The sequence below is a fragment of the Panthera uncia genome, chromosome A2 (genome assembly GCF_023721935.1).
Source record: "Panthera uncia isolate 11264 chromosome A2, Puncia_PCG_1.0, whole genome shotgun sequence".
NCBI lineage: Eukaryota > Metazoa > Chordata > Mammalia > Carnivora > Felidae > Panthera > Panthera uncia.
Window position 1 is genome coordinate 55,850,240 of NC_064816.1, and position 69,927 is coordinate 55,920,166.

Below are 69,927 nucleotides of genomic sequence, written 5' to 3' on the forward strand. Positions count from 1 at the left end.
TTAGTCTAGTGAAGGTCTGTTAAGGTCTGTTAAGGTCTAGTAAGGTCTGTTAAGACCTATAAGGGGCTATGAGAGAGTATGGAAGGGAACTTTTACACGTGACTTCCTGAAGAAACATTTAAGCTAGCACCTGGACGGATGAAGGGGTATTAGGTTGGGTTAGGAAGGAAGTCTTCCAAGAAGAAAGAAAGGTGCATTGGCAATTCCTGAGCTGGAATGGAGCTCAGCCTCTTTAAGGAACAGAGCAAAGTCCTGACCCTTTCAGAATTACTGCAATTTAAACAGCTGCAGCAGTGATAATTATGTGGAGTTTTACTTTATATATAGCATATTTGGAAAACATTGCTTTCAATAAAATAAATTATTATATTGAACCTGCTTTTTCAAATTATATTCTCATCACGCTATCCAGGGGTAGATCACTAGGTATTGTAGATGATCTCAAAGGACTCTTCCAGGACTACCTACTTAGGGGAAATAAGAGTTGGGGTGAAGGGGGATAGGGTGGGAATGGGTCCCAAGCAAAGAACATGGGCAAAATGTAGCATGGTGTGGTAATACATGGCATATCATATTTAGGGGAATGATGAATTTCAAGATTAGCCTGGGGGCAGGAGACAAGGTTAGAAAGAGGACTTAGGAGCTAAATACCTTAATTAATCTTTGGTTAATTTGTACAAAGTAGTAAGCCCTTATACTACAAATGAGGAAGTGAAACACAAGGAGAAAGTGATGGTCTAAGAACATAATGAAAAGCAGTACCACAAAATTAGAACCTTTAGGTAAAGTTATTCTTATTTAATTAACAGAACTACATCATTTTGTTTAGCCTGCGGTCAATGTAAACTCCACAGGCCATTGAAGTCTAAGGACACTATGGGTTCCAGAAAAGTAGGTGAAGATGTGGTAGTAAAAGATCTTGACCAGTGTCTCTATGAAAGTACAAACTAAAGGAGACCTATTTTGGGGCACCTGGGTGGCTCAGTCAGTTAAGCATCTGACTTTGGCTCAGGTCATGATCTCACGGTTCATGGGTTCGAGCCCCATGTCGGGCTCTGTGCTGACAGCTCAGAGCCTGGAGCCTGCTTTGGATTCTGGGTCTCCCTTTCTCTCTGCTCCTCCCCCACTCGTGCTCTGTCTCTCTCTCAAAAACAAATAAACATTAAAAAAAATTTTTTTTAAAGGAGACCTATTTTATAACAGTTCACACAAAAAGCCCACAAATAGGTAATGGCTACAAAGTGTAAAGCAATTTGGGACTTAAAATGAGTAGTGTCCAGAACAAGGAAGTTAATGGTCCTGTTATTCTGAACTGCGTGAACTTCATTAACATTCTATTTTTTATAGTAACCTTTTTCTTTTTAGGAAGGACCAAGTAACAGAGGAGAAATCCAGGAAGATGTCATGAAAAACAACTATTACAGCTGAGAGTATCTGACTTAGGAAAGAAAAGACTAGGGTGCATCTAGACCCATCATCTATCTCCTTCTATCTGGCCAGTCTCCTCCACTTGGGCTCACCATTGTATTATCTGTCTCCTTTTCAAGGACTTCCATTTTAGGGTATCTCTTTTCTGACGGTGTCAGTCTTTTTTCCTCTGGATCATTTTCATTAGATACAAACATGATCCAGAACCTCTCACCTAAAAGAAGGAGCAGGAGGAGGAGGGGGAAGAGGGTGGGAGGAGGAAGAGGGAAGGGGGGAGGAGGCAGAGGAGGGAAGGGGTAAGAAGGGGGAGGAGGAGGAAGAGGAGGAGGGAAAGGGGAGGAGGGGGAAGAGGGAAGGGGGAGGAGGAGGACGAGAAGGAGGAGGAGAAAGAGAAGAAAAAAGAAAAAATTGGGGGATATGAAATCATGCTACTGGTACACTGACTACATGTCCCTGTTTTCCCCTTCTGCTCATGATTCCTAGACATGATAGGAAAGATACACATATACACATGGGTCCAAATGGGCACTGGAAAAGAAGATGGGATCAGCTGGTGTTCTCAAATGAGGAGGAGTTACTTGAAAGATAAAAAGCAAATGAGATATAATTGACGGAGGGAACCACAGTCTAAAATGCATACCTGTCTAAATAATCTTAGGTTAAAGAGTGAATCACAATATCAATTTTAGTCTATTTAGAAATTAATGACAATGTGAGAACACTGCATATCAAAATCCATAGAATATAGCCAACAATTCACAGAAGAGTTTTTATAGCTACAAACGCATTTATTAGGGGTGGGGGGGGAAACCACAGGTTAAATGTAAATGAACTAAGCATTCAATTTAAAAAGCTTTAAACTATACACACATAACATACATGAATCAATAAATTTCTATTGTTGTTAAAATAACAATAAAAATCCAGAACTGATTGCTAAAAGCCTGTTATTTGAAACGATAAATGAAACAGTCAAACCTTTAGTATAAGATAGAAAAGAAAGACATTAGTAAATACCATTAGGAATGAAAAAGAGAACAAAACTAGACATAAGATTTTTAAACTACAGGCAAAACTTGACCTATATCAATAAAATTTAAAATGCAGTTGAAATGAATACTTTTAAGGAATACACAAATTACTGAAACTGATTCAAATAGTAGAAAAGCTAAATAAACAGTGGAGAAAATTAAAAGACAGTAAAATCAACCCTTAAAAGAGACATTAAGTCCCCTTCGGAATGAATGTATCCTGTCAAACCTTCAATGTATAAACTCTTCTAAGCAAGGTTAGAAAGTGTTCCAATTCACTTTATGAGGCTAGTGTAACCCCACTGCCAAAACAACTAAGAATAATACAAATAGAAAAAAATCCCCAGTCAATCTTCCTGAATACAGATGCAACTTTCATAAAGAAAATATGAGCAAGCTGCTAATGAGCAATGTACTAAAAATATAATAGACCATGATTAAATACGACTTAACACAGGGACATAAGATTGGTTGAGTATTAGCAAAAGTCACTAATTCAACTCCCTGCATTAAGAGTCAAGAAAAACAAATCTCGAGAGATGCCCCCACAGGGGCATGTGATGAGACTTAAAACCTACTCCTTTTAAAAGGAACAAAAACTTCAGAGGTAAATAAGAAACAGAAGGAAACTTCTTTAATTCAATAAAGGATATCTCTCAGAAACCTACAGCAATCACCAAACTTAAGGAAGAAACATTAGAGGCATTCCCTCGGGCTCCGTGCTGACAGCTCAGAGCCTGGAGCCTGCCTCAGATTCTGTCTTCCTCTCTCTCTGACCCTCCCCCACTCATGCTCTGTCTCTCTCTTTCTCTCAGAAATAAATAAAAGTTAAAAAAAAAGATTAGAGGCATTCCCATGTAAGTGAGGAACAAGAGAAGGATAATCATTTCCAACACAAATATTGAATATTTTGTAAGAGACAATGCAATAAGGCTGCTGACACTCTGACTTTAGCTCAGTGAGATCCATGTCAGACTTCTGACCTCCAAAATTGAGATAATAAATGTGTGTTATTTGAAGCCACTGAGTTTGCAGTAATTTGTTACAATAGCAACAGGAAACTAATACGAGTGGCAATGAAATTAAGAAAACAATTCCATTTACAACAGCATCAAGAATAAAATACTTGGGAACAAGTAAGTACAAAACTTGCTCTGAAAACGACAAATGAAAGACACCGAAGACCCAAATAAATGCAAAGACATTCCATTTTCATGGCTAAGAAGACCCAGATGGTTAAAATGGCAATCCTCAAATTAATCTACAGATTGAACACAATCTCCCTCAAAATTCCAGTTTGCTTCCTTGTAGAAACTGACAAGATGATCCTAAAGTTCATGTGGAAACTCAAAGGGTCCAGAATAACCAAAACAGTCTTGAGAAAGAAAAACAAAGTTGGCACTGGCACCAGGATAATTATATCCTTGGATAAAATTGAGAGTTCAGAAATAAACCCTCACATTATGGCCAATTGATTTTTGATAAGTGCAAAAGCAATTCAATGGAGAAAGAACAGTCTCCAGAAAATCATGCTGGGACATAGGGATATCCACGTGAAAAAGAATAAGATTCGCCTCCTCCCCCACACCACACACAAAAATCTAACTCCAAATAGATCAAAGACCTACATGTAGGAGCTAAAACTATACAACTCTTAGAAGACGACACAGCAATATATTTTCATGACCTTGGATTAGGCAGTGGCTTCCGAGATGACCCCAAAAGCACAAGCAACAAAAGATCTATACACTGGAAATCAAGAAAATGAAAAACTTCTGTGCTTCAAAGGATATCACCAAGGAAAGGAAAACAACCCACAGAATAGGGGAAAAAAAACAAAAAAACACAAACATTTGTGTTTGTCACATTTGGAAGTCACACATCTGATAAGGGATTTGTGTCTAGAATATATAAAGAACTCTTATAATTCATAATTCAGTAATAAGGAGACAAACCAATTAAAAACAAGCAAGCATCTGAAGAGATAGGTCTCCAGAGAAGATCTACAAATGGCCAATAAGCACACAAAAAGATGCTTAACCTCACTGGCCTCAGGAAAATGCAAATCAGAATCACGAGAATCCGTGCACTTCACCTGCACGGAAATGGCTAAAATCAAAGAGAAAGGCAACTCACATTCCGTGGGATGTGGACATCAGAACCCTCATGCCCTAATGATGGGAATGCACATGGTGCAGCGGCTTTGGAAAATAGGCTGTTTCCTTTCCAAAAGACTAAAACAGAGTTGGGGTGGCTGGGTGGCTCAGTTGGTTGAGCGTCTGACTCTTTGATTTCGGCTCAAGTCATGATCTCGTGGTTCGTGGGTTAGAGCCCTACATCGGGCTCTGCGCTGACAGCATGCAGCCTGCTTGGGATTCTGTCTCCCTCTCTCTCTGCCCCTCCCCACCTTGTTTCTCTCTCTCTCTCTCAAAATAAACAAACATTTGGGGGAAAAAAGATTAAAACAGAGTTGCCAATGACCCAGCAATTCCTGTCCTAGGTACTATCCAAGAGAACAGAAAACATGTGTCCATATAAAACTTGTTACAGGATTGTTAACGGTAGCATGACTCATAATTGGTAAGGTGGAGCCAACCCAAATGCTCGACTAATGAGCAGATAAAATAATAAAATAAATAAATAAATAAAATATTAATGAGCAGATAAATAACAACGCAATGTTATTCAGCCATAAAAAGGAATAAAGTGCTGACACAGGCTATGACAGGGATGGAACATAAAAACATTAGAGTGGAAGTGGCCCATCACAAAAGACCATGTATTGTTAAGATTCCATTTATATGAAATGTCCAGAAGAGTCATACCATAGACACAGAGAGTAGGCTTGTCTTTCCCCAGGGCTAGGGAGTGGGGTGAACAGGAGGGGAGTGACTGTTAACAGGTATGGGTGTTTGGGGGGGGGGGGTGATGAAAATGTTCTAAAATTGATTTTGATGATGGTTATACAATTCTAAATGTTAAAACCATTGGATTGTACATTTTAAAATCATATGGTATGTAAATTCTATCTCAACCCGTTATTTAAAAAAAACACAAGAACATAGAAGCAGACGTTTCATATAATTTCTTTTATAGAATTTTTTAAGTTTATTTATTTGGTGGCGGCGGAGGGGGGGAGCAGGGAGAACCAGAAAGGAAGAGAGAGAATCAATCCCAAACAGGCTCCGCGCTGTCAGCACAAAGCCCATCGTAGGGCTCAATCCCACGAACTGAGCCGTGAAATCATGACCTGAGTTGAAATCAAGAGTCGGCTGTTTAATTGACTGAGACACCCAGGTGACCCATACATTTTGTATTATTTTTAACACACATATATACATAAACAGTACATAGTATCAGTATACTTTTAAATTTCACATATATGGGATCCTCTGGCATTTTATTTTTTCACTCAGTTATCTTTCCAATTAATCCATTAGTAAACTCTCATTGCACAAATACAAACTTTAATCGTCCTGTTATAAAATACATAAACACGGGGTGCCTGGGTGGCTCAGTCAGTTGAGCATCCCATCTGCGGCTCAGCTCATGATCTCATAGCACATGAGTTCGAGCCCCATGGCGGGCTCTGTGCTGACAGCTCAGAGCCTGGAGCCTGCTTCCGATTCTGTGTCTCCCACTTTCTCTGCCCCACCCCCACTCGTGCTGTCTCTCTCGCTCTCTCAAAAACAAACATTAAAAAAATTTTTTTTTAAATACATAAACACGACAGGAAAAGCGTTCCCTTGATCCCATATGCCTTGTCAGCTGCCCATTTCCATGCTCCCCCTTCAGAGCCAAACTTCTCAAGACTTTTCCAGATATACAACTTGTATTCCTTATCGCTAACCTGCCCTTTATTCTACAAACAGAGCGGTGCATTGAAACCGCTCCTCAAGGTGAACAGCAAGCCTCCGCCTTACCACAAATACCCTATTTCCACTTAAGATGCAGGTTGGAAACAATCCCCCAGCATCTCTAAGCTGCGATGTGTTACGGTTGACGGCATCTAATCTTTCTAAACGTTAGCATTTTTGTCTTAGCAGCACGTACAATAATGGTGATTTTTATAATAGATGGCATCTTAGATGCAATGAAACTTGGTTATGGGGGACAGGCCTGTCATTTTACCCAAACTTACAGCTATGTTGGCCCCAACTGACCTCAACCCTCTTCAACTGCTTTCTTCTGGCTTCCATAACCACCCTTCCTCTCATTTTCCTCCCGCCTTCTGCCCACTCTGAAGTGTCCTTTGCTGGTTCAGATAATGGGCCCTTGAGTCTCCTTGGGTGCTCGTGTCTTGCTGCGCTCTGCTGGGTGATTACGCCCGGCCCCATGGTGACAGCTGTCAGATGATTACAGCTCCTGCCGGAACATCTATCAGCAGTCCAGGCTCAAGTCAGCCTGCGAAGTTCACAGTTACCTGGATGTCTACAACGCGTTCCTAGCCAACATGCCAACAGTGAAGCTCCTGGTTCTCCACTAAACCTCTACCTGTTTCTCAAGCTAGAAACGCTTTCTTCTTTTCTCCCACTCCCACTTCTTATGCATCCCTGAGTCTTATCAAACCTACCTGCAAAATCCGTCTAGACTGCATCCACCTCCCCCCATCCCCTAGTTCAGACCACTGCCATCCACAGACAGCGCCAGAGCCTTCTATGACACTAATTCTTCTTCCTTTCTCCCTGTAGGAGTCAACAGTGGCCAGGAGCCCCCTGTAAAATACACCGTGTTAGTCTCCTGCTCACCACCCCTCAAGGGCTGGCTACCCCAGCCAGACTCGAGCCCTTATTAGGCCTGTGTGGTACTGTCCTGTAATGTTATAGAAATATACAGTACAGCACGGTGACTCTAGTTAACTGTGCTGTCTTATGCATTTAATTGTTGCTAAGAGAGTAAAAAGAGACCTTAAAATTTCTCAAGAAAAAATAATTTTTGTAGCCATGTGGGGTGATGGATGTTAACTAGATTTATTGTGATCACTCTGCAATATGCACAAATTATCAAATCATTATGCTGCACGTCTGAAATGAATAGAACGTGGTATGTCAATTATATCTCCATGAAAAAAATTTAGATCCCTAATCTGGGTTTCTATAGAACACAACTATGTATAGTGTATATATTTTATCTTCTTCCCCAGTCCTGGTCAGAGAGCTTAATGTCTTTGTCATCCCCTAAGTGACAAAAGGAAAAGAGCATCTTGTTCTAATATTTGGGTTTTATCTTGGCTTCTGAAGCTCCAAGTAATAAAGGTGAAAAGAATGCCTTTACTTTTTCCTAACAAGCCCTTTCAACTATACCATAGTTGAAGGAGGGGATTTTTGGAAAGCTTCTAAGGATGGGGCCTGGTTGTCATGGGAACCATGGGATTAGCGGGTTGGAAGGAGCAGTCCCAGCCCCTGACCTCTGGGGAGGGGAGAGGGGCTGGAGGTTGAGCTAATCACTAATGGCCGATGGTTTAACCATTATGCCAATGTAATAAAGCCTCCATAAAAACCCCTGACTGAAGGAGTTCGAACACCTGGGTTGGTGAACAAGAACACATTCGTGTGCCTGGAGTGTGGGGCACCCCAGACTCCACAGGGACAGAGGCTCCTGTGCTCAGGACTCTTTGGGACCTCACCCTACGTATTCTCTCTCCATCTGTTCATTTGCGTCCTTCAGTATGTCCTTTGTAAGAAGCTGGCCATAGTACATACACTGCTGCCCTGGGTTCCGTGAGCTATTGCAACAAATTATCAAACCTGAGGAGGGGGGCATGGGAACCTGCGATATGTAGCCAAGCTGGACAGAAGTGTAGGAGACCTGGGGACCCACGACTTGCAACCAGTGTCTGAAGTGGGTACAGGCCTGTGGGACTGAGACCTTACCTCCTGAGGTCTGCATGCTGAGTCCAGGTGGCGTCAGAGCGGCCTTAAATCGCAGGGCACCAGTGTAGGACCGCCGTAAATTGACTAGCGTGAAGAACCCTCACATCTGGTGTCAGAAGTGTTCTCTGTGTAAAGAAAAAGCTTTCCTTTCAGCCTGCAAGCCCAAGGGCCTGGCTCCTGCTCCCACTCTCCCCGCTCCCAAGCTTCGGCCACACCCGCTGCTTTTTCTTTGGGGCTGGCACGTTCCCTTTTCCTCCTAAAGATCTCACCTCATAAGGGGCACTTCCTCATCCCTCTCCTCCCCCATTCAGTTCTGCAGAACTTGACTGGTTCCTCAGGAATGACTGGAGTATTGCCACACCCCTTAGACCCTTCCAGGATTTGTGGAAGGAACTGAATGAGGGAGGGAACCAAATATACTAGGTTCATCAAACGTCTGCAGGGCTTTCGTACGAAGGACTATCTTGGCGGTTTCCAGAAAGGAAAATTTGGACAAGAGAGACACGATGGAAGGGAGACACTTCTGCTAAATCTCAGGTAAGAAACAGTAAGAATCATTGGTGTCCACGCATCTGGACGGCAGCTTATCAGAGCTGGGCATTTCCAGGTAGAGGTCACGTGGCAACGCTGTCAAGATGAACAGTGCTGCTCCGTTAGGAGGCAGGGCCAAGTTACCTCCAGCCCCACCAGGTATACAACTCTGTTCTACGATTCTCATGGATTCCACAGAAGTCACAGAGGCAGCAGTACCCAAGTGAATTCCCTAGGGAGAAGCCACACCATTTTGCTTCTTGCACATCCATAAAGACGACAGCTCTTACAGCCAGATCTGCCTCCCACCGAACACCAAAAATGGAAGGTGGGAAAGGCCTTCAAGGGAAGTGCAGGAAAGCCTGCGTTATATTAAGACAGAATTCAGACTGGCAGCTACCAGTATTTAGATTTTATTTCATTTTATTAAAAGTTAAAACTACAGAACAAAAACTGTATGTACAAGATGACGGGGAAATGCCTAAGAGGAGAAAACAGATTAACACGACAAGGATGACGGTCAGCCCCGGCTAGACCAGAGCAATCCCTGTGGCCTTTACAGAGGCCAAAGGTGCTGGCCCCAGGTTGCGCGCCCTCCTGCCCACACATCCTCTCTACTCACAGAAGCCCAGAGAAACCTGCAGGACTGGTTTCAGAAAAACACTAGGAATACCTTCAACGTGCTCTTTGGCACAAGTGGCAGAAGCACCCAGGATAGGAACTCACACCAAGAGGCAACAACAGTCCTCATGACACCCTCATACTCTCAGTCACATAAAACAGACCACAGTACTCTGGAAACGAACGACTATGATCCACGGAACAAAGTGGAGACAAACCTCCGGGAGCCAGTGGGCCATCGAGCAGCTCAGAGAGGAACACTGGCGAAGCGTGCCCACCTACAACGGCGCGAGAAGCAGAAAGTAGAGCCCATGAAACAAACACCCCCGTCCCCAGCCCAGCCTGAGCCCAGGAGACTGGGGGTGATGCTGGACAGTTCAGCCACGAGTGCTGGCACTCCCCCGAGTCCCTCGGCGGTCAGCTCTGTGCCCCCCAGGCAGCGTGAGGGCAGCACCGGTCTGCTTGCCTGGCTGGCGTCTCAACAGCCTCCTGCACTGGCCCCGGGCCTCAGAACTGCTGAAGGATCATCTTCCGTTTCAGGTCATGGCTGAACCTGTTCATCCTAAAGAGCTCGCTGTCATAAAAAGCAGACAGGTTGTGGATATTGATCTGACGAGCCTAAAAAGAGAAAACGTCAGAGTGAGCCGTGGGCATGAACTTCTGCTCATCTGCAGCACAGCCTTCGGTCCTGGCGCAGTTTCTCAGGCCCGTTCCTGGCCGGGGGGAGGGTGGCAGTCAAGCAGAGCAGAGGCGACTGGGCCAGGGTCTGGAGCCAGACACAGGGCTTGGAGTCTCAGCTCTGCCGATGGCCTGTGAGCGGGGACCAGCTCCTCAGTCACTTAGTCGCACTGTGCCCATCTCGTCTGTAAGAGCGATGGCGGCCTCATCACCTTGTTTCGCCACGGTCAAGAGCGAAAGCGCGTGGTGCTCAGCATGCCATGGACACTCAATAAATGGCTCCCATCCAAGGCCTGCCCACCTTAATGAGGAAACAAGGACTTCTTGCCCCCAAAGGTGATGGACAGCCCCCCCAGGAAGCAGCCCTGCCCTTCCTCCCCTCTGTGCCCATACCTTGTCCACCAAGTCCTTCTCGGGAACTTCGATCGTGTCCTGCTGGGCCCCAAAGCGGTTGCGCTGGTATGTCACCTGCTCTGCCACCAACTGCTTCAGTATGAACAGCAGGAGCTCGTTGTTGTCTCGCCGGAACGAGAGGTAGCGTGCGAAAGTCTGCAGAGAACAGCCGAAGTCCAGTGATGCCCTTCCCTACCAGGGCCCTCGAGACCACTATAGGATGACCGGCCTCCACTTCTAACACACTCCTGTCATGACCTGCCAGAGCAGCCGGGAAGGACAGCAAAGTTCTGGTCTGGGCCAGAGCCTTGGGATGCCCACCATGGCCGCCTGTGATGAGCAGCACCCCCTCCCCCGGCAGGCCACGTTCCCACAGGCCCTCGCCGCAGCTCCCACCCACCTTCCTCATGCTGCGCATGACGCTGAACTTCTGTGTGTCGATGAAGCTCTCCAGCATCACGCGGATGGCCATGCTGACGTCATCCTCTATCACATAGTCGCGCAGATGGATGCGCGCGTGGGCCTCTGCCATGCGGATCATGGACTCGATGTGCCGCACCGTGATGGGGATGCTGCCTGTCGCCTGCAGCGGGGAGACAGGCGAGAAAAATGGAGAAGTGGCACGGCTGGTGGCTCCTGTGGCAGAAGTCGATGGAGCCACTGGGTGAACTCACACCTCCCACCCTTCTCGAAGCGTGCTGGGGGCCCCCATGGATGCCGGATGCTTGTGGCCCGCCCCTATCCCACCCGCACCTTCTCTACTACAAGCTCACTCGTGTGCCCCCTCCCACCCCAAGTGCACGATGTTTCTGGCCAGCTGTGCTGGCTTCTGCCAGGTGGGAAGTACTCCACATTCCCGTGTACGTGAGAGAATATAGCTGTCTCTATAAAAACTAAGTTGAATGCTCACCAAAGACCTGACAAAAAGGCAAAAAAGAAACACAGCAGCTGTTGCCTTGACGAGGTAGGTGAGACCCACCAGTCTACACGAATTCTGCATTCCAGTGGCACACAGGCCGCCTCTAAATTCCACTCTGCTACAAAAGAACTAACACTCGCTCAGATCGTGCGTTCATTTGGGGGAGATTCACACAAAGTCAGCCCGGAACTGGCCAACACTCCAGAGACCCGGGGCCCCATACCATGCAGACGGACGCATTCACACTCCATCTGCAATAGGATGGCTACAGTATCTACGTAGCAGTTCTTAGAGGAAAGTCACACTGGCACTTCTGAGATGAACCGCACAGCTGAGGAAGCTTCTGCCGTGCTTCCCTCTCTGCAGCCCACCCCCCTGCCCTCCGCCCCGACCCTGGGCGCTCACCATGGACTCTTTCCTCAGATCACTGTACATCTGGGCCACCTTGTCCTGGTCCATCTGGTTGAGCTTCGGGTGGACCCTCTCCTTGGCATAGATGATGTACTTCTTCAGGACCTCCTGCGGCAGGGGCTCCACACCGTACGTGTTGGGCATGGCGGGCTCCTGGGTGCCACTGCTGCCCAGCTCCTCCTCCTTGTTGTTGGGGTGGTGTCTGATATGGCTGCCAACCACAAAACGGGCCAGCATCTCATCCTAAGACGAGACAGGAGAGGCCAGGCCACAGGATGAGTCTTGTGACCTGGCCCGGGGTAGGTCAGCTCACCAGAAGTGAAAGCCGCAGGTGGCTCAGGAATGACACTCTCCCAACGGTGCCATCCTACATCTGCTGTGGCCACGCGGCGGTGGGTGCCGGGGGTGACCAGTGCACATGACAGAATTCCGCACGGAGCTTGCCTCCTAGTGAGGGGAGAGGGAACAGACACGGCTTCTGAGATACCCAGAGAGTAACATGCCTGAGATTGAGGCCCGAGGAGATCCCTCCAGCTGAGGCCGCCAGAGCGCCACAGCCATGCGGCAATCTAGGAAGAACACTCCAGAAAGAGAGCCGAGCATGCTGACAACACAAAGCCTGGCGTCCGCAGGGGAGGTAGAGAGGGCAGTGTGGCTGGGGTGGACGAAGCAAAGGGCACGAGGAGGAGACAGGTCCACAGGAATCCTTGTAGGGCCAGCGGATTCTCTGCTAGTTACACTAGAAGCTGACAGCAAGTTAAGAAAAGGCATGATCCATCCACCTTATGCTTCCAGAAGATGGGCCAGCTTCCACCTTCCATCTTGGGAGCAGAAGCCAAGGGACCCACCACCAGACATGGCAGCTTCGGGTCAGAGCAAGAGAAGCTGGCACCCGGATTGCAGCAGGGATGCAGGAGAAGCACGTGGGTACAGTTGGTGGGGCCAGCAGGGCCTAGTGACAGAGTGGGGACCATGTCGGCTGGGCGGTGGGCACAGGCCAGTGAAGGAAAGAAACCGAGGCTGACTCCCTGACAAACACCACGGTCTGAATGGTGTCCCTTTCCTTGCAACTAGTACAACCCGGGCTCTGATCCTCACTCAAGGTCCCTGCAGCTTGCTGCACGGGGCCCGAGACATGGGGCTGTGTACCTGGACTGGGTCCACTGTGTCCCTCACCACACACAGGATGTCGAAGCGGGAAATGATGGGCTCCGTGAGGTCCACGTTTTCTGAGAAGGTGAGTGAGGGGTCATAGCGGCCTCCTATAACACAAAGGCACCTCTCCATCAGGGCTCATGCTCATCTCCTGAGCAGAGAGTTCTTGCCAGCCCCAAGTCGCTTCAGAGACAAAACAGAAAGACGACCTTGGAAGAGGATGAACACTCAGTGCCTGCAACTGTCAGGCATGCTTGACAAGACGTTGAGGTCTTTCCCTGAGCCCTTCCCTGACATAGCCTTTTCATCGAATGTGTAACCATCTCCCAGCAGGAAAAAACCTAGAATAAGTGGGCGGGGTGCCCGGGCTTCACCTCCGTGCTGGCTGGGACCAACAATCAACTCGACTCCAGTGGAGACAATGCACTAAATTCTTGTCTTCTAAGGAAAATGTCCAAAACTGGTTCTGAGAACACAGCCCAACAAAAGACCCCACGTCCTGCTTCCACGCCGCCCCCTTCCCCCAGCAAGAACCAAAGAGAGGAAGGTTTACTGATGCTCAGTTCCTTCCTTCCTCGGACCCTGGGACTGGCCGAGGGAGGCTGCAGGCTCCTGCTTCCCGAGGCAGGACCTCTCCGGGTCTTGCCTCCCTGGGGCAGAGCCCCAACCCCCATGGCTGTCGTGCCTGGCATACCTATGGGGTTGGCCGCAGCAATGATCGTGCAGCGAGCCTGCAGGGAGGTGACGATGCCGGCCTTGGAGATGGAGATGCTCTGCTGCTCCATGGCCTCGTGGATGCTGGTTCTGTCCTGGTCATTCATCTGCAAATGTCCAACTGCATGATGCTTTGCCCCGACTGCTATCCCATGAACACTTGTTCCCCCACTCGGGGCTAAGCCAACACCTCCCCAGTACCATCACCGTGTGGCCCAGGGGCCCACCTTGTCAAATTCATCGATGAGACACACTCCTCGGTCAGCCAGAACCAGGGCTCCAGCCTCTAAGGTCCACTCCCTGCTGACAGGGTGTCGCTGGACATACGCTGTGAGGCCCACGGCTGAAGCCCCCTGGCCAGTGGTAAAGATGGCACGGCTAGACACTTTCTCGACGTATTTGAGGAACTGAGACTTGGCTGTGCCGGGATCTCCACACAAGAGCACGTTGATGTCACCTCGCACCTTGTGCTTACCCCCTGGAGGCAGGGACAGAGGTGGGGATGTAAAAGAGGAGAGGGGTGCGAGGTGTAGCTGGGTTATCGCGAATTTCTCAGCCTGCTTATGCGAAGCACATTCTTTTAGAAAGGGACGTGATACCCTAGGGCTAGCAATCCCACTTCTGAGCACTGGACCCAGAGAAATGGGTGCACAGGGACGCCTGTATAACGCTCTCAGTCAATGTTAAGCGACTGGAGGCAATGCAAATGTTCTCCACCCGGGACGGCTACGTACGCTAGGCTACGGAGGCCACAACGCAGTCACGGGAGAATAAGCCAGCTCAGTGGGCACCAACACAAACCTGCTACTGGGCAGAAAAGGTAAGGCAAGTATTTTACACAATCACTAACACACGCTACAGGAAATTACTACGTTTGTAAACAGAGACATATACACACATGCCACAAAATTCTTCTGGTTTTTGTAGACGTATGCACGTAAGTCTATGTGAACGGCCGTGCAAAGGTTAGGGCACACACCACACTAATCAGAGGAAAGACCACAAACGGGACCGGCTTAGAAACTGGGCGCTTGGGTGGCTGTCGGGTAAGTGCCTGGCTCTTGGTTTTGTGGGTCTGAGCCCTGAGTTGGGCTGGGCTGCGCTGTGCACGTAGAGTGCGGAGCCTGCATGGGATTCTCTCTCTCTCTCAAGATAAGTAAACTTAAAGAAAGAAAGAAAGAAAAGAAAGAAACATGGTCAGCAGTGACTTTAACCTTTCTGTGACTTCTAACAATTTAAGAATATCAAAACATATTCACGTATTATTATTTTTTAAATGTTTATTTTTGAGAGAGAATGTGCACATGTGTGCACAGGGGAAGGGCAGAGAGAGAGGAAGACACAGAATCCGAAGCAGACTCTGTGCAAACAGCACACAGCCTAATGCAGGGCTCAAACTCATGAACCGCAAGATCATGACCTGAGCCAGTCGGATGCTTAACTGACTGAGCCACCCAGGTGCCCCCGTGTTATTTTTATAGTTAAAACCACCCAAAGAGCCATGGCCATGGACCACGCTCCGCCCACAACGACCAAGCCATACATGGTCTGGCCGTCTGTTAATATGTGCTTTCTCCCCAGGCGCCCGGCCTTTAAATGCAGAGTCCTGCCTTGTCTAATACCCACAATGCTGGCTCCTATGGACACCCGTGCAGAGGAAAGGTGGGTGGCACCCAAGCGCCACTCACCTGGGTTTTTAGGCTCCCCTCCAAACAGAGCCAGCGCCAGGCCTCTCTTGATGTCTTCGTGCCCATAGATGGAAGGAGCAATACTGGCGAAGATCTGCAAGGAAGGAAAAGAGCCAATGAGAATGGCACCTGTGCTCTGCATCTGGGCCAAGCTGACACACACAGCAGGTCCCCCCCACGCTCCAGTCTCAGGGAACGGGGACACCTCCAGCCCCCAAATGCCCACACCACGGCGCCCGGGTGGCTCAGTCAGTTGAGAGTCCGATTCCTGATTTGGGCTCAGGTCATGATCCCAGGGTTGTAGGATCAAGCCCCACGTCGTGCTCTGTGCTGAGCATGGAGCCTGCTTAAGATTCTCTCTGCCCCTCCCTCTGCCCCTCTGCCCAATGTGTGCACATGCTATCTAAAAAACAAAAAATAAATAAAACATCCTAAGATTTGAAACAACATCAAATAAAGATAATACCAGAGACATCAGAGAAATGTCTCGCCAGCAGGAAGGAATTTCCACCTCCACCTGCATGCCTTTACTGTTCTCGACCTGCCTTCTGAACTGAGGAGCTCTGCACAAGCACTGCACATCCTTCCCTCCTTACAGGTCACACCAAGGCAGCCAGCAGTGCAGCCGGCCCCAGGGGGGAAGGAGGCACTGGAGCAGGAAAATCAGTGCTGAAAATCCTGAGGGAGACCCACCGGGCTGGATCCTGCCTGCTCCACAGGCCAGAATTGCTCCCTCTGGACTGCCCAGAAGGTGGAGTGAAGGTGGGAGAAATCCAATTCTCAGAGCTGGAGCTAGGGGTCAGCGGTTTATCCCAGGCACGGCTGCTTTCCCCTGCTGCCAGAGGACAGTGTGACCAGCAGGTCCTTCCGGAAAGAGGATCTGCCAGCACCACTGGCACTGTGCCAGAAATGCCTCCTGCTGTGATTTTATGTAGTAAGTTAGGAGCGGAAGTCGGTTCCACATGTACGCTTTTGCTGGTTCTTTCCTTGGCCCTAACATTTTCCGCAAGACCTAGCCCAAGGAGAGGACATAGAGCGTTAACTGGTGAACGGTAGTCCAGGCCTGGTGTGTGTGAGAGGCTGCCATCTCTAAATACCATTTCCCACTGAGAGAAAATTATACATCCCACAGGGCTATTTGGAGAAATGGCAGTGTCTTGCAAGAGAAAGAAGAAAGCCATCACAGACAACTGGGGTCACGACGACACCACTCAGGAGCCAATACAACAGGCTTCATACTGGCCACTAGAGGGACACGCTGGGCATCACCTGGAGCCTCAATAACACAGATATTTGTTAATTTGTAATGACATTCAGTGGTCACCCCGGGAGGGGACCATTGCTTATTCTGAAAACTGGTAAACAAAGGGAAAGAATCAAGCACCCTCCTGCTTTTCCTGCTGGACCTTAACCCAGGGACAGTCCAAAAATTAACAGAGAGAAGCTTCTCTACATAGAAGGATTCTAGAAAATGAATGAAGAAGGATTTGGAATTAGAAGACCATCATTTTGCAACCCCTGATGAATGCATGGGTTTAGCCAAGGATCATCAGTGGCTAATGTCACAGAGAGGCAAGGCACGTGTCCCCGGTGGGAACACAGGCCCCTGATGCAGTCTTACCGCGCCACCCCCCGCCCCCACACCAAGAGAAGAAAAAAACCCATCAACCTGGAGACTGGGTAAGCCTGCGCAGCTCAGTAACAATTCACAGAAAGCGGGTGGCCCAGGAACATGTTCAACAAGGGCGCAATCGGCAACACCAGACCGTGGAAAATTTAGCAGGCAGACGACCCAAATTTTTCCACAAACAAATTGCAAGAGGGCACCTGGGTGGCTTAGTTGGTTAAGCGTCTGACTTTGGCTCAGGTCATGGTCTCGTGGTTCTTGAGTTTGAGTCCCACATCAGGCTCTCTGCTCTCATCACAGAGCCTGCTTCGTATCCCCTGTTCCTCTCTATCTCTGTTCCTCCCCAACTCATTCTCTCCCTCTCTCAAATAAATAAAACCTTAAAAAAACTTGCAAGAAAAGAGGAGATGGAGAGGGGACCTAAAAAGATTGAGACTTAAGAGATTAATCCGTCGCAATGTGGGGGCCTTCCCTGGGGATCAAGTCCAGGAAACTTGTAAAAAAAAAAAAAAAGAAGTAGGATAATCAGGGAAATGTGGAGACCAACCAAATACTTGGTATTACAGAACTGCGAATTAGTTTTTTAAAGTGTGGCTGCAGAGTTGGGGTTAGGTTCAGCAGAGAGGGCCTGTCAGAGATCCTTGGTTGCAGATGCTGCATCGGAAAGTGGCCTCACAGTAATGAGTGGACCCGAGGGGACACAAGGCTGGCACGACTGCAGCAACCAGTGGAGCCGGGGGAAGGATATGTGCGGCTCACTGTGCTGCTCCATGCCTACATCCAGAAGTTTGTGCGGTAAAGTTTTAATAGTCAGGTCAGGACTTGTGCTTGGGCGTGCACAGAACTCACCGTAAGCCAGCATGCACACAGGCGTCCTCCCCCAGACGCAGTAACTGACGGAGAGGGAGCAGAGAGCTGTCCCTGGAGCGCGGGCTCAGACCACACTGCCCAATGGGGATCCTGCCTCTGCCATTAGCAGCTGTGCGGCGTGGAGGCTTATTTAATCCGTGCCTCAGTTTACTCACCAATAAGACGGGTACATGTGACACCTCCACTATAGGACTGTTGTTGCTACCTGGAAACTACCTAGAGAGTGTCAAGTAGGTGCTTCATGCTCAGTGTGCATGATTCTGCCACGACACCCTCACTTGTGCCGGGAGTGTCAGGAGACACGATCTGCCATGGATGTCTCCTCCTCCTGTGCGTCCTGTGGCTGTGCCAAGGCCACTTGTCCCTGACCTCTCTTTACCCAGACCGCTTCTCAGGGCTGTTCCCGTATGAAGTGCCCCTGCGTGGATGAGGTAATGTCTCCCTCCAGCACCAAGACCAGCAGGCCCCCTTCCTGCCTGCTATGCACCAGTTTCCCAGGCTCAGCTCCCCTCCTGCAAAGCACCCACTGCATCCAGATGGGCCTCCTGTAGATTAGAGGGCAAGGAAGCAACCATGCTAAAGCCCACACTGTCCTGTCGCTGACCTAGCTGGTCTGAGCGAGTAACAGGCAACCTTAATGGCTGGTAAGAAGGGTAAGACTAAACCCAGACCTGCCGAGGAAGGACACGCTTCCCGTGAAGTATTCCATTTAAACCTCATGATCCTGGGGCCTCCACGTCACAAAGGAGGAAACAAACCGAGGCTCTGGGCAGACAACTGTCTGTTCCTAAATGAGACAGGCAGGACCTGACCCCAGATTCCTCTGACTCTGAAGCTCATGCTATTAACTCTCAATACGCACTGTTCCCGCTCCCCACGCAGAATACCCCGCCAGAAAGAGGAGACAAGCCCCCAACTGCACCGCGACTGTGAACACGAGACGGTGCTTATCTTCCTACGGTTTTTTATGCCTTTGGGACACCCATCCACGTTTTGAACAAGTAGTCTAACTTCTGTACGGACGTGCAGTAACAGCTCCCTGCTGAGCACACAACAGTGGAGCATTTGTGTGTGCACATCTATGTAATCTTTGTAACAACTCTGCCTGCGGATCCTACTACCCAGATGCAAGCAGCCCATCTGATCACACCAAGGGTTGGGCTGAAATCCAAACTAAAGAGACTGGCTGCACACCGATGCTCCCATTAGTTCTTTGCAATCTAAGTGTTAGGCGTGAACTACATCCCTTGATATGTCGGTAGAAATATCTATCACGGACGAGGGCCCACAAAATCAAATGCCCTGGGTTTTTGCACACTCGAGTTATTCAGGCTGCAGAGAACAGAGAAGCGGGTGGCTGGGGCAGACAGCAGGGAGCACGCCCCGTCTGCAAGGCAGCTGCCGCTTGGCTCCTGTCTGTCACTGCTGGAGAGCAACACAGACCTAGCACTGATGGATGCTTGGATGGCTTCTGGATCTTTAGGTGAAAACTCTGGGACTCCTAAGGATGATAACTCATTCAAAAATAAATGCAAACTAAAAAGAAAAGGAAACACAGAACCACATACCAACTGAACAAAACCTGCTGGCAGGCAGCATGTGGCCCACAGGCTACCAATTTGCAAACCTCTGGCTTCGATAGTTCAAAGGAGCCCCACCATTTTTGGATCCTGCCTGTCATCCATTCTTTCAGTTTGTTCCCGAAAACTTGAGTGTAGTTTCTGTCTTTGAACAAGTTATTGGTGAAAACATCCACCCTGACACTGGACTAAAGATGGGGCCAGTACAGATCAACCCTCCCTGGTATCATCTGGTCTTCCTTTACCCATGGGGGCTCAGAAAGGGGTCCCACAGAGATGTCATCCTCTCTAGAAGAATCCCTTTCAGGGGCGCCTGGGTGGCTCAGTCAGTTAAGCATCCAACTTCGGCTCAGGTCATGATCTTATGCATCAGGCTCTGTGCTGACAGCTCAGAGGCTGGAGCCTGCTTCAGATTCTGTGTCTCCCTCTCCCTCTGCCCCTCCCCTGCTCATGCTCGGTCTCTCAATAATAAATAAACGTTAAAAAAAAAAAATTAAAAGAAAAAAAAAAAGAATCCCCTCCAGATCCTTCTAAAGGACCTCTCTTTAGGAGTGCCTGGGTAGCTCAGTCAGTTGAGCGTCCGACTCTTGATTTCAGTTCAGGTCATGACCCCAGGTCATGGGACCAAGCCCCAAGCCCCACGCTGGTCTCTGCACTGGGTGTGGAGCCTGCCTCAGTGTCTGTCTGTGTGTCTCTCTCTCACCCTCCAACCGCGCTCTAAAAATAAAAATAAATAAATAAAGGGCCTCTCTTTAGAAGTCACCCTCTCCAACACTGAGAGAGTCACCGTGTAAGCGTGCAGGTGTAACTGAAACTGAGCAGTTAGTACACTGATAGCCCACACGTGTGCACCTGAAGAAGTTAGCTACACAGACAAGGAGGCAGACGAAACAGCAGCTACCAAGGCCCAGAAGTGCGGCACAGCTTTCTATGCTAGGACAACTACGAGCAGTTCTGGAAGTCTGGGGCACAGGGCACGCGTGGGGACCGCCTTCAACTACATCCTGTCTCCCACGCTCTCATCTGCTGCCGTCCTCGTCTCCTTGACAAAGCGGGAGAGCGGCAAGAACTGAAGCAGAGAGAAAGAGGGGTGCTGGCAAAGTGTCCTAGAAGCACGGGGCTCCCGTGGCACGTCAGGCGCACACGAACACGGCTGATGTGTGCCAGGCCACCCAGCAGGGAGGGCTGGGTCTCTGTTCCTGGAGAAACTGGCTGAGATACTCACGAAGAGTCTGAAAACATGTCCACTGCATTAGCACTCATTTTCCTCTGGGAAGCGTGGGAACCAAAGAATCATGGGTTGTAACCATCTTCCCATGGTACCGATTTTGTGAGAAGATCCTGTTCCATTGTTTTCTTTCTTGTTATTGGGGATCCTGATTAACTATGAGCCCCATGAGGGCCAGGACTGTGCCGGATTTCCCACCAAGATCCTAGACTGTGGCCATAAAAGGCATCCAAGGACTGAGTGTGCTGACAGAATGAGGTTCTTGTCGTCCAAGGCTGGGAAAGCACCCGCCTCCTGGTGGTATCCCAAATCCTAGTGGCCCAGGTGGAGGTGACAGAGGTGTGTCACATGTGGCCCTACCCTCAAGGGAAGGATCCCATTTGTTAAACAAGCCAAATGGAAGCTGCACTGAACCAAGGGTCTGGCTCTGCAGAAGAGCAGAGGCAAAAAGAAGGCTACGCTGTTCTGCGTTAAACGCTGAACAGGAAGAGAGAACGAAAAAAAGATGGAGGACAGCCATGAGCTTGAGGAGAACACTTCCTGACCTGGGAGCCAAGCGATACCTGAGCAGGTGAAACATACATCCCAGCTCCCCAACCTTCAGTGACAACATCCACAATTAAAACAAAGAAACCCCGAAACCACGCTGGGGTTGAGTCCTTCCTAGAGAAACCACTGTGGGGAGGAGTCTGGTAGCAGGGCGCACTCCCCACCCCCCCATGCGGCACCTGTTTCAGCTTTGAGCCCAAGCTCCACTCCATCCACTTACTCCTCACCACAGCCCCATCCCACGCGAATAGCGGTACAGTCCCCCCCATCAAGGCAAGTTTTCCGAACTGACGCCAGGAAGGGAGCCCAGACTCCAGGACCCGGGGAATTAAGACCGTGGTTCTGGGGCAGTGGGCCCCCAGCCTCCTCTGGGAGCATGGCAATCCCGCCCGGCCTTCCACCTGCCTTCTCCCCGATCTGCTGGTCCTTGGAGAGGCTGGTGATCATCTTCACATCTTCATCTGTCAGTTCCCCCACGGCAACCTTGTTGTCCTTCTTGGCCACGTGGTTGGCTAAGATGACAGTGGCAAACACGGGGAAGCCGTTGGCCGTGTTGAGGGAGCCATCGTAGTTGTTGTGGTAGATGCCAGTCAGCTCCTGGGAGAAGGGAGCCAAGCCAGAGGGCCAGCCCTGGGTCAGACCCAGGGGCGCGTCCTCCTTCCCAAGTCATCCCCAAGTCCTCCACGCCAGGCACCGAGACAAGTAACCCAGACGGCCAAAGCAAAACTAACTCCTACGTTCCAACCCGCCAGCCTTTACAAGGACCGAGGGGTCTTCCTCTCAGCAATGGAAGAACCAGCCTCAGCCAACGCCCCCGCTGCCGGCAACCCTCTCCAACCCTCTCCACACCACAGATGCTCACGCTGATTTCCCTAGCAACTGGGCTCCCTCCGCGCCTGCTCCGGGCCACTTACTATCTCATCTCCTGGCTTGCAGCTGTCCACCAGATCGGCGAGGAGGATCGCGTCCTTGGAGCGGGGCAGACGGCCGGCCGCCACTTTGCCGGGACTCTCCTGAATTCGAATGCGCTGGTAGTTCTGATACACGGTCTGTGTGGGGCAAACACAAGGTCACAGGAGCCTGTCTCTGCATTGCCAACCTTGCACCCCTCCAAACACTGACTTATTATGCCACCCGACCTTGGCCACGGCCCCATGAGGAGGGAAAACAGACATGGTTCTTCTTTCTACCAACTCACTAGAAAACGGAGAGTGAAAGACAGCAGGGAATGAGCCTGCTGTGACCAACATATGAGTGGACGGTCCCCACCCCTGCCACCACCCCTGTGGATGCCTCTCTACTGCTAGACAGTCAAGCACCTGCTAAATGCTATGTAACCCAGCCCTTGTGCACATGGATGCTGGAACCAGGCTGCCCCGGTTCAAATCTTAGCTCCATGGCTTAGGCTGTGTGATCTTTGGCAAGTGATGTCCCCTCTCTATGCGTTTTCTGCAGAATGGGGATGCTAACACTCTGAGTGCAACCTCATGGTTAAATCGTGCCATATGTCAAAAACACATCAATGCCAACTAAGACGGTGAGCTCCACTAAGCGTTGGCTCTACTGCCAAATGTCACAGGCTAACGTCGTGCTGTGCAATGTAACATCCATTATTTCACTGTCTAGCAAAGAGGCCACAAAATACAGCCGTCGGAAGCACACAGTCTGGATCAAAATCTGGAGTTCAAATCCTTTGGACCTCTTCCTAGCTGGGTGACCTAGGGGTCAGTAATACCACCTGCCTCAAAGGGTGTGAAATTACACATCACCCACCCCTCGGTACCTTGCAAGTACTCCAGAAGCTTCAACTATAATTACTACTTGTTTAGAAGCAGAGCCTGAAACTCTGCTCCTGTGTACAAGACTTCTCAAGAAGCTTCTGTGAAGGTGGACTCTTAAGGAGGATAAGCTAAGGGGCGTCTGCATGGCTCAGTCGGTTGAGCGTCTGACTTCGGCTCAGGTCGTGATCTCACTGCTGTCAGTACAGAGCCCACTTTGGATCCTCTGCCCCCCTCCCCCGGCCCCTTCCCTGCTCACACTCTCACTCTCAAAAATAAATAAACGTTAAAAAAAAAAAAAAGACGAGCTAAGCAAGCAATCTGGGCGTCCCCTAAAAGTACTGTGATGACCCCCACTCTACAGATGAAGTCATTCAAGTACAAAGGCAAACAGCCCAGAGACTTTCAGCAGGACCTCCTGAATACGGCACAGCAGTGTCTGAGGCAGTCACCATCTAGAGGCCCCCAGTGGGAGGCTGTCAGAGAGGTAGGTACCAGGGTCGTCAAGGGGAAGCCCCATGTGGGTGAGGGACGGGAAAGCAGGTGCCTTGCTAAGGGTGCAGCCAGGTAAGAGTGAGCCCAATTTTCCAGAGCTTCTCATTTTTTTAAAGAAAGCCATCAACTCTGATGTTTTCACTAAAATCATCTGCTTAAAATATTGGCTTAAATTCTCAAAAAACACCTGGGCCAAACTAAACAGACTAGCCAGATAGATCTGGTTCACCTCAGGGTGCGGCCATACGCACTTCCATCCTGCACAGACAGGAAGAGCAGCCAACAGTGGGCACAGGATGGTCTCTCACCTCTTCCATGTTGACTTCAAAGGGGCCAGCTGACTGGCACTCGGGGCAGGAGCCCGGCTTCACCTCCTGGTTCTGAGACTGACAGAAGGGCCCCAGCACAAAGTTACACTTGTTGCAGTTGTACTTGACCATGCTGAGCTGGGGCAGGACACCGGTGCAGCTGGTCACCACCCCGCTGGTGCGGATCAGCTGGTTGAGGTGCAGCTGCCTGCAGACACGAGAGCGAGAATATCAGAGTCCTGGAGGCCAGATGCATGACCCGTGCCCTGCAGAGGTCAGAGCGGTAAGTAGGTGGATCCAGAAAACCCAGGGTCATCCCATCACGCCCCAGTGCCAGAGCACAGGGGTTGAGGACTCTCTCCTCAGCTGAAGCCAGCCTGCCCACACCTCCGTGGCCCTGCTGGAGCTCCCCCGAATGAAGCCACAGCAGGGTGCTAAGGACCCGGACCCTGAGGCTTGCCCTGCCCTCGGCTCACCTGAGCGAGCGCAGCTCCTCTACCAGAGGCAGGTGGGAGATGCGCACATGGATGTGGCTGGCGATGCGGTCGTACTTGGGGTACATGGCCAGCACAACCTCCAGGGCAGCCTCATCAAAGATCTGCAGCAGCTCTGCAGGTGCCTCAGGCAGGAAGTAGGCCAGGACGTGCTCCCGGGCCGCCAGGTCCTCGTAGTTCACCACCAGGCTCTCGCGGTTCTCTGGAGGCAGGAAAAAGAGACTGAGCACAGAGCTCAGCCGCGGACACAGCAGGCACTTTCCATCTCACTGCGCGGGGAAGAAGGCCTGCCCACCCAAATCCTTGGCTTGGGGCTGGCAACCCCAGCCGGACTTCTAAGCCTGCCCTGCTTTAGCTACGTGACTCAGGCAAGTGACACATCCTGAGCCTCGGCTTCCCAAACTGTAAAATGCAGATGTCACACAGCGTAGCGCAAAATTACATCAAGTGAAATGCACAGGGTGATGTTTACAGGAGCGTTGCAAACTCAAAATGCCTAAGAGGGCCACGAAGGAAACCTGTGAGTAAACTGTGTCAAATACAAAACAAAAGGGGGCGGAGTGGACAGCAGGGAACCAAGATCTGTGTGCCTCCTTTTAAATGTAATTCCGGCCACACGGAAACATGCTACTTTCTGACTGAACTAGTAATCCAGACTTTTACATGAAACCGGCCGCCTATTAAGCACTCAAAAAACATTTCTGTGATCCAGCTGGTGTCCCTGGACAGCCAGTGAGCATCCTAGTGCAGACACGCATTTTGTATTCGCCTAAAAGACAGACATCTCCAGCTTCAGGTGGTAGCTCCTGTCTAGCTACAGGCAAGTTACCCAGTATTCCCCACACTTCCCACCCCTATTAAATGTGCCGTTAAAGGCCCATGCAAATGGCCTGCTGCAGGAGAACTCTGAAAAGCGGACTGAGTGAGCGGAGGGGACGCGGGGATGCTCGGAAGCCACACCTTTGCACATGTCACTGATGCGCTCCTTGAAGACGTTGTGGCCATGGCTGTCCACATGGGTGCGCAGGAAGTTCTTAAAGCGGTGGTGGATCTCCAGGCGTGGGCCTGCCATGCTCACCCATTCACGCACAGAGTGGCCCTTGAGGTCCTCCAGGTTCTCAATGCTCTCAATCATGTCCTCGTCCTCCTCGCCCTCCTCCGTGGCCCGCTCCACCTGGCGGCGCTTCCGGGAGGGGCGCTCCTCATCTTCCTCGTCGCTGTCTGGAGGCCAAAGGGATACCCTCAAGTGAGGCCTTCCCCAGAACTGCTTTTCCCAGCTCCCCTAGGCTCTGGAAGCTAGGACCAGCCTTGCACCCTTGGAGGTTGCAGACCTTCGAACCTACCGTACAGGAGCCCACGGCGCATGCGGCCCAGGCCCCGGCCAGCCTCTCGGTCACGCTGCCTCATGGCCCGCTCCGCTGCCTCCCTCTGACTGGCCGTCAGCTCCTCTACGTCCTCATCATCCAGGGCCAGTCCCTCGGCCTCATAGGCATCCAGCTCCGGGATGGCACGATAGTCCCTGAGAGAGCCCCGGAATGGACCCTGTTAGTTATCAAGACCAAAACAACCCCCCCCACACCTCCAGAAGTGGGCTTGCTCCAGAAGGCTCAGGAGCCCCAGGCTGGGCAGGCCAGAAGAAATCTTGGTCTGTGTATACAACGGAGTATATTTCAGTCTTCAAAAGGAAAAACAGTCTGACACGCTAAACATGGGTGAATCATTTTTGTGTTTTTTTATGTTTATTTATTTTTGAGAGAGAGACAGAGACAGAGCACAAGTGGGGAGGGGGCAGAGAGAGAGAGGGAGACACAGAATCTGAAGTGGGCTCCAGGCTCCGAGCTGTCAGCACAGTCTCCCACAGACTGCGAGTCATGACCTGAGCTGAAGTCAGACACTTAACAAACTGAGCCACCCAGGCGCCCCTAAACATGGGTGAATCTTGAGGACAAATATGCTCAGGGAAATAAGCCAATCCCCAAAGGGCAAATTCTGCAGGATTCAGTTTGGAAGGAGGAAAAAGTTCTGGAGATGGGTGGCAGAGATGGTGACACAACAGTGTGAGTATACTTGATGCCACTGGATTGAACACTTAAAGAGGGTGAATTTTGTGTTACGTGTATTTAACCACAATAAAAAAAGGGGACAGATCTCCAGACAGCTTTGAGCATCCCGAAAGAAACAGGAATTGGAGGAACCCCAAAACCTTCAGGCAGCCAACCCCAGCCCCCCAACAAGGCAGAAATTTTCCCCACACCTTCCTCCTCCCAGACAATGCCGCCCCAAGCCCCTGGAAGTTCTGGGAGGGTCATCTATTGACATCTGCCAAACCAGCTTCTCTGAAACGTCCACACACTGGCTCAACCGTCTCAGCTACCCTTAAGATCTTCAAGGGCTCATTTTCCAGTCACCTACCAGATATTTGAAGGGGGAATGAATGTTGCCTGAACAAAGAACCCATGAGAGTGAAGCACGGCTTTCCTCCCTACAATTCTGGGAGGTAGACACCATTATTCCATTTGAAAGATGAGGAAATTGGATTACGGGGGTAATGGGGCTTTTGCCAAAAGTCGCTCAGCAGAGTTGGGCATCAAATACATCCAACCACAAACTGCAGGCTCATTCTCAGATACCATACTACACTCCCCCCTCCCCCCCCCAGACAATCTTCTGGAATTCTCCCTTTTTTCAAAGTGGTGATTGGAGGAACTGCACCCCCCTTTCTTTTCTTTGCAGTAAACTCAGAATAAGTAATTCCACACTGCTGATGCCAGAAACAGATCCCAGAGCCAGGTACATTTCTGGGCTGATCCATTTCCAAATGCTTAAATGTTTTCAGTTAAATGGTATATGTCTAGTTCTTTGAGAATTTTAAGTCACATGAGATGTCCTCTGTCCTCCGTGAAATTCTAATTGGTCCATATTAAAACTAAAGAACTGAACATAATCAAAATTAAAAGCTTTTGTGCCTCAAAAGACACCATTAAGAAATGGTTAAGAAAAAAAAGCCAGATTGAGAAGACAATATTTGCAAACTGCGTATCTGATAAAGGACCTGTATCCAGAATAAATTTTAAAAACTTACAACTCTGGCACAAAAAACAGACACTCAGATCAATGAAACCAAATAGAGAACCCAGAAATGGACCCACAAACGTATGGCCACCTAATCTTTGACAAAGCAGGAAGGAATACCCAATGGAATAAAGATAGTCTCTTCAGCAAGTGGTGCTGGGAAAACTGGACAGCGACATGCAGAAGAATGAACCTGGACCACTTTCTTACACCACACACAAAACTAAACTCAAAATGGATGAAAGACCTAAATGTGAGACAGGAAGCCATCAAAATCCTAGAGAATACAGGCAAAAACCTCTTTGATCTTGGCCGCAGCAACTTCTTACTCAACATGTCTCTGGAGGCAAGGGAAACAAAAGCAAAAACGAACTACTGGGACCTCATCAAAATAAAAACCTTCTGCACAGAGAAGAAAACAATCAGCAAAACTAAAAGACAACCGACAGAATGGGAGAAGATATTTGCAAACGATGTATCAGATAAAGGGTTAGTATCCAAAAATCTGTAAAGAACTTATCAAACTCAACACCCAAAAAACAAATAATCTGAAGAAATGGGCAAAAGACAGGAACAGACACTTCTCCAAAGAAGACATCCAGATGGCCAAAAAACACATGAAAAAATGCTCAACATGACTCATGATCAGGGAAATACAAATCAAAACCACAAAGAGATAACATCTCATACCTGTCAGAAAGGCTAACATTAACAACTCAGGCAACAACAGATGTTGGCAAGGATGCGGAGAAAGGGGAACACTCTCGCACTGTCGGTGGGAATGCAAACTGGTGTAGCCATTCTGGAGAAGAGTATGGAGGTTTCTTAAAAAGTTAAAAATAGAACTACCCCATATCCAGCAATTGTACTACTAAGCATTTACCCAGAAGATACAAAAATACAGAATTGAAGGGGTACATGCACCCTGATGTTTATAGCAGCACTATGAACAATAACCAAACTGTGCAAAGAGCCCAAATGTCCATTGACTGATGAACGGATAAAGATGTGGGGTGTGTGTGCATATATACATACACACACACACACACACACACACACACACACTGGAATATCACTCAGCCATCAAAAAGAACGAAATCTTGGGGTGCCTGGGTGGCTCAGTCGGTTAAGCGTCCAACTTCGGCTCAGGTCATGATCTCACGGTTCATGGGTTCAAGCCCCGCGTCGAGCTCTGTGCTGACAGCTTAGAGCCTGGAGCCTGTTTCAGATTCTGTGTCTCCCTCTCTCTCTGTCCCTCCCCCATTTGCGCTCTGTCTCCCTCTGTCTCAAAAATAAACATTAAAAAAAAAAAAATTAAAAAAAAAAAGAATGAAATCTTGCCATTTGCTACAACATGGATGGAGCTAAAGTAAATTATGCTAAGCAAAATTAGTCAGAGAAAGGTAAGTACCATATGATTTCATTCATATGTGGAATTTAAGAAACAGAACAGATGAACATATGGCAAGGGGATTTTAAAAAAGGAGAGGGAAACAAACCATAAGAGACTCTTAATGATCAAGAACAAACTGAGGGTTGACGGAGGGACATGGGTGAGAGAGGGGCTAGATGGGTGATGGGTATTAAGGAGGGAGGGCACTTGTTGGGATGAATACTAGGTATTGTATATAAGTAACGAATTACTGAATTCTACTCCTGAAACCGATAATTGCACTGTATGTTAACTAGGATTAAAAAAAAAAAAAAGATTAACCACAGAGTTCCCGTATGAGCTAGCAATTCCGTCCCTAGATATATGCCAAAGAGAATGGAAAACATATGTTCACATAAAAAATTCAGAGCATCTGTCCAAAGACTCCCAATTCCTTCCACAGTGTGACACGCATGGCACAACAGTCTCATCATCTAGGGTAATGATGCTTAAAGCAAAGATCTGAAAGGTCCAGAGAGCCCTCGCAAGTCCCTCGGGTGGCTCACAAAGGGTACTCTCCATGGATTATAGGATGGCCTGTACAGTGCTCTCAAACACACCACATTTGGAACCCCTGAGTCAGAGTAAAAGAAGGTCCCAAAGGGGGCACCTGGGTGGCTCAGTCGGTTGAGCGTCCGACTTCGTCTCAGGTCATGATCTCGCAGTTGGTGAGTTCGAGCCCCATGTCAGGCTCTGTGCTGACAGCTCGGAGCCTGGAGCCTCACTGGGATTCTGTGTCTCCCCTTCTCTCTGCCCCTCCCATGCTCATCCTCTGTCTCTGTTTCTCAATAATAAGTAAACGTTAAAAAAAATATCTAAATAAAAAAAGAAATCTTGATTCATCAGGTACCCCCGCACAGTTTCAGTTGCAGAAAAGAAGTGGCAAAAAACAAGTTGCAGAAAAACACTCAGCTGCCTCCTCTTCCTGTTGTTCCAAGTCACCCTTGGCATCCTTGACGTGGTCCATCACATTAGAGACCCCTTGCATCCCCTGGGATGCACATCTTATGGAGCTGAGGCTCACCCAGGCCTTAGGACCCAGACGAAGATTCAGCAAGTTACAGGGACCTATGCTGTGGCTCCATGAACCTGTCTCCCCCTAGACCCTGCCATCAAGGTGCACTCACAGACAAGGATACTCTGATTCATCTGCTACCCCTGCACCCAAAGCAAGGTCACTGGACACAACCCACGAGCTCTCCGCAAAAACCGTCTGCTGAGTGCCTGGCCTTGAATGAAAATACCTCTCCATGCCATCTCCGATAAGCTCCTCTCCATCTTCTTCCTCTTCATCCAGGGGTCCTTCTGTACCTAGAAGTCCCTCAGACTCATCCTCAAAAGGGGGAAGATCACGACCAGGGCTGGAGGTCAGGGCATCGGTGCGACGGGAGCTTCGCCCAGGGCTGGAAGTGAGAGGATCGTTTCGCAGCCGCCGGGCTGGGCTGGATGCCACAGTGTAGGACTCAGATGATTCCTGCAATGGAGGACCGAGAACTCGTGAGGGCTGACTTAGCTTCCCATAAGGCAGCCCTCTCTCTCTACCTGTGACCCTGTGCCCCCGACACTCCAAACCCTGTCAGGCTCAAAACTTTGCCCTTAGATGTTCCCTCTGCCTGGAATGCTCTCCAGTGAGCTGAGCCAATGGCTTCTGAGCACACAGGAAGCAGCTCAAGTATCACTTACTCAAACACTGCAGCCACTCACTCCCGTTTCCCTTCTCCAGGACCAGTCACTAAGCACATCTCATTTGCTTATGTACCTGTTTCTCTACTCCCTCTGCCTTCCTCTCCTGTAAGCCCGCCTTCCCACCCATGAAAGCACCCACAACATGCAAGACACTGCGATAGGAAACACAATACAAGAGTGACTGAAACCTCAGAGATCTGGAACGTACAGACTGGTGGAGAGAAGACAATAAATAAGACAAATGGACAAAAAATACCACAATACGTGCGCGAAGATGGCGGGACCGTGTCTGTCTTGTGTACACCCAGCGCCAGGCATAGAGAGGGTGCCCCACAAGCATGTGCGCGGTGGGTGAATGATAGTGGCCGGGTGGGCCACTTAGCTCGAGTTAAGAAATTCCGAGCTCCCAGCTTGGCGCGGGGCCCGCTGGCTTTGCAAACCCCACAAGGGACGAGTACAAGGGAGAAATCAGCTCCCGACCCGAGCCCAGGGACCCAACCTCATCCGGAGGCCCCTTCCCGGCGGGATCGAGCGCGGCGAAAAGAGCCTGAGAACCAGAAGCGCGCAGCCCCTCGCCCCAGTTCCCGGAGCGCGCCCGCACCGCCCGCGCCCCTGGCCCCAGGCAGACGTGCCGGGTCGCGGGGACCACCCGCCACCCCCCAGGCCCGCTCCCCTCCGCACGGCAAACGCGCGCTCACCGCCATGGTAGCGCCTCGCTCCCCGCCGCCACTCCGGCAACAACCAGTTTTCGCGCGAAAAGCGGCTCACGTGACCCGCCCGAGCCCGCGAAGCGTCCGAAAGAACACAGCGTCGTGACGTAAGCCTTATCTGCGTGCGCGGGGGGCGGGCCAAAGGAGGAGGCCCCGCCCTCGCCTCCGAGGCCCCTCCCCTGCCCGGCCTTCCCTCAGCCGTTCTCAGCGCTTTGACCAGCAGAGGTGTGGGAGCTGGAGCTGCGGGTGGGGGCAATGAAGACCAGCGCCACCTGCTGCCTGCGCGACCTTCGCCACCCTGTGGACATTTTACAGATGGGGCAACCGAGGCTCAGAGAGCCCTGTTTCCCGAGGTCTTATGAACAGAAAGTCTGTTTCAGCTACTCCAAAAGCCCTCAGGCCGAATTCTTCAAGCACCAAAACAGCTCCAGGATTGTAGGAGGCCACATTTGGTGTTCTAGTAAGTTATTTTGACTGAGGGAAGCAAAGATACCGAGATGTTCCAGATACAAAGAACGACAACTGTAAATATATAAGAGAGCACGGCGCAGCGGGGATCTCTAGGTATTTCTGTAGTTTCGGTTAAACAGCTTGCGATGCCCAGGAAAGGAGAATCCCTCAGGCTGCTCCTGGGTGGTGGTGGATTGAACCAAACTGGAGACCGTTGCTGCTGTCCTCTCTCCAGTTACAGGCAGCTAGCTCAAGCTAGGGCAGGTCCCTTGGTGAGCGCGGCAGTGAGGAAGCATCTCTGGATGGATCGCAGCATAGGTGCAGGAGGGATGATGAAGACTGGAAATATCCCAGAGATACTTAGAAGAGAGAATCTATTGGCATTGGGTATTGAGGACAGGCAAAAGGGAGGCATCCCGGATGACACCAGGATTCTGGCTTAGGAGACTAGGTGGATGATGGCACCACCTCTGAGATGGGGAGCTCAGAGGGAAGACAAATTTGGGGGCAAAGAGGATGTTTGTTTCTGGCTGTGTTGAACATGGGCCCTGAGTGGAGATTTCCAGGAGGTCATCCAATGCTCGGGTCTGGACCTGGAGAGGGAGTTTGGGCATCAGCTGTAGATTGTCTTGAGAGTGGTTGGACAATCCAGAGAGTGAGCGCAGTGAGAAGACCCAGGCCTGGGACCTGGGAAACACTGACAGTTAGGAGGCAACAACAAAGGACTCTGGGCAGGAGATGGGATGCTGGGAGCTGCTGGGGAAAAGCCAGAGAAGAGATGGTGGATGGGACTGTATTAGTTATCTATCGCCTTATAGCAAATTATCCTGGAATCCAGCAGCCTGAAGCAATGACTGTGTCTAGGGGTCTGGGATCTGGCTGTGGCTTAGCAGGGTGTCTCTGCCTCAAGATCTCTCACAGTGCTGCTGTCAAGGTGCTGGCGGGGGCCTCAGTCTCATCGGAGAGGCTCAGCTTGGGAAGGATCCACCTCCAAGCTGCCTCATGTTGCAGGAATCAGTTCCTCCCAGACTGTTGGATGGGGACTCGATTTCACACTGGCTGTTGGAGGGGGTCCTCTTACTTCCCTACCATGTGGGCCTCCCCACAGGACATCTCACAACATGGCAGCTGGCTTTGCTCACAGCAAGTGAACTAGAGGGTATGACAGGCCATATGAGACATCTGATAAGGAGCCAGCTCATTTCCGATCAAGCTTAGCCTTTTTCCTTTGTCAGTTGGTCACGAGGGACCTCTTGGATAGGTCATAGGTGTGAATGAGGGAGAGGCGCTGGTGTGACGGGGGTGGATGATATGGAGGTACAACATATCGCTTATAATCTGCTGGGCCCACATGAATTTACCACTTAGCAAGCCCGATAGAACCCAGTTCATTAGGGGCAGCTCTGGCCTTATGGTCCCTGATGTCCCCTAGTTCTCTCCACCAGGGTCCAGTAGCCTAGCGGAATTGCTTTTGGAATGTATATATAATTTTCTGCTATAGGTGGCCTGGCGTTGCTGTAGAACCCTAGGGGTGTACATGATGGATTTCCCACTAGGGCTTGCCATAAACCTCACACAGCATCTTTATTCACCATCTATGCCTCTAATATTATAGGGTCTGTGAGCCCTGTGGTCCATGGGACAGCTCTTTCCTTTTACGTCATCCAGACATGTATGGGTCAGCGCAGAATTCTCAGGTGTAGAATATACTGCCTCCAGATCCCAAAGAGTGAGTTTTTGCATTGTGTTTCCTTCCCTGCAATGGGGTATTCAAGATGCAGTCGTTTGTCCTTTACTTTGGAAGGGATGTTCTGGTATGCCCCAGACCTAAACTCCACTGATGTGGCAAGCCCCCACATCTTCCCGGGGTTTATATTCCACCCGATTCGGAAGCACATATGTTTCATCGAGGTCTTCATTTACTTGTTACTTCTCGTTCAGCCAGCCAGATTAGTAGGATGTCATTGCAATGTTCTGTCAAATGTCCAGATGGCCAGGGCCCTTCGGTGGGAGAGTGACCACTGGCCTGGGGCAAGACCATAAATGTGAATGGCTTCCTTCCCTGTGAATGTCAATGGTTCCTGATATGAGTGGTCAAATAGAAGGCCAGCCTCTGGGTCCCTGAGGCCGTGCTGATCCACGCTAACAAGGACACCAGCACGGAAGCTGTAATTGGGGCTACTCCTTGGTTGAGTTTGTAGCAATCCACTACCATTTTCTGTATTTTTTAAAGATCAGACTGATGAATTAAATAGGGATACGATGGGGTCCATCCCCAACTCCAGATGCTTTAGGTCTCCATGGGTAGCACTAATCTCTGCATTTCCCTTGTCCATGTGATATTGTTTTTTTGTTTTTGTTTTTGTTTTTTTACTTATCTTGGCTAAGCTAGGTGGGTAGGAGGCAACTTTCAGGGGCTTTCACTTGACCTTCACCTCTGAGAAAACTCTCCTCACACAGACCAAGGAACCAACATGGGCATTCTGCCAACTACTGAGTACATATATCCCAGAGATCTTTTCAGCCTTCCTGGCTGCTCCTTTGGCCTCGACAGTTACATGACAATTGTACAGACTTTTCTTCTGACAGCAGAGCAGTCATGTTGTTTCTGTTGTTTTGAGATTTCCATTGCTTTCAGGGATCCCCGTTCTGTAGCAGCCATGGCCTAGAGAGGATGACCACCCCTGAGCCCAGTGTAGGACAAGGAACAGAACTTGGGAGTCTGATCTTTGTTTGTTAAACCACCACTTCTTGAACTTCGCTAATGCTCCACTCTGTCCTGTATGTAGGGGATACCACAGTGAATAAGATCCTGATTCTGCCCTGAAGAGGAGGGCACGAAATAGATATCCTCGGAAATCCTGCAGAAACCTACACGCAAGGCCCCAAACCCAGGGTATAGAATGCAGAATTGTGCGTTGCAATGATAATAGCAAACTCCCTGCCCCGGAAAGTCTGTACTGTCTTAAAAAAACACACACACACACATAAAGATAAAGATGGAGCGTAGTCTTTTAGCCTGGTCACAGATACTCCATTTCTTCTTCCTGGAACGTGGTAGGAGGGAAGTTTTCCTGCCCCCTGGAGGTGAGGAGTGGCCTAGGACTTGTTTTACCTAATTAAACGTGAGCAGTGATGAAGTTCTTTTCTTAGCTTCCTGGCGACTCTAGGAATTGACTGTGACTCCCCGTAGCCCATTCAGGAAGGCAGGCATCAGCTTGGGCACAGCCCCTCCTGGCCACTACAGAAACTGTGCACACTGACCACAGTCCAAGCTGGGAAAGTCCCAGACAAACCGAATCCCAAATGGTCACGAGGTGGTGACTTCCCAACCTTCTCCTGTTTTAGAAGAACGGGGTCCATGTCATTCCAGCCCAACTGTGAAGTCACCGTCTTATCACTGGGTGTGTGTCCTGAGGTTACCGTGATGAGTGGGTGTCTACAACTTGCACCAGGCACCGAGTCAGCCTCAGGATATTGCAAAGAAAGTGACAAACATGGTTTTGTCCTCATGACATTGACATTCTAGTGGAGGGTGGCTGATGAACTAGGAAGCAAGTAAATGAAGAGAGATGGTGCTTGGAGGGAAATAAAGGGGCATTATGTGAGAGACTGCACAGCTACTTTAGCTAGGGTGTCAAGGAGGTCATGTGACAAGGAGCCAGCCAGACAGGACAGATGCAGAGAGTGGGAGGCAGGGACAAGTTTGGTATATTTAAGGAAGAGAAACAGAAAGCACCGTGGCTTGAACACGCTGAATGAGGAGGGGTTAGGTGGGAAACGGTGACTCAGACGCAGGAGGGGCCAAACCACGCAGGGCCAGCAGAGGAGAGGCAGGAGTGAACACGGCATAGATGGGGCAATCAGGGAAGGCTTCCCAGAGGAGATTGCCTGAAGACCTGTTGAAGTCAGAGATGAGAGGAGGGGCAGTTCAAACCCCGGGCGTCTTGACTTCCTAGTTGTATGGCTCTGGACAAGTTATTTAACGTCTCTAAGCCGCAGGTTCCTCCTCTGAATAGGCGGCTAATAATAACCGCCCTGCAAGGTTGTTGTGAAAATTAGTGCCTGAAACCCGATTGGTGCTCAATAATGCCAGAGCGCTTTGATGGTGGACGTAGGGGCAGCGTGGCATGCTGTGGAAACGCGTCGTTCCGGGAGAGGGGGAGGGGCTGTCCCTACCCTTCCTTCCCCAGCCAGGTGACCAAAGGTCACCAGGCAAGACTGCCGCTGAGGGGCGCCCAAGGCTGCAGCACGCGAGGGGGAGGTCCGCGGAGGCTCCTCCCTGGACGGTCCGGCCGCGTCCGGGCCCCAGAGGAGGAGCACTGGCTGGAGCGAGCGGGTCTGTTGACAGCTGCTGACAGCTGGGGCAGGAGCAGGGGCCAAAGAGGGGCAGCGTTCTCAGTTCTCGGGTCCGCGATCCTGGCAGCCTTCAGGGTGAGATACGTAGCAGCTTCCCTACCCCAAAGCTGCTTCCCTCCCCCGCAATGCCCTCTTGCTGTCTCTTTAAGAGGTCAGCAGGTCGCCCCGCCTCTTAGGGATCTGATTGGCTTCTTCCGCGGCTTGCGCCTTCTTTTTGATGTAACTCCATTTCTATAGGCTTCTGGGGGCTGGGGGCGGGCCTGAGGGCTATAAGTAGGGGCTGTGGCTGTTTTTGCGGTTTTGGCTGAACGAAAAGGACGCGCCTGCCATCTGGTCACCGCTGCCGGGAAGGGCTGCGTGGTGTCTTGGGGGCCGGTGGGCCCGGCGCGCTGACCGCGTTTCCCCTTTCCCGCCGATTCCCCATTTCCGCGGAGCCGGCTGTCCCCGGCTCTTGCGCGACGTTCCCTGGCCTTGCTGCCTGCCAGGGGCGCTGGAGGCCGGAGTCCCGGGGCCTGGCCGGGTCTGCGCACCCTGCGGTGGTGGATGAGCGGCCCGGGCGGCGGGGGCTGAGCACGGCCCGGGACCCTCAGGTAAGGAGGGGATCCTCTCCCCTTTCCCGCCACACCTGGACGGGGAGCCCCATAGCTGCGCGTCCGGAAGCCCTGCCGCGGGGCTGGGTGCCCCCCTCCCTCTGCCGCGCCTGGGACCGGCGCTCCAGGGACGCCTCCCGGCCTCCGCCGCACCTACAGTCCCTCTCTGTCAGGGAGCTCCCAGAGCCCGGGTGCCCATAGTGACTCCCCGCGACAGCTGCGGGAGAGCGGGGAGCTGATCAGGACACCCACCCCCATCCCCACAGCTGGACCTGGGGCCCACCTGTCGCCGTTCCTTACTTTCGGAATGACCCCTTCCCGCTCACGGCACACTCTCAGAGGACCCCCTTGGGGAAGTTTCAGAGGGCCAGGGGCCCCTGGGTGAGGACTCACGGGAAGAGGCGGGTAACTGGGAGGCCCGTAGATGGGATGGGGCGGCTGAGCCCTCTGCGAGGGGGAATGAGCACACACACGGCTGCACAGGCCCCGGGCTGGCCATCGAACAGGGCTGGTGGACCCTGGGGCTTGAGGCTGTGTAGGAGGAGATCTAGGCCAAGTGGCCCCGCATCTGGGCCTGTGTCCCCACCTACAAACAGCGTGACAGGACCTGCTTCCACAGCAGGAGGTGTTGTTTATAAGGCCGGGCTGCTGTTGCATCAAGGACTGTCTGGGAGGCTCAGAGACAGCTTCCACGGGATCGGGGGGATGGAGGGTGGAGAGCGATTTTGCCTTCTGCCTCTGTAGTGGGGATGAGGCTGTGGGGTCCTCCCAGGCGATCCTTCTCCAGCTCCCCAGAAGGGCTTGGCCGCACTCTACTGGAGATTCATCTGTCCACATTGTAACATTTTGGTGAGAACTTAATTCTGTGCCAGGCGCTATTCTAGGGGATTGGGTCATGAGCACGCCTGGGATGGGCAGCCAGTAAACACATAAACACGCAGCTGGGCCACTTCAAATGAAGTGCTGTAAAGAAAACACCGGGTGGGCCAGCCGTGAGAGATGGTTAAGGAGCTCCCTGAGGAAATGGGCCACGTGAGGAGATGATGCAGGAGAGGAGCAAGCACCAAGGCCCTGAGGTAGGAGGACGCTTAACAGCTTGGAGAACAAGGTGGAAGCCAGGGGCTAGAGAATGGAAGGGAATGAGGCAGAGCAGAAGGCAGGGGTCAGATCAGATTGGGCTTTGACAGATGAGGGAAGGGGCCCAGGGCTTCCCATCCTCCCGGGGGCTCCTGCCTGGGCTGCTGGCAGTGTGTCTCAGACAGTGTCCACCTCCCCACCCCCAAGGATGAAAGATAAGGGGTTGGCGTCTGTCCTCTGGAGCCTTCTCATTTTGTTTTGGTTCTAGGGTTTAGAAGCTCAGCAATCTGCTAGGGGTCAGAAGCCCCGAGGGGCATGACAGCAACTATGAGGCATAGCCTCTCTCTTACGCTCGGGGCTCTCTGCCTTCCCTAGAGTTTTCCATCCAGCCCTGGTCAATCCCAATGCACAGATGGGAAAGCTGAGGTCCAGAGAAGGGAAAATCCCATCCAGGGGCTCATAGCAGGTCTGGCACTGCATGACTGGAGCCAGCCTGGCATCCTGCCCCATAGGCCGGCCACAGAGGAAGGGACGGAACTGGAGGCCCAAGTGGTGAGCGGAAAGATGGCCTCTAGAATGTTAACAAGGTCAGGAAAGTCTCTCCCAGGTGGAAGACAAGTCTGTCCCAGTTTCCCTGGGCCTGAGAGGCTTGGGGTTGCCTTAGGCTACTCAAGCATCCCAGAAAGTCCTCTGAGAATTCCCCTCTCTAGTCTGGGCTCCACCCCTACTGCCCCCTGCCCTCAGCCGGCCTTCCCACCGTCTCCTGTCCCGCTGTCCCCCATTTCGTGAGCCTGCAGTCCCCTTCCTTGTCTGTCACCACCCAGACTTCTACCTCTGAGGCCAGGAGCTCACCCACGGTGGGGGGAGGAGAGTGTAGAGCCAGTGACTCACCCCTCTGTGCCTCTCCTTTCCCCCTCTGTACAATGGGTACAAAGTAGTTCCCTCTCATTTAGGGGCTGCTATGTTAGTTAAGTGTGTCACCACACGTAAAGTCCTCTGTCTCCAGGTAGTGTGCGTGGTTGTTTCATTTTTTATCATTGCCTCAGTTGGTTTGTAAGCTTTGACCCATAGTGGCAATTCTGGTGTGGCCAACAGCCTCATGACCCAGCTGTGGTTCTCTGACCAGCAGCGCCGCAGGGGTTGGTGTTGAGGACTGTCAACCGGGCCCCGGGCCTGCGGATCAGAACCTGCCTGTGCACAGTGCTCAGGTCTGAGAAGCACAGCTCTAGATGAAGCCTTTCATCTACAGGTGGAGAGATCAATGCCTGGAGAGGGGCCCTTGGCAAGTTGCCACTTGAGGGCCTGGGCACTGGAGACAGATTACCTCGCAGGCGGCTCGCTGGCCCTGAGCTTTGTACGTTGGGGGTAACAGAAGTACTTCCCTTGTAAGGCTGGGAGGGCTCAGCGAGTGTGCTGTGCTGTCGTAGCAGAGTCAGCAGGGGCACTGGTGGGGAGCAGTCGATGTTATTCTCCTTCATCACCCCACAGCCAGCAGTGCTTGCAAAGGGGCCCTTGGACTTGGAACCAAATCCTTCTTTCCTCTACACCCCAAGCCCTCCTCTGGGGGTGGAGGGGGCGGAAAGCAACAATTACCTTTATGTTACCTTTTGTAGACCTTTGCTTCTCTGTCCTTGTCTGATCCTCAGCACCTCTGTCGGGTAAGTGTTATTGTCCCCGTGACACTCAGAGAGGAGAAACAACTCACACAGGGTCACGGAGCAAGTACACGGCAGGGCCAGAAGTGCAACCCGGATCTGCCCAACTCCATACCGTGTGTTAGCCGGAAGTTTTTCAGTAGTACAGGAGAGAAATCAGACTCCACCAGACCTAAGCAGAGAAAGGAATTTGTGGGATTTAAAACGCAAAAGAAAGTCCAGGGGTAGGATGAACTTTAGGTGTGGCCAGATCCAGGGGCTTGCATGAGGTTGTTCTGTCTCCGGGATGTATTTCCATCTGTCTCTCGGCTCTATATTCCTCGAAGTTGGCTTTATTCTCAGGTGGGTATCCATGTGCAGGGTCAAAGTGGGACAGCCCTGGCGTACTGCTTTTAGCAGAAAGCCCATCTGTTCCAAACAACTATAGCAAAAGTCTCAGGGCTGATTCTCATTGGTCGGGGCAGGGGAGCATCCCGACTGGCCGGGCTTAGATCCCGTGCTCATTCCTTGGAGCTGTGGTACAGTCCGCTGTACCCAAACTTCATGGGCAGAGACTGGGGAAGGTGAGGCTCCCCCTCAGGAAATTGGGACGCTGGACAGGCAAAACCAAGTGACACTTCCCCCTTCAGACTCTCTACCCGGCTCTCCTGCTCCTTGGCCCTGTTCATCCCCACTGGGGACTGGGATCCCCATCTCTTCACAAGGAACTCTCAGCTTCCCGGCGGCTGCTGGGAGCTTGGCCTGCTCTCCCAGGCCTGCCCCTCCTGGGGCTGTTTGACACTTTGCTCCACAGGGAGTGGTGAGTGGGGTGGAGGGGGCTGGAGAATCTCTCTCCTTCAACTCCGGTCACTTAAAAGTCAGCATCTCAGGTCACGAGAAGTCTTGAGGGGGCCGGCACACCCCCTGCCAGCAGTAACCTCCCCGTGTTCAGCACGGCTGCAGTTCAGACGTCATACCCTCAACAGCCACATGCAGGTACAAACAAGGGGCTTTCCTCCTTCAAAGTATCGGGTGCTCAGGAAGGAAAACGTTTCCTGGGAGACTTCCCCCGTGTGGCATCACGTGCCCTGGCCTGAACTGGCCACCAGCAAAGAGAACACCGTTCTTGACTTTGACCAGAGCCTCCCTTCGGGGCACTGTTGGCAAAGGCGAGGACGATTATCCATTTGGTGGACCGTCCCCCATGTTGCGGGACATTGGCAGCCTTGGCCCCTGTCTATAAAAACATCATAGCACCCTGCCCCCGCAGTCCCTGTGTCAAACTGGAGCACCCCTGCACACGACCCAAGTGCCTGGTCCTGTTCCACACTGCCCTGACCCCAAAGCCACTGGCCAACAGTAATTCGTTCAGCTTGTGGCCCGGGAGAGGGGTCCCTGCCTGTTCAGCAGGGCATCATGGAGGGGGCCTGGACGAGAACAGCACTTTGTCAGTTAGGGACAAGGGAGCAGTGTTTGGTGGGGCCACATTAACAGCACTGGCCTTGCCATTGCAAAATATCCAGTGGCTCAGGCCAGAAGCCACCACATCCTTCCTGTCTTCCCTCGTTCCCTCCGTGTGTCCGTGGGGAGGTCAGGTGGGCCAACCCTCCCGAAGGTATCCCAAATTCCTCCACTCCACCCCCACTGCAGCCACGCCCTCCTGCCTGCACTGGTACAGGGGCTCCACTCTGCCCCCGCTCCGGTCCGTTTTCCACGGCAGCCTGAGTGGAAAGGGGATCCCGTCCCCAGCCTTCGTGACACGCTTCTCATTGCATTTAGAATGAAATCGCATTGCATGTGGTCATATGGCCCCCAGTGACCTGGCCCTGCCAGCCTTTCTGATCACCTCCAGCCACACTGGCCTGCTTTTTGCCCTTTGAACACGCCAAGCCTGTTTGTATCTCACGGCGTTTCCATTCATTGTTCTCTCGCAGATATGCTCTTTGTCCAGATTTTTCCAAGTCTGCCTGCTTCTCGATTAGTTAGATCTAGTGCAGAAGGCACTGGGTTGTCTGACGACCCAGTCCAAAGCAGCACCTCTTTATATTCATTGGGATTCTGCCTTAGCTGTTGAAACAAAGGTCGAGACAACAAGATAGAAGATTACTCCTGCATGTCGCATGACAGTCTGCCTGCAAGCCATCCAGGATATGCATGGAGGCCTATTGGGTGTGGGACCCAGATGCTTTTTCTTACTGCTCTCTCCTCAAGCCATGGCTTCCGTCTCGTGGTGTAAGATGGCTGCTGTTGCTCCTGCCACCACATCCCTATTCCAGGCAGTGGGAAAGGAGAAGTGCATGGCCTGAAATTGACAAACTCATTAAATTAACTGTTCACTTACAATTGGATAAAAGTTGGTCATGGGGCCATAGCCAGTGGCAAGGGAAGCTTAGAAAATAGCTATTGTTCTGGGCAGCCTTGTGTGAGTTATGGGCTCCAGTGCTAAAGGGAAGGGTGGATGCTGGGGACCCTGGTAGTCTCTACTGTGTTACCCGTTGTTCCATTCCACTCCTCCGTTTTCTTCTCTGAGCCTTTATCTCTAGGAGAAGTTTGCTTCGTAAGGCAGTTTTCATGCTGGCTGGCTGCCTCCCCTCCTAGAACAAAGGGGAAGTGTGGCCCAACACCCAGATTCCTCCCTGGCTCGTGGTAGGTGCTGCTGCTGCGGGCGGAAAATGCACGAAGAACGCACCCTTTCTTTGGACCTACTGTGTGTCGGGCATATGTTTGCCCTGTTGGTTTGGCCTCGAGTTGCCAATGGGGATGTGATCCACAGGCAGCGAGTGGCCTGTTGGAGAGAGGGATGGAGGAGGATGGTCTCAGCCCACCTGCCTCAGTCTCCTCTCCCTTTCAGCCAGAGGCAGTGCTCCCGTTTCATGGCCTGGATAGGTAGCAGGGATGTCCCTGTATCCCCTCCAGCCCTCGCCTTCGGCCCGTCGTTCAGGGGCCACCGATCCTTGCTAACAGGGCGCTGAGCGTCCTGGGCTGCCCCTGGCTGAGTGTGAGATCTGCACTCTCGGGGTGTAAACAGAACGCGTCTTTCTAATTTTTTAAAACTTACTGACGTGTAACCCGTGCAGAAAAGCACACAGATCCTAGATGCGACTCAGTGGATTCTGACAGGGTGAACACGCCTGTGTACCCGCGCCCCCCCCCCCCGCCCCAGACCAACCCCCGGAAGCTGGTGTTCCTCCCCCCACCACTACGCCCTCCGTCCTCCGCAAAGGTGACCCTCGCCTAGATCTTTGCACAGGGTCAGGCAGCAGCATATCCACTCTCGTGGCTGGCTCTGCTCAGCACCGTATCTGTGAGGCCCTTTAGTGTTACTGCTGGTAACAGTAGTTTCTCTTTCTGTTCTGCTGCTTATACCGACGCCGCCATATATGTGTGCCTGCTGCCGATGGTGGGCATTTGGGCTGTTGCTAGCCTGGGGCTATTATAAATGTACCCAGAAGTGGAGACGCCAGGCCATCAGGCCCTGTGTGTTCAAGTATTCTTTTTCATGCTGGCATCTGTTACGTCCTGGTGCCCGGGCCACACACACCTCGCTCACATGCCCTGGGCCCCCTGAGCTCCCTGAGGAAATCCCTGCTGCCAGCAGTGTGGGCCCAGCCCCTCTGCTCCTGTCCCTGAGAGCCCAGTGACCTGGGAGCCTGCTTTGTCCAGGGCAGTTCCCAGGGTTCCCGGCCACCGGCTGGACTCTTTTTCTTTTCTTCTTCTTCTTTTTTTTAGTGTTTGTTTTTATCTATTTATTCATTTTTGAGGGAGAAAGGGAGAGAGAGAGAGAGCACGAGCAGGGGAGGGGAAAAGAGAGAGGGAGCCAGAGGATCCAAAGCGGGCTCTGCGCTGACAGCAGCGAGCCCGATGCAGGGCTCAAACTCAAGAACCATGAAATTATGACCTGAGCTGCAGTCGGACCTCAACTGACAGAGCCACCCAGGCACCTCCAGGCTGGGGTCTTAAGCTGTCATTGGGAGACGCTTGTCTGCGGGCCCACCTGCCGACTCTACAGCAGCCCCCGTTCCTGCCTTTGCAGACACAGCGCCCTCTGCAGGACATCTCCTTCCCTCCCTTCTCCACTTGGACACCTGTGCAGCTTCCAGGCACAGTGCATGTCCTCCCAGATTTGCGTCTGCCTTTCCAGGGTGGCAGCAGAGGCTGATGAGGGCCGTGGGCCACCTGAGGTGTGCCTGATGCCCCACTCTGGCGCCTGGTGGCCGTGTGATTGCCTCGAAGTCGGCTTTGCATCTGCGTGCAGGGAGGAAATGCAGCTCGTGGACTCTGGGGACTGCACGTGTGTGGGTCGTAGGAGGCGCCTGGCACCACTTAGCCTCACGGGGTGGATGCCGTCGGTCATTACCGCGTTGCAAGGGCAGGACGAAGCAGGCACAGAGGGGCCAACAACTCTGGCTCCTAACCCCTCTGTTCTCTGTCTGTCTCCGGGGCCCCCGGGGACTGGGGGGATGAACTGAGGTCGTGCCGAGTAGCTTGCGCTGCTGTGCCAGGCTCATGGTAAGGCTCCATCAGTGCGGTGGCATTTACTGTTGGGGTCACCGGGCCCCTGTCTGGGGGTTGTGCTGTGGCACGTGCAGGAGCCACAGCCCGCCCTCCCCCTGCTGGGTGGGGGAGCTGTCCGCAGGCCCACTGTATGCGGCCCTCTTGGGTTCCACTGGGAACCTGAGACCAGAGACCCGGGGCCACGCAGCCACGCTGGGGCTCTCGCTCCCGCAGGGCCAGCTGCTGGCGGGATGGACGCCCTGGAGGAGGTGTTTCGGGCCAACGGGAGCACAGCCCCGCCCCCGCCCGTGGCGCCCAACATCAGCGTGCCACATCGCTGTCTGCTGCTGCTCTATGAGGATATTGGCACCTCCAGGTGAGGCAGCCGTGGCCCTGCTGGGCCGACTGGCTGCGTGTGAGTGGGTTTCCCCCGTGTGTGCGGGGGTGTGTGCGTGTGCATGACGGGCTGCGGAGGGGGATGGGTGCAGACAGAGCCTTGCCAGTCAGCTGGCTTCTCTGCCCGTCTGCTAGGGTCCGGTACTGGGACGTCTTGCTGCTCGTCCCCAATGTGCTTTTCTTCATCTTCCTGCTTTGGAAGCTTCCGTTCGCTCGGGCCAAGATCCGCGTCACCTCCAGCCCCATTTTTATCACCTTCTATATCCTGGTGAGTTCAGTCCAACTCCAACTGGCATAAGTGCAAAAGGGAATTCTCAACTGCCTTTGTAATGAAAGCCAGCTTCAGATGAGGCTGGATCCAGAGGATTAACGGGTGTCATCAGGACTCTGTTTCTCTGCATCTCTGCTCTCCTCTGGCCTTATCTCAGATGAGCTCTCCCTGCCTGGTGTCAGAGATAGCCAAGAGCAGCCGTGAGCTAACATCCTGCCTCCCTGCCAATGCCAGCGGAAGAGGACTTCTTTACTGGCGGTGCGAGTATGGACCTGAAATTCCCTCTGACCGGCCCACCTTGGGTCCCTGTTTGTCCCCGAGCCAATCACTGTGACTAGCAGGGAAAGGGGCACTTTGGCGCTGGGGTGTGGGGTCAACTCAGCCAGACTATGTGGACTGAAGAGGGTGGTGGTCCCTGAAAGAAAAGTGGGGAATCATTAGTAGAGGGAAGGGGAATAGATACTGGCTGGGGGGGGGGGGGGAAATGCCCACGGCCACCCCCATCTGTCTGTCTGTCCATCCAGCCATCCACACACTCTTTGAGACCTCTTTGGAACCTCTTCCTGCCTGTTGGGCAAACCTGAATTCTCCTCAGTCAGTGCTCTTGGTGTGGGCCTCCTCGGAAGAGGTAGCAGGGCTGTGGTTGAGAAGGTGGGCCCAAGGTGTGGCTTCCAGGTGAGGGTTCCAGGTGCGGGGCCATCCAGCTGCATCCTTCAGAGCTCAGGCCTGACTGACTGGAATCCTCCCCTCTCTCTGCCTCTTAGCTACCACTGCCTGAGAGCTGAATGGCTCTCTGGTCCCCCTCTTTGTGGCCTGGCTCAGAGCTTCCCAGGCAGGGGAGTTGTCAGCGGGCAGGCAGGGTCAGGGGAGGCTGTGTGGAACCCTGGAGGCCGTTGGTGGAGGCCCCAGGGGTTGTTGGCTGACTGGAGCCCCCTCCTCTGTGAGGCAGTGGTGGGTGTTGAAGCCTGCTCTCTTCTGTCTTCCGCTGCCTCTCTGACTCATTACAGAGATGAGTATTTATTCCACAGATAAAACATTTATTTAAAGCATCACTTACTGATGCCCTCTCTGGGGGAGCAGACAGGGAGAAGCAACCCAAGGCCAATGCCCAGGAATACAACGCAGGGACAGGGGACTCAGCACTGCCCTCTTATTCCTGGGGACTCTGTTCTAGAAAGCTCAGGAGACAGCGGTGAGGGTTGACTCAGGCTATCTCCGGACCCCAGCTGTGCTGAATGACCTTGGACTGGTGGCTTGGCCTCTCTGTGCCTCAGTGCCCTCCTTCTCACATCATGTGCACTGGGTCTGCTTTACCCTGGGGCGCTCCTGTGATCTTGGGGTCAGCCTCCCCAGGAGGCTGACACGGTTTTTGTGGCACAGAGGACAGACTGTTGTGTGTGTCTGGATTCTTCTTTTTCTTACATTTGTTTATTTTGAGAAAGAGAGAACACGCACATGGCAGGAAGTGAGGAGGGGCAGAGAGAAAGGGAGAGAGAATCCCAAGCAGGCTCTTTGCTGTCAGCACAGAGCCAGGCTTGGGACTCAAACCCACAAACCGCGAGATCATGACCTGAGCTAAAACCATGATTCTGATGCTTAACTGACGGGGCCACTCAGGCGGCCCTGTACCTGGACTCTCCCCTTCATATGTATCCCAGAAAACCAAAGTTAGATTCATAGAAGCTGGAGGGAACATATTGACTGAGAATCTGACAAGTCCCAGGGCTTCAGGCATGGCTGGATTCAGGGGCTCGGCAATGTCGTGGGGGCACAGTCTCTGTCTCCCTGTCAGCTTGGGTCTCTCTGATGGCCTTGCCTCTAGCAGTCTTGCCCTCCTGGAGTCAGACAGCCCGGCAACTCCAGGCTGGCGCGCTCCTCAGCTTCCTTTCGTAGTGGCTGCACCTGCTGTCCTGGGTGTGCCTTTCACTAGACTCCCTTGGGATCCCCTGCCATCCCCAAATCAGGGAATGCCATAGGCTGAATGCCCAGCCCTGTGCTACAGGCCAGGCCCTGAAGCCAGGCATGGTGGGGTCAGCCCCCCGAACCATGCGAGCGGCAGGGAGAGGGAGGAGGCTGTTGCCAGAAGAAGCGAGTGGACACCGGGGTGACAAAATCCAGGCACTTTTGCACCGCCTGCCGGTGCAGTAGCCCTCCTCAGGGTCTTTGATGTCTCTTCCCTGCACCCTCCCATCCCCCGCGTCTTGGAAATAAAACCGCTAATATGACAGTGCTAGCGCCCGATATGCACCTCGCCTTCACTGGGTGCCACGCATGCTTCTGCTACATGTACTTACCCATTTGCCCCTGCCAGCCATCAAATGCGGTGCATGCTAGTTTTACCCCATTTCATAGATAAGGAAACTGAGGCACGGAGGTGCACTTCCTGGCCTGAGGTCACAGAGGCAGGAGGCAGCGGGGACCCACCATGTCACCCCTAAGAATGTCACCATTCTCAGGCTGCCAGTGTAGCCAGGAAACTGAGGCCGGAGAGGGAACTGTCACCAGCAGCGGAGGATCTCGCCACCCCCCTGCATCCCACCCCTGACTCTTAGCGTAGAATCCTTCTGTTCTCGAAGAATCAGAGGCTCCTGCAGAGGCGGGGTGTGGGTTTGCAGTCCCGCTGTTCCCAGACGCCTCGTTCCCTGACCCCTTAATGGCATCCCCGCTCTCGCCCACCAGGTGTTCGTAGTGGCGCTGGTGGGCATCGCCCGGGCCGTGGTGTCCATGACGGTCAGCACCTCGGACGCTGCCACCGTTGCTGATAAGGTGGGGCCGGGCCTGCTGACAAGGGTGGGGGGATGTTGGGCACTGGGGAGAGGGGTGACTGGGCCCCCCAGGCTGACAGTCTGCCCACTCTGTGTCCAGATCCTGTGGGAGATTACCCGCTTCTTCCTGTTGGCCATCGAGCTGAGTGTGGTCATCCTGGGCCTTGCCTTTGGTGCGTGTGCGGCTGGGGCCAGTGCTCTCCCTGTCCCTCCCTAGCGGGCACCGACCCCACCACGGCCACCTGGCTGGCTCCCCCTGACTGACCAGCATGTTTCTTCCAGGTCACCTGGAGAGCAAGTCAAGCATCAAGCGGGTGCTGGCCATCACCACAGTGCTGTCCCTGGCCTACTCTGTCACCCAGGTAAGAGGGGAGGTGGGGCAGGTGCAGCTATGAGGGCTCCCTGGAGGAGGCCAGGGGGTCACTGAGGGCCACACATCCACTGCTTCCTGATTCTGGGTCAGGGTTTGAATGTTTATCAGGTGCAGTGTTCTCAAACTTTAAATGCGCCCCAGGAATCACTTGGGGTGCTTGTTAACAAGGCAGGTTTTACCCCCCCCCATTCTAATCCAGTAGATTGGGGTGGGGGCAGGGAGGAGGCCCAGAACTTGTTGTTTTAAGAAGCAGCCCGGGTAGGGAAAATACGGGTTTGCAGACCACCCTGAGAGCTGTCCATCTAGAGACTCCTTCCTTAGATCTGGTGGGGGCTGCCTCTTGCCCAGTTCTGTCCCCTGCCCCATGGCTGGGCCTATTCTGGGTGGTGGAGTGAGGCGGGCAGGGGGCAGGGCGAGGCCAGAGAGCAGTCTGGAGTGAGGATCTCTGATGGCCAGGCTGGGGAGCTGGGCTTGGGGTGGTGGAGAGATCTGGGTGCTTTGTATGAGGGAGCTCCCAGGGAGGGGGCTTTCCAGGTGGGCAGGAGACTGAGACCCTCCCCCACCTGCCCCTGCAGGGGACGCTGGAGATCCTGTACCCTGATGCCCACCTGTCGGCTGAGGACTTCAACATCTATGGGCATGGGGGCCGCCAGTTCTGGCTGGTCAGCTCCTGCTTCTTCTTCCTGGTGAGGCCGAGGGTGCCCTCCCCCCTTCTGGGCATCTTGGGGGTGGCCCCGAGGAGCCTCAGAGCATGAGACTGGATGCCTTGGTACTGGTGTCCCCAGCATCCTTCTCAGCCCTGCTCTGTCACCACAGGTCTACTCTCTGGTGGTCGTGCTCCCCAAGACCCCGCTGAAGGAGCGCATCTCCCTGCCTTGTAAGCAGCTGGTGGGTGGCTCTGGGATAGGGCTGGGTCCCTGGGGGGTGGGGCGTTGACTCTTTTCCCGGAGAGCCGTGGGTGCCAGGGAGGGAGTCCTCCTGGGGGCCCAGAGGGGTCTCCGGTGACACGCTGGGAATGAAGGGTGGAGGCAAGGGCAGGACCTCACGGTCCCCAACCCCCCAGCACGGAGGAGCTTCTACGTGTATGCGGGCATCCTGGCGCTGCTCAACCTGCTGCAGGGGCTGGGAAGCGCGCTGCTCTGCGCCGACATCATCGAGGGGCTCTGGTAGGTGGGGCGGGGTTCAGGGTGTCTACTGGCCCGGCTGTGGGGCGGCGGGCAGGGGGAGGCCAAGCCGAGGCCCCACCCAGAGGAGGCCCCTCCCTGACCCTCTCCTCCTGCCCCCCAGCTGTGTAGATGCCACCACATTTCTCTACTTCAGCTTCTTTGCGCCCCTCATCTACGTGGCCTTCCTCCGGGGCTTCTTTGGGTGAGTCTTCCCACCGGGGGTGGGGGTGGGTGGGGGGGGGGCTGTGGGCAAGGGGTGTGGGCCCCGAGGGGTAGGCGGTGGCCTGCCTGCTCGCCACCCCGCCTCTGGTGGTTTGAGGGCCGTGAGCTCCGCCTCGTGGCTGCCGGCGGAACTGCGCCTCCAGCTTTCTGCGCCTGTGCATCCGCAGCTGCGCGGTCCTGAGCGTCCCTCGGCCCGGCGCAGGCTCGGATACCAGGAAGGCGCTGCTGAAGAAGGGTGTATGTATATTCCTACACGTGCTTACACACACGCATACACATTCGTACATTATATACGCATACACGTTACACGTTATATATACAACACATACAGACATACACACTTTCCCGGCAGGAGAGTAGCTCTGCGCTGTTCTACACTTGCTGCTTTTTGTTCTATGGTAGATTAGCTCATTCTTTCAGCAAGCATTCACTGAATACCTACTCCGTGTCCCGCACCGCTGCAGCCGCCAGACACCGCAGGGGACAAAGGAGACACAAGTCACCATGCTCCCGGATTCAAGCTGGGAGTGGCTAGGGAGAGGAGCAGGGCTGGGGGAAGCCGGCCTGTAGTGCAGCGTAGGGTGGGTGCACTTTGGTGCACGTGGCAGGGAGACAGGATGCTAAGGACACATGGGATGGAGGCTTGGACCCTGGGCCTCTATTGTGGCAGGAGTGCTGGCGTTTTGCCCCCCACCCGCCACACCCTCCCCCACCTGCTGGGTTTGAGGAAGTAGGGGCATCAGAGGTGGGGTGAGAGGGGCTGGATTGGACCCCAGCCCAACCCTGATCCCTGTGGGACCTTGCATGTGTATTTATCTCCCTGGCCTCAGGCTCCTTTTTGCAAATCGGGTGCAGTGCTTCCCCATCAGTTTTATCTCGATGCTGGAGGGACCAGTAAATGCAAAGTGAGAGGTCACAAAGCTGCAAGGGTGGAGGTCACAGCTGGTGTTTGCGGAGCACCTCGGGGCCGGAATTTACCTCCGTTTACCCTCTTGAGCTCAGAGTTGTACAGAAACAGGCGCAGAAGTCCTTGCCCAAGCTCACATACGGGCTGAGTTTTAAAACAAGTCCCATTGGACTCCAGAGTCCAAGCCTTGGGGACCTCCCAGGGTGGCGGTTAGGCAGCCATTCGTGTGTTTCATTCCCTGCCCGAAGGCCTTATTGCCCAGAAAAGGAAGCCTTTCTTGACCCTCCGGTGGAGCTTCCCTGTCTCTCTGTCTTCTCCACCAGCTCGGAGCCCAAGATCCTCTTCTCCTACAAATGCCAAGTGGACGAGACTGAGGAACCAGACGTGCACCTGCCCCAGCCTTACGCGGTGGCCCGGCGAGAGGGACTGGAGGCAGCAGGGGCCGCAAGTACACAGTTCGACTCGGCCGGAGGGGTGGCCTACCTGGACGACATCGCCTCCATGCCCTGCCACACTGGCAGCATCAACAGCACAGACAGTGAGCGCTGGAAGGCTATCAACGCCTGAGTGTGGCCACCCTGGCAGGAAGGCCTGCTGGGGCCTGCGGAGGGCAGACTGGAGAGAAGGCCAGGGCGCGCAAAGCCCCTGGTGGAGGAGGACGAGGTCGCAGGACCTTCTGTGGGCGGCAGCCCCATGCGGGCCCTGTCCTGCCCTCTGCGTTGCCTGTGGCCACCTCTGCTCTAGCTGGGGGCCGCCTCCCTCTTCCACCTGCCCTCACCCTGCTCAGCGACATGGCCCAGACTCTGATCTCCCAGGGCCTGCTGAGGGCGTCTCCTTTCTCCAAAGCCTGCGCACCCGGGACCGGTCTGGCCTTCCTCGTCCCTTCCAAAGTCCCCTCCCCGTGGCACTTTGGCCTCTTCAGAGCCCACTCTGGCAGGTGGGCTGAAGTGTGGATATTTTCTTGATCTATTTTTTAATAAAAAACAAAAGGAGCAGAAGGTGTAGCTGTAGAGGTTCTGCCGGAGCGCCGGGGCCGGGGCAAGAACCCGTGCCGTACAGAGGTCCTGGCAGGTCCTGTGTCCCCAGCCCTGGGAGGCCCTGGGCCCCTTCGTTTACTCAGCCAAGGAACACTGGCCAGTGCACAGGCTGGCTGCTGGGGACGTAGAGGGAAATCGGATCCCAGGGCTCCCTGCCCCAGGCCCCTTTTTGAGCAGAGGAGACGCACATGAAAAGAGCATCATGGTTCTGTGAGCTGTTGTCTCCCTACCCTGTTGGGGAGCCCGGGGTTTAGGATGAGCCCTGCGGGCCCCATCCTTTCTCTGCTCCTTCTGCTCTGCCATCTTGGACAGGCCGCTCCTCCTCCCCCAGCTCCTGTTCAGCATCTGGAAAATGGGGATTAGAAGGCCTGTCTTCGAGGGGCTCTTGTAAGGGTTAGGAAACAGTAAGCGTGCACGGCTGGCAGACGGTTATGGGGCAGTAATGACAACTGGATTGTTTTTAGCCCCTAGAACAGTGCTTGCCACGTAACAGGTGCTCCGAAGGTAGGATGGCAGGGAGTTGATGGGATACGCTGAGAAGAGGCCAGAATAAAGCAACCTGTGAATAAGAGAGAGGTGCTGGTGTCCGTGTTGCTGCCATCGTACTGAAGTCTGTCCCTGAGACTTTGGGCAGCCGGAGAAAAAGGGAGTTGCCAGTTACGTGATCCCCTGTGCCAGAGAGGAGGAGGAAGGCTCAGTGGGACCACAGGGGTGCTGAGGGTCAGGCCCGGCCCCGCCTGCCCTGCCAGCCCTCTTTCGTGGGAGAACAGCAAGGGCACTGGCGGAGGGGGGGGCCCATGAGGCATGCTTGTCGGGATCAGGGGCCCAGAGGGCCATCCGTGGGCCCGGACACCGGCAAGTGCAAAGGCACAGCCGGGGCGGGGACCGTTGGGGCTGCCAGGAGGTTGCTTCTCGCAGCTTTCCTAGAAGCCTGTTGGGGGCGGGGGAAGGAGGCCTGCAGCGCCTCCCAGGCAGGGCAAGCGTTGGGGGCCGGGTGGGACCGGACAGTCCAGCCCAGAGCTGCATTCAGTGTCTGCAGCCTGGGACGCCTGTGCTGAGATACCAGACTCACAGCCGGGGTTTGCTCAGTGTGGTGACGGATCAAATGGCTGTGTCAACAGGGAGGCACCAACAGAAGAGAAGAGGCTAGAGGCCTACCCCTTTTTTTGTCCTGATCTTAAAGTTTGTGTTTTAATAGGTAATAAACGTACATGCCAAAACACACACACGCACACACACACTCAAAAAACGAGGTGCAGGGAGGTGTACGACGAAGTTTGACTCTCCTCCCTACCTTGACTTTCAGGTTCCCTGTCCCCTTCCCCCCCGAAGCACCACCGAGGCCAGGGGCTTCATTGCCTTCCAGAGGCCCCCGTGTGTATTCATTACCCCTGTTCTGGAAACGTAGACGTTCTGTAGATTTTTTCCTCACTGACATCTGATCTTGGGATCATCCCATGTCAGATGCGAGAGCTGCTTCCCTCCGGCAGCTGCATACATTATGGATATATTGCAATTTATTTAACCAGTCCCCTTGGGATGGACTTTTGTTCCTGATCTATTTTGCAACAACAGACAGCACAGTGGCAAAAATCCTTAGAAATATGCTTTTGGTAACTCATGCAAGTGGAATTACTGGAGCACGTGGTCTTAATTAGTTTTAATTAGTCTTACAGTCTTCTGGCAGAGACTAATAGCCATCCTCCAATATATGTCCTTCTTTTCTCCCATTGTTTTTAAAAAAAAATTTTGTTTAATGTTTATTTCTGAGACACAGAGACAGAGCGTGAGTGGGGGAGGGGCAGAGAGAGAGGGAGACACAGAATCCGAAACAGGCTCCAGGCTCTGAGCTGTCAGCACAGAGCCTGACGCAGGGCTCGAACTCACAAACCATGAGATCATGACCTGAGCCGAAGTCAGATGCTCAACCGACTGAGCCACCCAGGCACCCCTCCTTTTCTTCCCTTGTAATGGAATCCCTGGTTTTCCCTCCTTTTCTTCCCTTGTAATGGAATCCCTGGTTTTTTTAAAAGCTGGATACACAGCTTCCTGGAATAAGACTACATTTTCCAGCCATCCTTGCAGGTAGGTGTGGCCATGTGACTACGTTCTGGCCAATGGGATGCAAGCATACACACAACTTCTTAGAGAGAGAACAGGCTCTGTTCCTTCCTGCTAACTGGGATGTGGTTGCAGTGGCTGGTATTGTAGCAGCCATCTCGAATCACAGAGTATCTTGGGAACGGAAGCCTCTCACGGAAGTGCAACAAGATAGAAGGAGCCCATGTCCTGACACTGGTGCATCCATGGTGGCCTTGGACTTCCTTCCTTTTTAGAAAAAAAATTTTTAATGTTTATATATTTTTAAGAGAGAGAGAGAGAGACAGGGCACACATGGGGGGAGGAACAGAGAGAGAGGAAGACACAGAATCTGAAGCAGGCTCTGGTCTCTGAGCTGTCAGCACGGAGGACAACGCGGGCTCAAACCCATGGACTGTGAGATCATGACCTGAGCTGAAGTCAGAAAGAAGATTAGCCGGCTGAGCCAGCCGGTGCCCCTTATGATGGCTTTTTGAAGATGAGGGAGAAAAAAATGTCTACTTTGTTTAAACCGCTTTGGATTTTTCTCTTATAGTTCAACCTAATCTGAACCAGCACACTCTTCAAGGAGGCTGTACGAGTATTAACTCCTACCAGTGCAGCCTCATTGACACTGTGCGCCATTCAAATTTTTAATCTTCCCGAAAAGACTTGCTTGCTCCTGTTCTTCTAGGAGCACTTTCCAGATGGCAACAAACACCATGCTGAAGAGTGGCCAGAATGTGGGGAATTCTGGAAGCCTTGTTATGGCGATGGAATTAACCCTATGTGGCCCAAGTTCCAGTCCTACCTCCCTGCTGCCTCTGCTCATGAGGTATGGACCTTGGGCGAGTGGCGTCTTCTCTCTGACCTTCAGTTTCCTCATAGGGACTCAGGGTATCTGATGACTGGTTGCTATCTAATCTTCCCTTCCTTAGTAACCACACCCTGGTGTTTTGTGGTTCAGTGAAGCAGGCAGGTGTAAGGTGACATTCCTTGACCCTTTGTAGTCACTCACGTGACTAAGTTTTGGTCAGTGGATGTTAGCAGAAGTATGAGGCTTTCTTTAACACAGACTGCTTAATAGGCGTTGACTCAGCTAGGAGGTATGCTCTTTTGTCCCCCTGCTTCCTACAATGCTGATGTGATGACCGACTCTCTGGCAGCCATCTTGGATGATGAGGTAGGTGACTTTGGGAAGCTATGCCTTGGGACTTCTCAAATAGACAGAACAACAAGTCCTGTTCCCAGTGATGGTGATGCTGTACCAGCACTGGACTGCTGCCAACAGGCTTCCTTAATGGGAGAGAAAGAAACTATCTTGTATACAGAAGCTTGGTCCTAATGACAATATGTGAGGATCAAAATAGCCCCCCTCCCACCACCAACAGGTCACTCGCAGGAAATAGGATACTATTTTGAGATAGTAATTGTGTCTTTTCCTTCTTGAGCTTTGCTTTCTTTTCCCTTTCATGTCAGGGGGAGTTGGGTCTTGTCCTTCCTTACCCAGGGAAGCCCACAGATGGTGGCTGACCTCCTGACTTTGTCCCAAATGCCTTGGGTTACTGAAGGCAGCAGGTGGGGATTCCCTTGGGAGTCAGGTCTATGTGTCCCTGAGCGTTGAGGACCAGGCATGGGGGAGGCCGGGCTCCAGATAAGATGGCGCCCTTGTGAGCCTCGGGAGGAAGACTCTGGGCACAGCGGTCTCCAAGCCCAAGTGATACAGACACTGCAGAGCTCTGAGCTCAGCAGGTCCCTGTCGCCAGGAGCACTGGAGGTCTTAGTGGTAACAGCTGGGAACACGCGACCAGTGGTGTAGTGGCCTGCCAGGTACTGCAGGCCAGGTGGCTAACATGACAGACATTTCCTTCTCATGGTTCTGGAGGCTGGAAGTCTGGGATCAAGGTGCCAGCAGACTTGGCTTCTCCTGAGGCCCCTCTCCTTGGTGTGCTCACTGTGTCCTCAGATGGCCTTTCCTCTGTGCATGCACGCCCCTGATGTCTCTCTGTGTGCCCAAATTTCCTCTTCTTATGAGGACACCCATCAGATGGATTAGGGCCCGCCCGAATGGCTTTGTTTGAACTTAATCGGCTCTTAAAGGCCTTGTCTCCAAATACATCACATTCTCAGGTGTTGGGTGTTAGGGCTTCACCATGTGACTTTTGGGTGGGGGGGACACAATTCAGCCCATAATAAATGGCACGAATGCTTCTCTTCCCCTGACATCCTGACACTGTACCAGAGCTAGGAAACTTGACCTGGTCCAGGGACCAGGCAGAAAGCCCCCAAGAACAACAGAGGTGAAATCTTCCACCCGCTCAGCAGAATCGGACCAAGTAGGAAATTAAGGAGCCTTCTAGAAAGTCACTTGTATGTTTGTGGCCTGGGATTCACTGCACCGGTGTAAGGGGGGTTTGCTTGAGGATTGCCCACACATTCTGCTTCTCTTCCTTCCGGACACACATAGAGGATCATTGTACTTCCCTGCCCCCTTTGGGGAGAGGGGTAATGCCGCGGGACTTACTTTGATCGGAGGTCCCACGTGTCATTTCTGGGTAGAAGCATTTAACTGCTAGTACATTACTCTGTCCTGCCACAGGACAGAGTATGTCCTGCCACTGGAACGTATGTCCAGATAGACCCCGTGTCGACCTGAGTCCCTGAGGGACCTCGTGACAAGAGTTCCTCTGCTAGACTGCACTGGCTATTTAGCCAGAATGAGAAAGACGCCTTGTCCTTTAAGCTGCTAAGATCAGGGGCCATGTGTTAATGCAGCAGGTCCTAGCACATCGTGACCGATACAAGGGCAAAATGAGATAGACCACTCGGTTCCTAATGGTGCTCAGTTCACTCGATGTTCAGCAAATAGGGGGAGCAAGGTCTGGGCTGGGGACAACTAACAGCCTGGGGGGGGTCACAGGGTCACCCCTTATCTTCTGTGTGGCGTGGGCCTCCCCTTCACATCTTGTGCCAACTTCCGGAAGCTTCATGCCAAAGTTATCCTCTCCCATTCATGGCTTTCCTTCCTTGGAGATGCCTGGGCCAGGCTCATAGCCCAAGCACCCCGGCCTTTCTCCTCCCTTGAGGTTCTAGCAGCTCCTCCTCTGCTCTGGGACAAGACCTATGCGGTCCTGCTGGGGAGCTAGGGAGCCATGGTGACACTGGCTTGGCTCTGAGATGGGGCCGTGAAGTCGAGGAAACACTGGCATCCGGGGTTACGGTTTATGAACGTGTCTCCAGGACCCTGCACTGAGCTTCCTTCTGGAATGCTGATGCAGGAAGCGCCGTCCCCTCCCCTGACGAGCTGTCACTGCTGTGCTGCCCACCGTGTGGGCCCACGCCCTGAGCCCGGGAGGGACAAGCACACTTCTCTCTTAAGATGAGGGGAGTGGCCCCTCCGAGAGCAGACAGCCAGCTTCCTGAGTCCCTCTCCAGCGATGCTCAGTGGCCTGCACTTGCTACTGGACATGTGCAGCGCCATGTGACGGAGCCTGTCAGCCCGTGGTCTGCTCAGAGAGAACCCCCCTCCCCCGCCCCTGCTTCTCCCCAGAGACCCATGTCTCTACCCTTCCGCCTCCCCGGGGCAGGTGAACACGACAGAGCCCAGCCAGCCCAGAGGAGCACCTGCTAAACTTGGTAAAGGGACGCTGCAGCCAGCAGCCTCAGTCTCAGGAGGGGGACTGGAGAGGAGTGAGGAGTCAGAGCTACTACAGCTCGGTCCTAAGCCCCAGGGAGCAGATTGGAGCTGAGTGGCCGTCCGGCTCTCCTCCCGACCTTGTCGCAGGACCGCGCTGGAGACCGGACCACTACTCCTCAGAGGAAGTGGGTCCAAGCACCCTGTGTCCCCGAGATGCATGTATGGGCTCTGCCTCCAGACTCTGCAGGGGCAAAGGCAAGGCTGCTCTGGATTCTGGGGGCTTGCTGTCTCTCAGAGAGCTGGTCTCATCCTTGGCCACGGGGCCTCCGCAGCAGGTAATTCTGCTAAGGTCCTGATACGTACCCTGCAAGGCAGATTTTCTGCCATCACCCCCACCTTACAGATGAGGACACTGGGGCTCCGAGAGAGGCAGCTATGGTCTCAGGGGAAGCGGAGCTGGGAGGTAGGCCCCGGGGGAAAGCGGTGGCCACATTCCCGCCACACCCTCCCCCTTGCAGCAGCAGGTGCGACAGGCCGGAAGGGGTGCTGACGGGCAGGTGTTCCATCGGAGAGGAAGTCAGGCCCCTGGCAGGCCCGTGTACTGGAGTGGAAGCCGTGTGATGTCGGCTGGTTATCCTGGGGCATAATGACAGTCGTTTCTCATCCAGGGGCCTGTGACAACTATCGATGTTCAGACCACATTCTGAACACTCCACGTGGGCGACAGAGGCCCACACGGTTACGATGCCCACTTTGCAGATGGGGAAGCCGAGGGAAGGAGAGGTCACGTGGCCAAACACAAGGCAGGGTGGGATTTGACCGCAGGGATCCAACCACTGCGCTCCACCGCCAAGACTCACAGACACAGCAACAAAGAAGGGGCTCTGAGCCTTGCCGCTGGGGCCACTGGACCCAGGTGAGGAAGCTGCAGTCACTCCACGGTCTAGGGGTGCAGAGAAGTCCCCACAGGATTGCCCTGGAGGGGAGAGACAGCCCCCTGGGATGCTTATGGCAGAGCTGGGTCCAGGATGCACACCGCTTGGGCATCAAGGAGACAACCCCGTTCCTCGACCCAGGTCTCACGTGTGACGTGGCAGGACCCCTTGGTCCCCATGCCTCCATTTCCTCGCCTGTGACGTGGTATTGATCGCGCCCCACCCCCACCCTGTGCCGGGCCTGGCACCGAGCAGCCTCTCTGTCTAGGGGGCTGTCCGCCCTCTGTTTCTAAGCAGGACCTTCCTCGGGGGGGGCCGGGCCTGCTTGCGGGGAGCGGCCCGTGTAATTGGCCCAGTGGATCAGGAGGCGGCTGCTGGCCATCCGAGCGTGGCCAGCTTTTTATTTCTCATATTGTTTGGGGACGGTGACTCAGCTGAACGCATCCAGCAAATCAAGACCCAATCACCCGTTGTGAAGAATGTTTAAAGCCGGGCTCCAGTCAAGATCTCGTTAGGAGCTCAGGAGACTCTGGGACGCAAAATCAGTGCTGCTTGGCTGGGGCTGAATGGCATTCTGGGGAAGATGAGTCTGATTCGAGGTGGAAAATTGGAGAGCCACCCCAAGGAGACAGCCTTCCCGGTGGGCCAGGGTCTGCCCGGGCCGTGGGGCCGGCCTGGTGCACACCCTCATGGTGTGGGCCTGCCCCCCGTGGTCGGTCCTGAATCCCCTGACTCCCAGACTGGTGTGGGGGTGACAGTGCTCTCGTGCAGTCATGGAAGCAGCCCCCGTGAAGGTGGCCTTCCAGAAGGTTCCGATTCCTCCCTCTTGCGCACATTTCAAATACGGACTCCGGTCATCCTCGTAAACAGGTGGCCCATAGACACGCGCGATGTTTTCAAAAATTGTTTTAATTAGTTGTCAGAACATAAATATTAGATATCACACACACTTCCAGATTTTCGGTTTCTCAAAAAAAAAAAAAAAAACATTCACGAGATGCAACGATCCCAGATTGGGGCATTCCTCCCCGCCCCAGTTATGACAGGCCCATCTGGCCTGAGTTGATTATTTGTGTCTCTGGCCTGGCCCCTCTACATATGGGAGTTTGAAATGTCTGAGAAGCTCTAAAGCTGTGGCATCAAGGTGACTTTTCCGGGCTGCATCTCGTATTTCCCATTCATGTCACTCTGCAAACATTTACTGAGCACCTACTATGTGCCAGGCTCCGTGTTTGTCCATCTGGACACAAAAGGCACGGAAGAAAATGAATTACAACCTCACATTGCAGTGGGCTTTTGTGCCAGCTCAGTGTACTGATGAGAACCACCCCCTTCCCCTCTCCAGGACTGGCCCTCCCACATCACCAAGGCACCACCCCCACTCGTGGTGGGCACAGGTGCAGGCCTAGCCTGTGAGAAGCTGCAGTGTGATTGGCTCAGAGATGCATGTGACACTTGGGGAAGGGCCAATCAGAATCACAGAGCTGCTTCTGCCCTCAAGAACAAGATGTCTCTCTCTGCCGATTTGGATGGATCGGTGGGATGTGGTCCCAGAGCTGCTGACCCCATCCCTCCCACCCCTTGCTAGAACCTCTCTGATGACGAAGCCACCCAAGGCCACTGAAGAGGCTAGACCGGGAGCAAAACACGGGAACAAATCATCCTCTCAGCACCTGGATGCAGCTCTGCCTGAGTGCAGCTCAGCCAGGATTCCCAGGCGCTGGAGCTAACGCATCTCCTTCTTTGCTCAAGCTAGTTTGAATTGGGCTCCTATCCCTTGTAACTATAGGAACCCTGGCTGATGTGAGTGAGGAGGGGAATTACTCTAGGGAGATGCTGGGAAGCTGCGGGAATGGAGGAAGCCCAGTTCTTCTAGGGGCAGGGTCCTTCCAAGATGGAGACTCTGGTTGAGCTTGAAGGGAAATGAAATGAAATGAAGGGAGAGCAGAGCAGGAGGACGTCTGGATAGGGGAACCCATGAACAAATACCGGTAGATCCGTGTTGATTTAAACGAGACGGGAGAGTCCAAGAATCTGGGTTCAAATAAGGAATCTAACAATGTCTTCGCCTTTGTTAATTTTTTTCCTTCATGCAAGTAGCAATGATCCTCTTAGTTTTGACCCAGAAATTCCAGATGCCAAGTGCTCAGCAGGGCGAGAAAGGGTCACATAAGACACCCTCCCAATCCTGGGCCTCGCAGCCTAAGAGGGCTGTAGACACCATAGCCAGGCCCACAGGCCAGGCATCTTATAAGGCTCCTTTGTGCAAATAACCCTTCTAAGCACACGTTTATACTCACAGAAAATAGAACAGGGCTTTGCATTTTCACGCCAGTCTCCACTCTGAAGAGGAGAACATACGTCGTTTTCTCGGTGAATATTTTCAATGCACTACTTATCAGAACCGGCTTGATGATTCCGAAGAGCGTCTGTGTTTTTGCAGCTGTAGGGGAAGCAAGAACATTTTTTCCTTCTTATCTTGCTGAGATTTCTTTTACCGGCAGTAAGAAAAGCTTAGAGTTTTCAAGGCTAAGTACTGAAATTTTATTACTTGGCACCAAGAGGAGGGAAGAAAAAAAAAAAAAAACCCAGCTCAACAAGCTGGAAATGTAGACCAGGAAAAGGCAAAGAGAAGAGGAGGGTTAGCAAGCGAGGCAATTGGGGCACCTGCCATTTTTGCATGTGCAGCGTGAGATTGTGCTCTCAGTGTGCTTGGGGAGACAAGGGTGCAGGAGGGTGGACATAGCCTGGACCCAAGCAGCTTAAGTAAGGAGGGATTATTTGTCCGTGACGGAACATGAGCCAAGGGCTGATGCAGGGCTCTGTGGTATCATCAGTGCTCAGGCTCCCCCTACAGTTACACCGTGCTCAGTCTTGCCTTCCATCTGCAAAGTGACCTCATGATCACAAAAGGGCTGCTGCAGCTCCAACCGTCTTTCCAACCCGGTTCTAGGTGGGGAGAAGGAGAAAAGGGGTGAGTGTGAGGGATGAAGAAAACCAGTGCAGTCAGTCGTCATCCCTTATAGTTGAGAATCTTTCCCGTGAGATGCCTCAGGTTCACCTTGTTGGCCCCAGTGTGCTGGTACGGCCACTACATTGCACAGGGGCTGGAATATGCAGGGTTTTCTTTTTCTTTTCTTTTCTTTTTTTAAGCTGGGCACATGCTACCCCTGATAAATCGCTAAGAAGGAACACAGATATTAGGTAGGCGGCTGGCAGTCTCCGCTTCACGTACTCGCAAAGATGAAGAATCAGTTAATGAACTGGTGACGGCACACACCGCCAGCTTGGCCCAGTTTTACATCTTCCCCCAGTCACTCGGGTACTTTAAAAATAACTTTATGAATTAAACATCGCAGATGCAATGAAAACCCCCTGGGCAACTTCCCCTTCCCGATTCTCTGCCCTGCCCCCCACAGTAGAGAACAATGGCCGCGAATCTTGAAATCTTGAATTTCGTGGTTATTAACACAGCAAAGGTTAAGTGTATCCATGAACAACGTGCAGCGCCTTCCTGTGTGCTCTAAATTCATCAAGTGGGTTCATACCGACCTTTTCCCTCCTCAGCCTGTTGTTTGCATTCCCTTTGTGTTTGGGAGCCTTATGTATGTTGATACTGTGTACTATTCTGTTATAGAAACAGAGTATCAGTTACCTGTCAGCTCTGTCGTTCAGGCAGTTTCCGAGCTGTGAAGGCTGATGACGTTCTTGTGCATTCTTGGGTCTGACTCTGTGGTTCACATGTGCGTGTGCAAGTCTCTCTAGGGTGTGTCTGGAGGGACAGAACGGCTGGGGTCTCGGGCGGACGCATCTTCAACGTCACTCCAAGTGATCCCAGTGATCGCTGGAGCAGGGGTGTGGCTGGGGGGGCCATGCTCCTGGGCGTTTCTGAGACCCTTTGAGGGGACTTGTGAGGTCAAAGCTGTTTTCATTATAAGACATTATCAGCCTTCCTTATGCTCATTCTTGTCTTGAGTGCGTGGTAGAATTTTCCAGAGCGGACATGTGATGATGTCATTGCTCCGACAGCCAATGGAATGTGTGCTTTAATTTTCTACACTTTTTTAGAGAGAGGGAGAGAGAGTACAAGTGAGACAGGGGCAGAGACAGAGAGAGAGAGAGAGAGAAGCAGGGCTCGTGTTTTACCCAAAGTGGGGCTTGAGCTCACCCCATGTGGAACTCGAACTGCGAGGTCACGACCTGAACCAAAGTCAGATGCTTGATGAAGGAGCCACCCAGGCACCCTGTGTGCTTTAATTTTAATTAAAATTAAATTTTGAGTAATTTTGAATATAGTAAACGTCGATAAACAAAACTCCCATCCACAAAAGCTCTTTGGGGGCCCTCACTCAGTAATCTTTCAGAGTGTTAAGGGGTCCTGGGACCCGAAAGGCACAGATGGGAAAAACCCTGGTGGTGCTGACTGACCCTGCCTCTTAGACCGTGAGAGGACAGCTCACGCGGTGGGAATCACCTTGCCTGGGGGTACCCTCAAATTTCTCGGTACATCTTGGAACTGCCACCCGCTAGGTGGCCGCTAGGGGTGGCTAAAGCTGTGTCATAGATCTGACCTCTTTGATTCCATCCTTACTCTGGGAAACTATGCATCTGAGCAGAGGACCCTTTTCCAGGCTGGGAAGGTCAGCAGACAGCAAAGGGAGGCCGGGAAGTCAGAGACCCTGGTATAAGTCAGGCTCTGCCTTTAAGGGTGACCTGCGGTGAGCCATTTTACTCTCTGGCCTCGGTTTCAGACACAGAGAAAAGGTACAAAGATAGTACAAAGAACTCTTATTCCCTGGACAATCGGAGAGCAACGGCCAGCATGCCACCCACCCCCTTGAAGACTTTTTTTTTTTTTTTTTTTTTGGCGTATTTCCCTCAAATAGACCATGCTCTTGCTCGACAACAGCACAGCCACCCAAATCGGGAAAGCCACCCTGATGGGACACCCCTTTCTGAGCCACAGACCCTGTTCACATTTTGCCAATTGTCCCAATAATGTCCTTTAGGGCAAAAGGACCCAGGTCAGGACCACACACTTGAGACCCTGAGTTTTCCTGTCTCTTGAGTCTCCTTTAATCTGGAATATTCCTCAGTCTTTCATTGACTTTCATGACTTGGATCCCTTTGAACAGGATTCTATTTTATAGAGCGAGTAACTGTTTCCTGATGATTGGATCCAGCCGATGTGTTTCCATATCACAGAAGTGATGCTGCGTTCCCCTCACGGGCACCTGCCACGGGGCTCCTGATAGCACCTTGTCTCTTGGCATTAACTCTCATCCCTTGAATACGAGGGCATCAGCCGGACTTCTTCACTGCACTTACTCCTCCCTCCTTTGTAAGTAACGCGCCTCTGCGGGGAGGTACTTTGAGCCTACAAAGACACCCTTTCTCCCTACCTTTTCTCTCTACCTTTTCCCTGCTAGGTTTACCAGCTTTCGATTCTTGCCAGGAACGGTGGTGCCCATGCTGGTTGCCAGATGGCGACTTTCTTTCCAATTGTGTCGTTCGATCCTTCCACGTTCACAGGTTGGCATCTGCGGTGAAGAAAGGCAGCTTTTCTCTCTGTTCATTCATGCGTCATTTATATTTGTTTCCTGTGTTTTTATTTATGACTCAGAGGAAGACAGGGAGCCTGTTGAGAGTGAAAGGGGGCACAATTAACAACAATGCAAGGATGATACGTATAGACCTGGACTGTTCCCCCCAGACGGGTAGGTGTGCTCACCTGTGACACCCTCCTTCCCGGACTTCAGGTGGCTTCCTGCTGAGGACGGTGCTCCAAAGGGGAGCCCTGACCACCCGGTTGTGGAGGCCGGGGCTTGGAGGTCCTCCTGACGCCTCCCTCCCCCTCACCCCGAACATCCGTGACCAAGTCCTGAGCATTTTACTTTCAAAATACAGCCTCTCTCTATCTGTCCCCCTTTCCTGCACCAGCCTGGTCCATGCCACCCCTCACCTCTAGAGCAACGCTGTCATTTCCAGCCTGCCCCTCCTACCTTCCCTTTGCAGACTGGGGCCAGGGATGTGGACGCAGCTCTGTCTGTGGCTCCTTGTGCCCTCCCACGGCTTCCCTGGCATTGCTCCCAAAGACCTCAGCAAGGCCCCCAGAGGTCCACCCCCTCCCCCCCCCCCCCCCCCCCCCCCGGGCCCCTCTAATTTAGCTTTCCAACACTAACCTGCAAGCCGTCGAGGGTAGTGGATTTTTGTACGCGTAAATTTTTATAGTTGCAAAATCGCTTTCTTGCAACCATTCGATTAAATTCATTTGGAATTATATTGGGACATTATTTTGGCGACCTGCCAGCTCAAATTCGGTCTCTGGGACTTGGCTCTGTAGGCTTCCCACCTGCCACCAGAGGGCGCTCCGTAGCGTCCTGGCTGCGCCTCGCCGCTTGGCCGCCACCTGTCCCCGGCTGTTTCTCACCCACGAAAGAGCCGGTCAATGAAACGAATTCTTGTTTAGGCACCGTATATAGCCATCGCGAGGACGAAACGTGATATAGCGGTGTGAACACAGTCATGTGGGTAGAAGCCAACTCAAGATCATTTACATATTGGAAAATGTTTTCTTTGGAAATTCAGTGCACATCCAATATTGGCTTCTTCCTTAAAGCCTTCACACTCTGCTCCTCTTGTCGGGCTTTATGATATAAAGAAAGTGCCATCCGTTTTCCGCCACACCTCATGGAGGCTGCCCGCCCCCCTCCCCGTTGCTTCTTGTCTAGGTGAGCCTTGGTGGGAAAGGTGGCATGCCCAGGCCTGGGGCACCAGCTATCAGCGTCTTGGCACATGCAGTCACCCTGTGCTTGGCATGCCCCTGTCTCCCTCCGTGGTTCATTCCCAGCTATCCTCCAGCCTCTGCTCAAACACCAGCTTTCCTTGACCCACCAAGGAAGATGGGCATTCCGTGCTACCTATGCTCAGGTGTTTGCTGAACACACCCGTGGATTGCTCCTGCTATGCACCAGGCACGGCTTCAAGGTACTCTATGTCCAGTGCTCCATTTAATCCTCCCCCCGGATGAACAGGGCAGGCACTGTGGCTATCCCCATTTTACAGGTGATAAAACTGAGGCTCAGGGAGGTTTAGTGACCTGGCCACACTCATCCTGCTGGTCAGTGGTGGAGCGGAGATTCAGACCCAGGCAGCCTGGCTCCAGGCCCGTGTCCTTGGCCATTGTATTATGCCGTCTGTCCTTCACGCGCCACTCTTTGTAACGCTGCATTTATTTGCGGTATTGTTTGGTGATTGTGATGTCCGTTGGGGCATCCAGCACAGGCCTGGTCCTTGGTAGGTGGTCAGGATATATTGGTTGAAGGAATGAATGAATGAAAACAATTTTTTTTCCTTTTGCTGATCGAAATATCCACCTTACCCTAAGCTCCTCCTTTACGGAACAAGGGGAGATGAGGCTGGGGGAAGTCAGGAGTCCTAGACCAGATCCAGAGCCCAGGGCACTGATAGATGATGGAGACTCAGAGGGCAGAGATGGATCACTCTGGGCCAATTTTGCCACAAGGAGCGAGGGAAGGCTTCCCCAAGGAAGGGACATTGAGATGGGTTTTGCAGGATGAGTAGGAGTTTGCTGAGGACAGCCATCCAGCCTGATAAGATCTGGGGTTGGAAGCATCATCTGTGGTGAAGGTCATTCTCAGTTTCAAGCCTCTGCCCTTCACTCAGGTTGGGGGGTGGGGGCAACGAAGGAAGACAGGACAGCAGGGCAGATGTTTACAGATGTCTGTGCACCAGTGAAACTTTCAAATGTTTGTTCCAGTCACTCCTTCTACCAAATCATTTAGTGCTTTTCAAAAAAAAAGTCAAGCCTTGTTCCCTTTGACTCCTTTTACTTGAAACAGCTGCTTTTGGTCCCCAGCTCTTCTCTTCCTCTGTGGCTGGAAGCCTTTTGGATTTCTGGGGTTCTCCTTTGAGACTGCAGCTATCCTGGGGGTGAGTCAACTGATGAGAGTGGTTGGCACTGACCCCTTCATTGTTAGCTGCCAGGTGAGCAGACGCGGGCAGGGGTGAAGGAGCAGGGCTGGGCCCAGGGTGGAGCTGGCAGAGCCGGGCAAGGTGGGGCAGGAGAGCTGGCTCCGACCTCCGGATGCAGAGGTGGCCTGTGGCCCAGGCTGGCCAGCGAGAGCACCACGGTCCCTTAGGACCCAGTGACAGTTCCGGTGGACATGTGATCTTAGCTGGTCCCTCAGAGGAAATCCCAAGCCATTGCTTGGGACTACATGGAAAAGAGAAGGAGCTGGGGTCATAAGCGAGAAGCTGGAAGCCTGGAGCTGGTTGCACACTGTCTCTGCCTGCACGCATGAGGGCTGACACAAGACTGCAGGCGGCACACAGCAAACCAGGATCCAGAGACAGATGTTGAGTCTGAATGGACTTCTTTCAACACCTGCTCCCACCTGCACCGGGGGTCCCGAACTTCTGATGATTCAGACTTCTTCCCCGTAACGTAAAGCCAGTCTGGGTTGGGTTTCTGACCCTGGCTACCAGGAGGATCCTGGGAAGATGAAACTGGGCTTAGCTTGGGAATGAGTGAGGTCTACAGACCCTCCAATAGCTGTGTTCAGAGGGTAAGAACCGCACAGCACCGGCATGGGAGACGCTCCGGGCTTTCCCAGCTATTAGGCAGAGGACAGTGCTATTCACCCTGAGTAGTCCCAGAGCCTAAGGGTGGAGAGAGAGCACATACCCCCATTTATGCAAATCGGCACAGCAGGTTTGCTTGGTTACCTGCAGGGACCTACAGGCACAGACCCACAGGCACACACAGACACACACACGCACAAGCACACTTCAGATGGCTGAAAAAGGTGCAGTCCCCCCAAAAGTACACACCCTCTGAGCTAGAAATTCCATTTCTGGGAAGCTGCCCTGAGGGCAGCATAAAGGACGTGTGCCAGGACTTAGCTTCAAGGAATCTCTCTGCAGTGCAGCTTCTAATAACAAAAAGTTGGCAACAATCTGGATTCCAATAAGGGAGTGGTTAAATCCGCTGTAGTAGGAGAGCACAGTGGCATGCTACTCAGCCCTCAAAACCAGAAGCAGAGCTGTTTACTTACGTGGGAAGATGAGCGTCATTGATTATTGAGTGAAAAAAGAAAGCCAGCAGCTTGCAAAACAGTCTAAATGCCATGAATCCATTGGGGTGAAATAGAAGTCAGAATCAGCATGCACTAGAGTCTGGGTGTAATTGAGGTTGTTTCCGAGGCGGTAGGATTGGGACACTTTTCCAGGTCCTCTAGGGTGCTCTGTGGTGGGAAACCACCCTGGATTTGGAAACGGAATATGCACTCTGTGCACATGTACCCTCCTGCGTGCAGAAATGAGGTACGTGCACACATTGAGGTAACGCCGTTGCTTATAAAGCTTGAGGTTGGAACCAACCTTGATGTCCAGCAATAGGGGATTCAGGAAAGAAATCAAGAGCGATCATTCAATGTCAAACAGATGAGGAGGCTCTAGATAAGTTCTGATTAGAAACAGTCTCCGAGATACAGCAAGTGGGGGAGAAAAGCAGATCAATGTATGCAATCATCTGTGTAAAAACAGTCTTGTGCATGTATAAACATAAAATACCTCTAGAAGGACCCTCAGGAAACACAACAGTCTGTGTGTAGGGAAGGATGGAGGCAGGGGTGGGGGGAAGGGGAGACTTTTGTTGCAAACCCACTTACACCTTGAATAAAAACACCATTTGCTTGTGTTCCCTATTGGAAAGCAGGGCTTAAACAGAAAGGGAGAGGCAGCACAGCCACGCTCAGGGAAGCACACAACAGAGAGATCCAGACAGGCTCGCAGAAGCACCTGCTTTTCTTAGCACGCAGATACTGCTCCGACCCGTGTGCGTGTCTGCACGCAAGGAGGCTCAGCTTTGGCGTTCCCGTCCCTTGTCCGAGCCCTGAATGTGGCTGTGGCCTCATGCGGGGCGGGGTGGGGGGCGGGGCGGTGCAGGGGCAGTGGGATGGCCGGGATCAGTGGCAGTTCAGTTCTCTGCCTCTTTAATTCCCTCTGGCTAAAATGCCAATTTTCTGCTAGGCTGGTCTGACTGCTGCAGAATCGCTTCTGTTAACAAACTGCACCGAAGAGCAGAGCAATTAGGCAATTAAACTGTTTTAAATTGAATTTAGAGCCCTGATATTTCTCTGGGAGGGTGGCCTCTTGGCCTCACCTCCGCCCTGTGCAGTGGATGAGAGAGCAGAGGGGCCAAAGGGCAGAGACCGATGACGGTGCCTGGGTGGGGGCAGCTCAGGGAGGACTCCAGCGGTGGACACTTAGACCCACGGCTCTGTGGGCACGCAGCCCCTCCTGGCTCGTCCCTGCAAGCTAGGGAAGGCTCGCATTCACTCACCCATTCGTGTAGGGAACACCTACTATAGGACAGGCGCTGTTCTAGGCGCTGGGATCCAGCCAGCGGTGACTACACAAGGCCCTTGTCCTCTGGAGACCATGTTCTATCACTAACAAAGTGACAAATAAGTAAGATGGTTCCAACGGGAAGTGGGGACACGGGAAAGAGAACGGATGGGAGCTATGTTAGCTAGAGCATTCGGTGAAGGCCTGTGCAAGGAGGTCACGTTCCTGCTAAGAAACCGAGGATGAGAAGACGCACACATAATAAAAACATTCCAAATAAAGCCAGCAGTAAGTGCAAGGGCCCTGAGTTATGCGCAGTCGTGGCTAATTCGGGCAAGACCAAAGGTTACTATGGCCAAAGCACAGAATGAAGAGGAGTCTGGAGGCGAGAGGGGTCAGGAGCCTGGGGCTCCCTGTGTGTGGGCCCTGGTCCTCGATCATGTAGAAGGGGGCACATTTGCATGTTGCTTCAGAGATGGAAAGGGACTTGCCTGAACCGCCCAACAAGGGATATTTCAGGAGCCAGGGCTGCTCAGCCTGAAGAACAGCCCCAGGGGTCCTCATCTTCGTGTGCCCACGTGGCTTTCCTTGGCAGAGGGAGCAAATGGCTCGGAGGGCAGAGCCAGGGGCAGGGAGGCACTCCTGCTGAGTGAGGAGGCGTTTTTCCTGAACCACCCGGCCACGGAATGCCCTGCCTGTATGGTGGTGAGCTCCCCCGTGCTGGGAGGTATTCAAGCAAAGGCTGGGCAACAAGGCGAGACGATTTTATGAGCAGGGAGGGACCCCATCACTGTTTTCCACCTGCTGGCCTATGGTTGGTCCCAGGGACTGGATGGGCACACGCCCACCCGTGTGTGATGCAGGGCAGGACGCCCATCTCTCCTGGCCTCAGTTTCCTTGGTACTTCCTAGATGCGTTAAAGTAGCAAATGCTTGCAAACTGTCGGAACAGAACCTGGCTCGGGGCAAACACCGTGCCTGGGGAGCTGTTGTATTATTTTAACGGCCCGTAGGCTCTCCTCTGCCTTCTTTTTCATCTCTTTTTCTTTTGATTTGAAAGCTTCAAAACATGTATATGGTAAAAGAAAAAATAATTAATTAATTTAAAAAATCCAACCACCCCAAAGGATCAACAATGGAAAGTGACTCTCCCTCTAACCCCTGGCCCCGTGCTCCTCCCCCAGGCCACCTTCGCCAGCATTTTTTTTTTTTATGGGGGTGGGGGAGGGGGTTGCCCTTCCAGAAACACTCACACATAAGGAAATATGTGTTTTCCCACACAAACTGTAGCCATCTATATATACTCTTCTGGCTTCTTTCCCTCACTCCTCATCAAAGCCATAGATGTTGATTTAAGCATCTTGAATTTCTGAAGAGAAAATATATTCTTACAGGGTTTAAAAACTTCAGTGATCTGTGCTGAGAATGTACTCTCTCCTCCCTGCCCCTGACCGCTCATTCCCCACAGGTAAGCACTTGAACTGGTTTCTTAGGGACCCTTTCAGTATTGTTGTTTTTTTTTTTTTGTTCCCCACACAAATACAAACACATACAAATAGGCTCTTATTCCCATATCCTGTTCCTACGCAAGAGCCTTACTCTAAATACACGGTTCTGCACTTTGCGTTTTCACCCCTCAGTGTCCACCAGCATGCAGATATTTTCCGTATCCACCTTGGAGCCTCTTTCCTGCCCTTAACAGCTGTGTGGTACTCCACCCCGCACTCAGAGCAGAGTTTATGTAACTGGATCCTGGGTGGGGTGTTTCCAAACACACGGGCAGTGGCTCACTGGAATAACTTTGAAACATAGTCTTCCATGGTAGCAGGGGGTTGCTGGGTCAGAAGGTAACCGTGGTGGATCAATACAGACAGCTTCTCCTGTACAGGGCGCC

At 52.6% G+C, this 69,927-nt stretch overlaps 2 protein-coding genes across 4 annotated transcripts; one reads left to right on the forward strand and one right to left on the reverse strand.

Moving 5' to 3' along the window:
- Positions 1-9,261: 9,261 nt before the first annotated feature.
- MCM2 (minichromosome maintenance complex component 2) lies at positions 9,262-31,356 on the reverse strand. The gene is made up of 16 exons (XM_049641121.1): positions 31,260-31,356; positions 30,120-30,349; positions 25,715-25,890; positions 25,332-25,592; positions 24,354-24,573; positions 23,878-24,085; positions 22,211-22,345; positions 21,702-21,893; positions 15,443-15,536; positions 13,982-14,232; positions 13,735-13,861; positions 13,035-13,147; positions 11,880-12,128; positions 10,956-11,138; positions 10,556-10,711; positions 9,262-10,102 (listed from the first exon to the last, which is right to left on the reverse strand). The coding sequence occupies exons 1-16, from the start codon at positions 31,263-31,265 to the stop codon at positions 9,992-9,994; spliced, it is 2,712 nt and encodes a 903-aa protein (XP_049497078.1). The 5' UTR covers positions 31,266-31,356; the 3' UTR covers positions 9,262-9,991.
- Positions 31,357-31,511: 155 nt separating this feature from the next.
- Positions 31,512-51,734, forward strand: TPRA1 (transmembrane protein adipocyte associated 1). Of its 3 annotated transcripts, none has more exons than XM_049641122.1 (11): positions 31,512-31,731; positions 44,110-44,251; positions 44,407-44,539; positions 47,222-47,308; positions 47,408-47,480; positions 47,590-47,669; positions 48,256-48,366; positions 48,497-48,557; positions 48,744-48,846; positions 48,968-49,048; positions 50,299-51,734. In XM_049641122.1, exons 1-11 carry the CDS (start codon positions 31,527-31,529, stop codon positions 50,540-50,542), a joined length of 1,320 nt encoding a protein of 439 aa, XP_049497079.1. In that variant the 5' UTR covers positions 31,512-31,526; the 3' UTR covers positions 50,543-51,734. The 3 variants fall into 3 exon arrangements, with proteins under 3 accessions (XP_049497079.1, XP_049497081.1, XP_049497080.1); XM_049641124.1 differs by lacking the exon at positions 31,512-31,731 and adding an exon at positions 35,898-36,155; XM_049641123.1 differs by lacking the exon at positions 31,512-31,731 and adding an exon at positions 36,185-36,670.
- Positions 51,735-69,927: the final 18,193 nt, after the last annotated feature.

Excerpts from the sequence above, each read along its gene's own strand:
- MCM2 (XM_049641121.1), bottom strand. Across the intron at positions 25,891-30,119 it reads ATCGGAGATGGCATGGAGAG|GGACTATCGTGCCATCCCGG; the intron begins GTATTTTCATTC and ends GGGCTCTCTCAG. Across the intron at positions 10,103-10,555 it reads AGAAGGACTTGGTGGACAAG|GCTCGTCAGATCAATATCCA; the intron begins GTATGGGCACAG and ends TTCTCTTTTTAG.
- TPRA1 (XM_049641122.1), top strand. The coding sequence starts at position 31,527 with ATGAAGACCAGCGCCACCTGCTGCCTGCGCGACCTTCGCCACCCTGTG. Across the intron at positions 44,540-47,221 it reads TTATCACCTTCTATATCCTG|GTGTTCGTAGTGGCGCTGGT; the intron begins GTGAGTTCAGTC and ends CTCGCCCACCAG. Across the intron at positions 47,309-47,407 it reads CTGCCACCGTTGCTGATAAG|ATCCTGTGGGAGATTACCCG; the intron begins GTGGGGCCGGGC and ends CTCTGTGTCCAG.